At 40.4% G+C, this 52,720-nt stretch overlaps 1 protein-coding gene across 1 annotated transcript; it reads right to left on the bottom strand.

Moving 5' to 3' along the window:
* Nucleotides 1–6,442: 6,442 nt before the first annotated feature.
* CLCA2 (chloride channel accessory 2) lies at nt 6,443–51,925 on the bottom strand. The gene is made up of 14 exons (XM_070403401.1): nt 51,716–51,925; nt 50,685–50,822; nt 38,390–38,540; nt 34,828–34,936; nt 33,693–33,852; nt 31,055–31,282; nt 25,650–25,880; nt 24,408–24,585; nt 23,481–23,587; nt 19,955–20,179; nt 17,057–17,327; nt 14,092–14,265; nt 10,447–10,680; nt 6,443–6,958 (listed from the first exon to the last, which is right to left on the bottom strand). The coding sequence occupies exons 1-14, from the start codon at nt 51,899–51,901 to the stop codon at nt 6,516–6,518; spliced, it is 2,835 nt and encodes a 944-aa protein (XP_070259502.1). The 5' UTR covers nt 51,902–51,925; the 3' UTR covers nt 6,443–6,515.
* Nucleotides 51,926–52,720: the final 795 nt, after the last annotated feature.

Here is a 52,720-nt window from a genome sequence, read left to right as displayed (position 1 = left end):
TCCCTAACCAGGGATCAAATCAGTAACCCAGGTATGTGAACTCACCAGGAATCAAACCACAACCCTTCGCTGCAGGGACTACACTCAATCAACTGAGCCACTCTGGCTGGGCCATAACACAGATCTTAACACATAATGCAGCATCTACCCAACTTTATATCCATTCCCTGTCTTTATTTTTTCATCAGTTGGAATTTCTACCAGCCTTATGAATCCAATTCTTTAACATGGACCATTTTCATTTTATCTAAAATATTTTTTTTCTCTTCTTTCTTGTATTCTCATCATTTAAATCAGGCTCAGTATTGTGACCTTTGCTCCTTTCACTAAGGCCACTTTATTTTCATGAATCAAATATCCTTATAAATGACCCCCTTTTCTTCCTCTTTATAAACAGGATTTCTCAATCTTGGCATTGTTGACATTTCTGTCCAAGTAATTCCTTGTTGGGGCTCTACTGTGACTGTAGGATATTCATCATCATCCCTGGCCTCTGCTCACTAGATCCGCTGCAGTGTGCAGGCATTGCCGGATGTCCTCTTGGGAAGTAACCAGCCACGCTGAGAACCGTTGCTATAAAGCTTGCTAACAGACAAGGGTACAATAAGTTTGTTCATATTAAGTTTCTCTTGGAGTGAAACTTACATAAAATAAAATGCACTTAGCAAATATACACAGATAAATTAATTTTGAAAAATATACACATCCAGGTAACCAACATCCCAATCAATAAATATAACATTTTCATTGATCCAGAATGTTTTTTGTGCCCCTTCTAGTCAACTTTCACACTTTTGCTCTGAGATAGCCACTAGTATGATGTTTATATCTTTTGCCCATTTTTATTGGCTTCTTTGTCTTTTTATTACTGATTTATAATATTTTTTATATATTCTGGTTATGATTTCTTTGTTAGGTATGTGTGTTGTGGATATTTTCTTCCACTCTGTAGCTTGCCTTTTTCATTTATTTATGTTGCCCTTTAGAAAAATATATATTGGTATTGATTTCAGAGAGGAAGGGAGTGGGAGAGAGAGATAGAAACATCAATGATGAAAGAGAATCATTGATTGGCTGCCTCCTGCATGCCTCCTACTGGGGATCAAGCCCACATGTGTCCCTGACTGGGAATCCAACTGTGACTTCCTGGTCCATAGATTGATGCTCAACCACTGAGCAATGCTGGCCAGGCATTAATGCTGACCTTTGATGAGCACAAATATTTAGTTTTAATGCAGTCCAACTAATGTTTTCTTTTATGCTTTGTGTTTCGTCTGTTCTGAGAAGTCTTTCAACACTATAACTGTGAAGATATTATTTTCTATTTTTAGAAGTTTATGTCTTAACTCATTTATTTCTATAATCTACCGTGAATTCATATTTTATTAAGGTTGGAATAAAAATGTTTTCCCAAATATATGTCTAGTTGTTCCAATATCATTTATTGACAAGAACTCTTTCACTCATTGGGTTGCCTTTCCCCACTGACTTGCACATGCCTTTATAGAAAATCTATTTACCTAGGTGTGCATGTCTGTTTCTGGACTTTATATTCTGAGATGTATTTTATGCACATAATCTAATTTGGTAAATGTTACATGAGTAGTTAAAAAGAATGTGTATTCTGCACTAATTGGGTGTGGTATTTTGTAAATGTCAAGGTCAAATGGTTGATAATATTGTTAAAATATTTTCCATTCTTAATGAGTTTTTCCATCTGGATGGTCTACAATTATTGACAGTGGTAGAGTTCAATCTCCAACTTCCATTGTTCATTTGTCTATTTCTCTCTAGTTCTAGATTTTTGTTTGTTTGTTTTGGGTATTTTAAAACTCTATTAATGGGTATATGCACATTTAGGATTGTTATATCTTTTTGATGAATTTATTTTTTATCATTATGGAATGACCCTCTTTGTCTCTTCTTTCTCAAAGTCTGTTTTATTTCATAACAATACACTAACACAAACTTTCTTATGCTTAGTGTTTGCATATCATATCATTTTCATTTTTTTCACTTTCAATTTATGTCTTTTTTTATTGATTTCAGAGAGAGAGGAAAGGAGAGGGAGAGAGAGATTGAAATATCAATGATGAGAGAGAATCATTGATTGGCTGCCTCCTGCACACCCCTACTGGGGATCAAGCACACAGCCCAGGCATGTGCCCTTGACTGGAATCGAATCCTGATGCTCTATCCATTGAGCCAAACTGGATAGGGTGCAACTTATATGTCTTTACATTTAAAATGCTTCTATTATAAATTCCATATGGTTGAGTCTTGCTTTTTACTAAATCTGAAAGTCTCTGCTTTTCAGTTAAAATGTTTAATCCATTTCTATTTAACTAGAGGCCCAGTGCATGAAAATTCGTGCACTCCTCTCACAGACAGGGAGCCCTCAAGGGATGTCCTACTGACTGCTTAGGCCCAGAGAGTGGGCCTAAGCCACAGTCTGGCCTCCCTCTGCAGGAGGTGACCAGGCAGGTGATCAGGGGATGGCACCAGCAGACATGCCCCACCCCATTGCCCCTCCACCACTGTGGTTGCTGCTGCCTCCTGCCCCCCATCGCTGTCCCCTCCCTCGGCCTGTTGGCATGCGCCTTGGCTAGCCTGGTGCCACCTGCTCACCAGCCCCACCACCAACACTCCTCCCCTTCCGACTGGTTGTTCTGTTGGGTTGATTTTCATATTATACTTTTATTATATAGGATTAGCTGGCTTTAGTCTACCATCTTGCTATTTGATTTCTGTAATTTCCCTCTATTTTTTTTTGTGCCTTTATTGCTTTTTACCTACCTCCTTTGTGTTAATTAGGTTATTCTTTTAAATAATGGGACTCATTTCCTGCTCACTGGCATGTCTATTAAATTTTTATTATATACTAGATGATATGTTATAGAGACTGTATCATTTTATCTTCCTCTGAGTTATGTTATAGTAGCAGTTAAATTATTGGTAAATCATCTTGATTTTTGTGGAGATGTGATTTTAGGTTTTGTCAAAGCAAATCTATTTCAATTTTGCCATTGGCTCTAGGGCATAATTCTTAGACTGGGTACATGGTTCTTACCTCTACTGTGACCCTTATGGAGTTTCAATGGAAACACAAGGTGCTTATCAAGCTCTGTAACTTTGATGAAATTAAACCTTAAATTTTTTCTTGCCCTGGCCAGTTTGGCTCAGTGGATAGAGTGTCGGCTTGCAGACTGAAGGGTCCCAGATTCGATTCTGGACAAGGGCACGTACCTCAGTTGCAGGCTCCTTCCTGGGCTGGGCCCTGGTCAGGACTCGTGCAGGAGGCAATCAATCAATGTGTTTCTCTCACCTCAGTATTTCTCTGTCTTTCCCTCTCTCTTCCAATCTCTTTAAAAAGCAATGAAAAAATATCCTCAGGGGAGGATTAAAAAAATAAACTTTTTCTCTCCAGAACTGGGCAGTTGCTGAAATCTCTGTTCAGCAGTTTTAGCCCCCAATCTCTTGTTTTCCTTTAGATCAGTGGTTCTCAACCTTGGCTGCACATTAGAATCACCTGGGAATCCTTTTAAAATCCTGATTTCTGGGCCTCATCCTCCAGAAATTCTGTTTCTTTGTTACTAATGTTGAGGCCCCACCCCATAACAAAGAAACAGAATTTCCGGAGGATGAGGCCCAGAAATCAGGATTTTGAAAAGATTCCCAGGTGATTCTAATGTGCAGCCAAGGTTGATAACCACTGCTTTAGATTCCTTTGCAATTTAGGACTCACCCAAGGATTGAGCAGACATTAGGGAAGTTTCCCTTGGCAGTTGCTTTCTTTCTGGGATTTCCAAGTGCTTTGGTGCCCCAGAACTCTTACCTTTGTCTTGCCAACCCAGTAAGACTGCTGTACTCTGCTTGAGCTTATCCAGATGCTCTAAGCAAACTGGGAATGCCTTTAAGTGGGAAGCTGATTAAATGTGGATCTCACTGAGATCGCTTGCCTTTTTTCAGGGGCCGTACTGCCTTCGGTTTCTACCTGTTTTTGTTGGTGTCCAGTGCCTTCCAAGAGTATGTTTTATATTTTTTCTAGAGTTATAACTCTTATCAGCCTAAGGATTAGTCACATTATGTTTTAAATGAATGCTATCATTACTTGTCACATTCAATTTCAAATGAATGCTCTTCTAAGAATAATTACATTACAGCAGAAGGCAAAAGCAAATAACATATATTTTTTTTGTAGGCTTTCTTGTACTAACGTGCAGATGGAAAGGTAATTTTAGAGCAGTCAACAGTGCACCCATAAACAGCAATCTGCTCAGTGCAGAGGCTATATTAATTCATCCCCTAAAAAATCTCCTATCTCCTGCTTCCATCTCCCTCTCATTGAAAGTTAACTTTCTTTTTCTCTAAATCAATAGCTTTCCACATTTACCGTATCTTTATTTTGTTCTATAATGCTTCATTCCCTCACAGCCACTGAATATTGTTTGTCCTAAGCATTTGATACAATCCCCCTTTCTATCCTGCTATGATATACTTTAGTTTGTCACTTAGCATCCATTACTTTGTTCTGCCTTTTCCAAATCACTAATTCATACACTTAAGTTCATTTATTTTTCATTCCAACACCAAGATGGAAAAGAAAAACAACAACCCAGTTCCCAGACCCGTTCACCTGCTAATTGAGCTTGAAAAGGTTAAATATTTCTAGTCATAATTCCTGGCATCTTCCCACAACTTCTTTTTTAAAAATATATTTTTACTGATTTATTTATTTTTATTTTTTTAGAGATAGAGAGGAAGGGAGACGGATAAACATGGATAAGGGGAACATCATGGATCGGCTGCCTCCTGCATGCCCCCTACTTGGGATCGAGCCCATAACCTAGGCATGTGCCCTGACCAGGAATCAAACCAGTGACTATTGGTTCCTGGGTCAATGCTCAACCACTGAGCCACATAGGCCGGGCCCGTACCTTCTTAAATATACAGGAGTGAAGGAGCAGTATGAGAACCTGGCAGTACTCCTATTTGGCTCTGCCACTAACCAACACAATATTTTGGTTTACTCACTTTAGCCTCCATTTCCCTCCCTGTGAAATAAGAAAAACATTTGGGGACATAAAACCTACCACTCCCCATCTCAATATTTTACCAGCCTATTGAAATTACAGAGAAGCAAATCCCAAGTTAGCAGGCATTAGAGGGAGGAGAGACTGACTGCCAAGTGAGTACTTGAAACTCTCCCATCCGCAAGAATGTAGGCACCATGGACTTAGAATGTGATAGGCCAGACCTGGGGTGTAGTAAGAACTGCAAGGAGGCAGCTTAGGTAGAGAGATTTGTTGGTTGTTTTTTCCCCCAGTGCTGCTCTGAGGCTCTTCCTCAAGGCTTCACCCTCTCTGTTGCTTTTTCTTGTCCCAATTCACCACAATTTCTTCCCCCATCCCCAAAACTTAACCTAATTTTTTCTTTTATTTGGTCCTGATTGTAAAACATCTATTCTACATTGTTGTTTGTATTTACCCAATAAAGTTTTCAGTTCTTTAATATATACAGCAAGTGATTGATTCTATTGCTCAATAATCTTTCTTTAAAAATAAGAGAAATAAGATTAGGTGAAAGATGATTTTTAATTCCGTCTGACTTATGCTTCCCTCTCTCAGTTTGTTCCCCTTCCCCTTGATCAGTATAAATAACCCCTGATCAAGAAAGGATTCCTAGAGTCTTAGTTAAACAAAAAACAGAATCAGGTAATCATTTCTAAAGGCCTTTCTCCTGTGACCTCTCCTTGGGTTGGAATTGAATGAAACTATGTAGCCTATGTATGTATTAAAATAAGTTTGGAACTATGTCTTTTATTTTTTACTTAAAGCCTTATGAAAATTATAACCATTTGCTTCAAATAACACCTAAGACAATAACTTGGAAAGCTACTTTGATGAGAGTAAAAACTGAGAAACAATAAATTCAACAGACCTCTGTTACAAAACCAGTGTCAGGGGAAAAGGATAATATCCACATTTTAAGGTTAATTTTCACAGTGATCTGTGGTATAGCTAACCAAATGGCTAGAGGAAAAGAATTTTACAAGAGGCACCATATATAAAATGCACATTGATCTTTAGTCATAAACAAGCAATCTGTTCTGAAGAGATAGAGAGGATGAAAAATTAAAGTAACTAAACGATTGCTTATATCATTCAGACATAACCTCCTCTTCTCTACTTTGGGCTATTTTTTTCCTCTTCAATAAAAGGAGCTTTTCTTGACTCTGATTCGACTTTGACCTTGCCTTGTTTTTCTTTAAAGAATTATCTTGGAAAATAATTTTTATTATTTTATTCATAGCCTAGACGTAAGGGCTTTCTACTTTACCCTCAAAATGAGGGTCATAAAAGATTTTTTGTCTTTTTATTATGTAAAAACATGATCTGTAGTATGCAAAATTCAAAGCACTTTTAACAGTTTTGGTGTTAATTTGTTTTTATTGGTATGTTTTTGTAAAGTGCAAAGGGCATGGTTTTTACATTTAAGAACCAAGGTAATTTTGTTCATAGTAATTCTATTTCATTCTCTTTTCTGTCTGCTCTCCTTTTCTTGTTTAAAATACAATGTGTTACAACTATAGTGAGGCAAATGATTCCTATCAAACCCATTGCTATTAAAACTCCTTTCAATATAAGATCATCTCTGGCAAGTACAGGAGCAGAATTTGGAAGAATAAACAATGATGCCTGAGCAATATTAGATACTGCAGATTTTAAGGAGTTCTTATCTATTGTTCGTATTGCCACATAAATTCTGTGGCTTTCCTGTGTCTCTCCATCAGGTTGATGTTCAGGTCCATTTATGAAAAGCTTTGGTGAAAATGTAAATATCTCCTTGGTGCCAGCTGGTTGGGGATTTAGCTTTGATGTATTCACTAAAATGGCATTGTTAAAATCATCTTGAATATTCTGTAGACTTTTACTCATTCTTATTTCATAGCTGTTAGCTGAAATTAAAAATATAAATGGAAAGGTTAAGTCATTCTGAGTAGGTTTTTTAATTAGCAACAAAAAGTCAAAATAGCTAAGAACAAACATAACAAGAGATATATACATGAAAAAAACTTTAATGCATTATCTAAGAACTCATATTAAAACCTAAACAAGAGGAAAGACATTGTTTATTGAATAGTAAGATTCAGCAATAAATAAAGATAGTTTTCTCCTATTTTTTGAATTTTATAGGATTCTATATTGAAAAGTTTAAATGGAAAATAAGTAATCAAGATTGGCCATATGAAGTCTAAAAAATAGCAATGTTGAAGAAATAACCTTATCAGATATAAAAACACTATAATGCTTTAATAACTAAAAAATTGCAGTACTGGTACACAAATAGACATACCAAAAACAGGCCAAATCCATTCAGGAATTTAGTATATAAATAATAGAGATAGAATTCATTAATGGGGGAAATACAAATTTCTTGATAATGGTGGTGTGATAATTGGGTAAAAAGCTGGAAAAACAATATGACCTATACTACAAACTTTTTTTTTTCAGGATAAATTCTGAAGCGATCAAAAAGTTTGATGTAAAAAATAAAAATATTAAGTATTTAGTAGATGACATGGATGAATTCCAGTTAATCTTGAAATGCAAGAGGCTCTTCTAATTAAAATTCAAAATTCAGAAGACATAAACAAAAAATCTATAAATTTTTGAGTATATAAAATAAAAAACTTCTGCATGGGGAAAAATTCCCACCTCTTAAGCAAAATATAAACATAAATGTTAAGTCACAAAAATATTTATGACTTAAATCAAATGTAAAGCTTAATTCTGGTAATAGCTGAGTGGCTTCTCTTGGACTAACTCCAGCAGATGACAGGCATGAACTCTGAAGAAAGGAAAAAATCTATTGAAGCACTGGACTTGGATAAAAAGCAGATAGAAACCAGAGGAAAGATAACCTTTAAAAGAAGGGAACCAGACTGGAAATGATTTCTATTTATGTAGCTTTTCTTCTGAGGGCACTTACCACTCCAGCACATATAACTGACACTGATACAAAAAGCCACTATCTTATTGGGCTAAGAAGTCAGAGAACCAAGTATGGGATGACCAGACTGAAAATGGAAGGAGGCCCAGAAGGACGAGTTCAAAATATTCTCTCAGATCATTTGAAGACTCAATATTATGCATGTGTGGGCGAAACATCAAGGGCTCAAGGGAAAAGCAGTAGCTGGAAGCTGAGAACTGAGCAGAGTTTTATGCTAATGCCCACCACAGGGGAGATACAGAGTTTGGAGTATGAGTCTTGCCAAGTTAGAAAAATTGCAAAACTCTTCAGAAGAATACCGGGTTCCAGAGTCTGTAATTTGAAACCACATGTCCAATATATACCAAAAAATTACTAGCCAACAATTTCTGAAAAAAGAAAGAGGTGACAAAAGCACATTTTATGAGTTAAACGTTGACCTTCTTGCTAGCTGGTTTATTCATGGCTAGTTGGTTAATTTTAGCATTGTTGATAGCTAAATCAGTGATAGCTGAGTGATCTCAGCAACTTAATCCAGCCATTCCCCCCAGGTATTTTTGTGTTCTGAGATTTTGTGTAACAAGTTTAAATCATCATGTTCATCAATAAGGTCCCCTTATTGGAGAAAAGTTCTCTCTATTCCCTTCTAATGTCCGTTATGATATCAATTATATACTAAAGTCCCATTTGGTTGTAGTTATTCTTTTCAAGCCATTAAAAACCAATAATTCCACATCTTCACTTTCTTTTTTCTCTTTTAACAGTGGTGTAGTCGAAACTATTGGGGGTTTTGAAAAAAATGGTTCCTAGTAGTAATGAGAGTCTGAGCTCCTGTTTGTCTCTTTTGACACATGGCCATGCTTCTGAGGGCAGTGAGGAAAAGGGGGAATACTAGATAGCAGGCATCACTCTTCCCTTTATTTATTTGTTTTTTAATATATTTTTATTGATGTCAGAGAGGATGGGAGAGGGAGAGAGAGACAGACACATCAATGATGAGAAAGAATCACTGATTGGCTGCCTCCTGCATGCCCCACACTGGGTATCTAGCCCTCAACCTGGGCATGTGCCCTGGCTGGGCATTGCACCATGATCTACTGATTCATAGGTTGATGCTCAACCTCTAAGCCATACCAGCTGGGCTCACTCTTATATTTAAATAGAAATGGGATTGAGTGTTTCTGGCCCTTACGCCAAATAAGACACTAGAGAAGTTTCTAGCAATGCGAACTAGTAGCCCGGGGAACTTACTGGGCACACTTTCTCTTTCTTTTATGATTTCATATGTATCATTTCACTTCTTATACACAATGTCTTATGAAATAGAGAGCTTTGGTCCTCTTTTCCATATAAGGAAACCGAGGCTAATAGAATTTAAGCAATCTGCCAAAGACGAAACAGCCGAACTTAAAGCCAGAGTGGGAATGATTTTTTCCCCTTACATCTGAGTTACAGCTGTTTCCACTATATAAGGGGCTTGTCCATCCCACAGTTTCACTCCTTTCTTCTCTGGCAAGAACAGAGATTTTGATAAAAGAATAGAGGATAAACCTACAGTATTGACTGTTTCTCAGCGGCACAGAATTATTTGTAATTGAGACTTTTCGGCAGTGTAGTAAACGGAGACTTATAAACCAAAGAAAGATGGTCGAAGTTGGAAGCAAGACTGGCAAGGGTCCAAGGTGGTCACTATCATTGTCAGATATTGAACAGAACAAAACAAAACACCAGCAGTCAATAAAATTGGCTCCTCTAGGCTCCCAGAGGCATCAGGAAATAAACCATTTAATGTGTAATCAACGATAACCTTTTTTTGTGTGTGACGGCAAAATGGGAAAATTTTCTTTGAGAAAAGTTATTCTGTTGAATTACCATGGAGATCAAAAGATGAGGTAGGTGGGAGCCTGAATGCTGGAAAGTTAAAAAGGAACTTGATCAACATTCGCCCAAGCAATGGTAAGAAAGCCCCAGAGCCAGGGAACGGGTCCCAGCCTCCCCAACAAAACGATGGCCAGAAGTGGGAGAGGAAAATGTGCCAACTTTACATGACTTATGGAAATTATTGTCTTAAACCCATCTTCTACATCTGAACAAGTAGTCACTATCCAATCTTCAGAAAACGAATTTCCTGTAGTCCGCGCTCTGTGATACAGAATCTGTTTCTGCTGGTAAGACCACCATTGCATGTGGTATCCATGTTTCCAGGCAAGGTTTCTGTTTGATTAGTGCTGGGCAGTGTATGTACGAAGGCCTCTTCAATCCTGGGGGAGCTGGCATACTCTCATTCCTGGACTCCACGATATGAAGCCTTAGCAATAAAAAATTTTTCATGACAACCTCCTGTCACTTTGTCATCTCTAAACTCCCGAAGTTATTCTTATTCAATTAACACCTGATATAATTATTAGAAATGCCTCTTGGTAGAAAAATAGGTAATGAAACCAAGAAACCTACCCTGTCCCTGATCGAAGTCTTCTCCAGGTGCTGTCCAAGATAAAGTCACCTCCTCTCCCACCTGTACAGCTCCCAGGTCGATGATTCTGCATGGTGGAAGCGCGTCAGGGTGGGGGCCAGCTGGGACTCCCAGCACGGAAAAGGAGCCCCCTGAGCTTGTTCGGCTAAAGCCCCACTGTTGCTCCTCCTCACTCCTGCCCAGTGATTTTCTTGGGACATTCATCTGAATATTACCTGGGACACCGAAGAAAAGAATAGACAAAACAACAAATTACAACCTCCTGAATAGCTTGTTTTTGACAGATTGTTGATATTTTAAAAACTTTTTTTCTTTACTACATTTTTAGAACAACTGAGTTTGTTTAGTCCACAATTCATTCATTCGTCTATTCATTCATTCAATAACTATTTTGAGGGCATATCCTGTGCCAGTAATCATGGACAAAACAGTACCATATGGAATTTATTGTCATATTAGTAAACATATATTTACAAATTGTGATAAATGTAAGAAGGAAAAAAGGCAGGGTACTATAAATTAAAATAAAACAAAACAAGTATATAATTTACAGTGTTATCAAGGAAATTCATGTTTAAAGGTTTCCTAAAGTATGAGTATGTGTCAGTGGAGGTAAGAATATCCTAGGCTGTGGGAAGAGGTTGTATAAAAGTATGAGGTGAAGAAGAGATATGCAGATTAGAAAAACTTAATTAAGGTGAGGAGGATAGTAGTTTGACATGAGACAGGAGAAAAGTTCATGCAGGACCTTGTGGGCCATGTAGTGGCTTTAGAGTTTAGTCTTTCATGCTGCAGAAGCAGAGCAGTAACATGATCACAGTTGTCCTCTAACACAGCGGTTCTCAACCTGTGGGTCGCGAACAATGAAAATACATTCTGCATATCAGATATTTACATTACGATTCATAACAGTAGCAAAATTACAGTTATGAAGTAGCAACAAAATAATTTTATGGTTGGGGGTCACCACAACATGAGGAGCTGTATTAAAGGGTCGCGGCATTAGGAAGGTTGAGAGTCTAACAGGTATCCTCTGGCTGCTCTCGGTGGAGAATGGATTCAAGCACAGCAAGTAAAGAGGCCACTGAGGTAGCCATTGCCAACAGTCCAGACGAGAAAAGATGGCAGGTTGGGCTGGGCGAGAGCAGTGGAGAGGAGGCAAGAAGTAGGCAGTTTGAGGTGTATTTTGGAGATGAAATCAGCAAAAGCTGGTGGTAGATTTGAATCTGTCAAAAGAGAAAATTGGTGAACAACAACAACAAAAAGTACCCCCCAGTTTTTAAAGTGAGTTACTTGGGCTCTGGCCAGTGTTGCTCAGTGGTTGCAGAGTTGGCCCACACACCCAAGGGTTGCAGGTTTGACTCAGTTTGGGGCCTATACCTGGGTTGCAGGTTCAATCCCTGACTCTGGTAGGGGCATGTGTGGGAGATAACCATCGGTGTGTCTCTCTCACATCTATGTTTCTCTCTCTCTCCCCCCTTCCCACCTCCCTCCTTTCTATTCTCTCTCAAAAAAAATCAAAGGGAAAATGCCCTCGGGTGAGGATTAACAAAACAACAAAAAGGAGTGAGCTTCTTGGGAGGAGAAGCAGGCTAAAGTGAAGGAGACTAAAACTGTAAGTTTTACAACGTTTGTGATTCCTGGAAAACATCTAATGAAAATGTCAGTCAGTTAGAGATGGATTTTAATCTCTCAAAGAGGTTTTAACTGGATTTAATAATTTAGAAGTTATGAATTCGGAAGTTAGAGTCTTATAGATATTATTAAAGCTATATGGATTAATGAGGTTATCTAATAACAATTTCAACTATAATGATAAATTGCATTTATTGAGTGCCTGGCTTACCATGTGCCAGGCATTTTTCTAAGTATCTGATGTGTATCAAATATTTGATTTTCCCAGCAATGCTATGAGGAGGGTATAATTATTACCCCCATTTTTACTAATGATGAAACTGAAGTACACAGAAGCTAAGTAACTTGCCCAAAGTCACACAGCAAAGAATTCGGGAGCATAAGAGGTAATCAAGAGAGTGTACTATCAGAGAAACAAGGAAATGACAAAGGAGAAATCAATCAGTTGTGTCAGATACTGCTAAAGTCAGGTAAAATGGGGATTGAACTGTGTCCTTTGAATTTAACAGTAGGGAGGTTATTGGTGACTAGGGCCAGAGCTAGGCCAGTGGAATGATTTGAATAGGAGAGTGATGCGAATGGAAGTCGTTGCAGTGAACAGAGTGGTAAATGGGAGGTGAGAAAGTATAGACAGCAGGTTTACTTCAAGGAACGTGACGATGGGGACTAGAAAGGTGGGCAGTAGCTGAAGAGAGACCAACAAAACGTATTTAATATGGGAAGGAATACATCATGCTTGACTGCTGCTCAGAGGGATGAGGGGCGCACACAAGAGGCAGAGCCAGCCCTTGGGGAGGAGGAAAGGAGTAGATGCTATTGTGTCTGGAGATTTGGTGGTGTAAACAGCAGCTTTCACTTTTCAGTGAAGTGTGTGCTCAAGGTCATCACCTGAAAAATAGCTGATAAAGTGAATATTGTGTATGGCAGGCGTGCCGAGGGAAACCTAACTTTTCTTTCTAGGCTATTAATGGCCCTTATGAAGGACACAGATAAAAACACAGTTGAATATTACTTTTCTAATCTCACTGTATGCGAGATGATGATATTTTTATCCTGTAAGAGTATGAGTTTTAAAAAGATTCTCAGACCAGTCAGTAACCTGTAAATGCCTTGAATAGAATCAAGTCTTATTCTACCTGCTATCCCAAGATCCTAGGACTGAGCCTATCACCTGGTAGGCCTTCAAAAATATTTGATTTATAAATGAAAGAGGGAATATCTATTTAGAAATGAAGTATTATATTTAGATACAAAATAATTCATTATAGCTGATAAAATACATGAAAAGTATTCGTAAACATTCTGCAGTTTTGAAAATAAAAGCACTTAGAAATGTTTCTGAGATTTATTTTATAAAATAATGTAGTATATTTCTGTTTGTTATACTTTATTCACTGTTTTCTATCAGGAACTATAATAATGGTGTTGAAAAGATGTGGATCTTCTATTTATTTGGCCCTTTTATCTTGAAGGAAGACGTAGCATCTTCAGGAAGCACTCAGTTATTTGTAATATCCAAACTCTTATTTTTTAAGGAACTCATTTCCTGTGTGGATTGTTTGGGTTATTTGCTTCCCTCTTCTAACTGTTAACTACTAAGTGCCTCTTTCTCTTGCCTAAACTGCTGTAGAGGAAATGCAGGAGCTGGAACTGAGAAAACTCAATAAATCTCTCTATCTGTTAGTAATTCTGACGAAACAGTCACAAGAAGGAGCTCAAAATAATGACTAAAATGGAGGTAGGAGACATCTGTGGTAATTACCTATTCCCTTCCTGTAATCTACTACCATGAATCTTTGAAGAGTAAAGAGATAGTCAACAACTTATGCACTGACTTAAGTATAAAGTTTTGAAATTCCATCTCTCTTTTTCTTTCACTTCTTTTCCCCTCCTCTCTCAAACACACACACACACACACACACACACACTCACTTATCAGTTATATACATATTACATGATGTTACTCAAATAGCAGTGCTAATGATTCTTACCATTGGTTATGTAACCTGGTACATACATAGCATGACTCCCTGGAAAAGAGTGGAGGCCTAGGGTGCTTATGCTGGGAGAGTGATTGACATGCACTTTCAAGCTATATCTACCATTTACAGCAAAGGAGAAAAAATACCTCGAGTAAATTCCATCATTTTTTATAACATCAGCACCTGTAGGTATATAAAAAAACTCAATGTCAACATGTCATCACAGCTTAATACTAATATTTAATTAAATCATTAAGAAATAAGAGTCAGGCCCTAGTGGTTTGGCTCAACGGATAGAGCGTTGGCCTGAGGACTGAACGATTTGGGTCAAGAGCACATGACCAGGTTGTAGACTCAATCCCCAGTGGAGGCGGGGAGGAGGGGTGGGGGGTGGGGGTTGGGGGCATACAACAGTCAGCCCTGATCGATGATTCTGTCTCATCATTGATGTTTCTATCTCTCTTTCTCCCTCTCCCTTACTCTCTGAAATCAATAAAAATATGTTTAAAAAAAGAAATAAGATTCACTCCCCTTATGACCATAGTAATGGTCATAACTATTTTTGATATTATCAGGTGATTAAAAATCTAATAGCTCCATAATTTCTCCCTGTGGTCCCTTAACCTATGAAAAGTTATTTTCTAAAGGTAAATGAGTTGTACCTGCTTTAGTGCTAAGAAAGCATTTAATTATCACCTTTAGAGCTCTCCTTCCTATCCCTGAATAATACTAGTTTCCCACAGAAACCAAACATATTTTAAAGCTTGTTTACAGTCATAGATCCTTTTAATATAAAAGTGATCTGTTCCCAGGAAATTAATATGCATGCACATATGCATATTTTCACATAATTTCAAGGAGTTTATGAATATCCTTGAAGCCCTGATTAAAAAAAAATATTCCTGATTGAAAAAATATTTGTAGTTGATTTTTAAAAGTGTGAAATCATTTAACTTTTTCATTAGAGGGTACATGGAACTGCTGTTCTGATTGGAAGGGGCTCAATGACTTGGTGTTTGACAGGGTTTGGTTCCACCCAATGCTGTCTTGTTTCAGGAGACACCTTGAAAGCTTGGCCCGTGCTAGACTTCTCTCCTTTTGTATGGAACCTCAGGGAGCAGTTCGGTTCCAAACCAAGTCCGGGACTGAATGGCAGGAAGGCTTAGACTGCAGGGCAGCAGGGAGGTACAGCTCAGCCCAAGTGCAGATCACATTCCCTGTGCAAGTGTAGAGGCCACACTGGTCAAGCAGCTTGTCCTGTTCCCATACCACACACCCAGCCTGCACTCTGGCTTTGCATCTTCACTAAAGTGAGTGTCCTAGAGTCCCTACGGCAGAGGAAGGGCTGCTCCTCAGCACGAGAAAAGAAAGAATATATTTAATTAAAATAAAAAGTGCTGAGCAACTTATGATCATAGTAGGTTTAGAAATTGTTTTGTGTACTGACTAGTGATTTAATGCTGAAGAAGGCCTATCGTTGTTGAGAAATGATAATGGAAAATTTCTCTAAGCCGTGGTTTATTTATCGATTTTATTTAGCAGATAAATACCACTTCCAATATAAAAATAAGTATTAGACAATACATGTGTGCTAAGGAAAAAAAATCTAAATTGACACATTAATGCCTAAACAATCTTTTTTCATTGTTTCTTTCATTAGAGTATAAATTTAGAGATCAAATAAAATGGTTCCAGGGAATAAATATTAAAGCCTATTGAGTCTATTCAAGTGATCTTTCCTAAGATAACGTTCTCCTGGAGGCCAGCCTGCAGGCTGGGCAAAGTGGGAACATTCTGCAAAGTGCAATTTTGGACTCCATACAAAAAATGAAAGGTGTGGCCAAGGGTAAGCAATCAAGGGTATGCAAGGTCATTTGGATCCATTCCAATGGACAAAACAAGAGGACTTCTCTGGTATCCCTCCGAGGTAGACTTGAACTAAAATCCTTTCAATGAATGTTTGTTTCATAAATGGCATACAAGATTGCCATGGCAACATATTCATGGGTTTTCTCTGAAACAATAGAGGGAAGGAAAATGATTTTATTAGTTGATCATACACTTGGGGTTGCTAACATAGACTTTGAGGCCCATTGCCATTCTGAGAATTTAGTTTAGGAAAAAAACCCAAAACAGAACAGGAAAGATAAAACAGCCAAGGAGTTTGTTTTTAGAGGTCAGAAAAGTTCAACAGGAAGAGCCCCAGATGCTGCTGTTTGCCAGCCATGCTGTCTGTGTGTGAGGAGGAAGCTCTGACTCTCCCCGTGTGGAGTGAGTGCTTTAAAGTCGGGTTTTGTTTTGCTTTACTGTATTTTCCCAGCAGTGGCAAAATCTCTATCTGGATTCCACTAGGCTTGCTGGCTTGGCCTTCTTGTGACCAAATCACATGTGCAAAAGGCACTGGCCATGCCCTCTTATCGACCCGGCTACTTGGCTAAAGAAAGTCCAGGGTAATCTTGTGGGTCACAAGTTCAGTTTGCAATTTTCTCCTCGCTATTGGGTTCAAGGAGAGAAAAATGGATTCACCGTCATTGCATCCCCCTTCTTGGGTTTCCATTTGCTCTTTTAATTGCTCAATCTGATGAGTTCAGTGAATAGTGAAGCTGGTGAGTCTTGGCAGAATGTGGGCCAAGAGCACAGGACCTGCTCCTGTGTGGCCTCACTGAGTGTGGCCAGCGTCACTGGGCAGGTGGAAGCCAGGACCTAGCGACTCTCCCACCAGTTTGCTCACCCACAGACACTCTGCAGAGCTTCATGGGTACTCTCTTTTCCAAGTTCACGTTCGCTTTCCTTGTGCACATGTAACCTGTAGCTATTTTGTGTATCAGTGATGCTATGAGAATTTGAGAACCTCATAAGACTTGGTGAGCAAAATGATTGAACTGAAAGAATATTAAAGATGAGCTTGATAAGGATGCTGCAGCATCACAGCAGCTCTTGAGCACATGAGAAATGACATGACATTGCTTGTTACCTGCTCCATCATCAAGAAGTTTCAGCGTAATGGGCTCTTCAGTCTCTGGCTCAATAGTAGCAGTTACAGTGGCGTTGAGGATGGGGTAAAAGCCCTTCCTCACATTGGCATAGATCATCACGGGGTGGGGAAAAGAGGTGCTGTCTTTTTCTACAAAGGCCTCCACAGTAGCAGGAGGCTCGGCCGAGTGGGAGGCACGAGAGGTCACTGTCACTTTCAAGGACTGAAGAGAATGGTGGGTATTGTTCAGTGCGTAAGTCCAGGGCCCCGGCTGCAAAATAAAGGGGTTCTGCTTTGTCAGGTGTGAAGAAAAAGTTAAACCCTTCATTTTAAACCATAAATCTAGGCGCCTAGAGTTTTTTGTTCTTATCTTATTGATGTTGCATTTTCTAGCATACCACAAACGAATGTCAGGAATAGTAATATTGCTTAAAATTCAGTATTTACATGGCTCTTACAGCACAACCCATTTACATTACTCGGCACCTCTTTAAGGAATTATAACCTGAATTTGTCTGTGGAGGAGAACACAACTTGAGTCACATTTTAGAAGATGATAACATTGTTTCAAAGCTTTAAAGTACTTTGCAAATATTAATCTGAGCCCCTCCACCCAAAAGGATAGTCAATGTTTTTATTTCTTTTAGGTAAGGGAGAAAATTACAGTAAATTAAGCAGACAATTGTGATTTACGTGGATAACTTTTCCTAAAGGCAATAGTATCCTACCTTTCCTCCACTTCCCCCAAACCCTCAACATACCCCAAAATCTCAAGCAACAAAGCTCACATACACTATTAAGGATGAAGAAAAGGAATACTCTTTTTTAATTGGTCAGGATTCTATAACATCTTTGTTGAGTACCTTATAAAAATATTGCTAAATGTCATCCTGTTTTGGTTGTCTAAACTACGGGGGGGAGGGGGAGTGGGGGAGACATAGAAAACAATGTCTGAAAAAAAAAGCTTAAACTGCAATGTAGCAGAAATTTGTTCTTTTGATTAAACTGTACATAAATCCTCCTTTTCCTCTCTTTCCCGCTGCTGCTCCTTAAACCCTGGAAGTAGGAGAAGGCACACAATCGAGCAGGAGGAACAAGAAAGGAAACAATGGGTTGGGGTGTGACTGTGACTCAGTGTGGAAAGGTCAGATGCCACCACACCTCTCCCAGCCTTCTTTGTGAGATCCATGTGCTTTACCATTTTCCAGGGAAGTCACATTTCAGGCATCAAGATCATCTGTATCTATCTACCTACCTATCTTATTGTAATCATAAAATTAGTAACAGATACATAGCAGGAAACTCCACATCAGAAACTTCTCTTTGGGTGTGATATGTGTGTTCCTATAGGCCAGTGGTTCCCAAACTTATTTGGCCTACCGCCCCCTTTCCAGAAAAAATATTACTCAGCACCCCCTGGAAATTAATTTTTTTTAAAATTTTAATAGCAATTAAACAGAAAGATATATGTATTAATGTTTCTACCTTTTTCGTAAAATATAGTAAAGAAAGGTGTAAATTAGAAACATTGAAGTTTAAAATTATGAAACTATTTATTGAACTCAGAAAGGTAATACAAAAAAAAGTTAAAACAAATGCACCTGTGGCCATCACCGCCCCCCTGGATCACTGCAGCACCCACCAGGGGGCGGTAGCGCCCACTTTAGGAATCACTGCTATAGGCCTTATAGGGCACCTCATCCAGACTAAGAGGTCAGGCAAAGGCAGTGAGAAGCAGGTAAAGTGTTCCTGGCCCTTGTGCACAGGTGTGTACAGAACATGATGAGTTTGAAGAAAAGTTAAGTAGGAGCAGAACACAGGATGTTTGGGAGAAGGGTTAAGAGATAAACTTGGGCAGAAGCCGGAATATGAAGGGCTTGGTATATAAAAGTAACCACATGAGTTTTATCCTGAAACCACCAAAGAGTTTTGAATAGGAGGCAGGTTTGACCTGGGTAGTGCTTCAATGCAGAAGGATCACCTGATAGAGAGATGAATGCTAGCCTAGAGGCAGGGAGGCTGGGGGAGGGAGAGCCACCAGTTATGAGGGGGGGCTGCATTCAGTTAGTGCAAGAGTAATTGTGGTCAATTCACCACCCTGCTTAGAACCTTTAGTGGTTTCCCTTTGCCTTTAGAATTCAAACTTCTACTCCCTTCAAACTCCTACTCCCTTTACTGTCCTGCGGAGCCCCCTCCTGTTTATCTGTCTAGCTCTAGCCTCATCACTCCCTCCACTTTTCTCCCCCTAAATACCCATCTTACATGCTACTCAGTAGCTCATCCATATTGAACGACTTGTAGTTCCATGAAGAGCCATATTCCTTTTCTCTGAGCCTTTCTGTGTGCTGTTCACTCTGCTCAGAATGTCATTCACACCTTTGTCCCCTTTATCCTCCATATTTCCATTTTTATATTTTCACTTCGAAAAGCATTCTCCCACCCCCACACCCGTCCCATCTGCATATCCCTCCTGTATGTCTGAGAACCCTGTTCTTATTCATATCATGGCATTTTATTATGAAGCACCTAAAACAAGACTCAACACATAGTAGGTGCTTAAAAATATGTATTGCATGTATTCATAATATAAATTCTAAGTAGAGGGTTTTTCTAAGTGCACAGATAAATCTGTCTATGTAGATTTTGTAAAGAAGGAAGTAAGCAAAAATAAATTATTTTTACTGCATACATACTAATTTCCTTTGTTAAAGTTTTGAACATACATTAATTGTTCCCCTTAAAATTTTAGCATTCACAAAATGCCCTCATAAATTTAAAGTAAAATTTTGCTATATCAGAATAGGATTTCCTTTACACAATGCATTTAATTATGTGATTCAACTGAAAGTGTTTTACTTGACTAAATGTTGTCATTATGAACAAGCTCAGAACACCTACCTGAGCAGTTCCTGGAATCCAGAGGCGAGCAGTCCTCAAAGCTTGATTGATGGTAAAGTTATGTGTGTAGTATTTTCTCCCATTAGGTTCAAACAGTTCAATGTCAGGAGGTCCACTGGTCTGCCATGTGACTAGAAAGGTAGTATCATTGCCCATACTGTTATCCACAGTCACAGTGCTTTTCAATTGATGGTGAGGTTTAACATTCTCACCCATACTTTCAAGCTGTTCAAAAGAATACATATATATGAAGGTTTCTAGTGTATGCATAATCATTCCATCTTTTTCTTTTGTGACAAAAGTGAATAGTAAAAAATAATTACTTAATTCTGACATGTTTTATATTTACATAAATAATTTTTCATGTAAAATTTATTGCCAAAGCAAAATATAGTATACTAGAGGCCCGGTGCACAAAAATTTGTGCACTCGGGGGGCAGGGGGAGGGGGGTCCCCCAGCCCGGCCTGTGCCCTCTCGCAGTCTGGGACCCCTCAGGAGATAACGACCTGCTGGCTTAGGCCTGCTCCCGGGTGGCAGAGGGCAGGCCCAATCCCTAAGTGCAGCCCCTGGTCAGGCTCAGAGCAGGGCCGATTGGGGAGTTGGGGCGCCGCCCCGTCATGCACAGAGCAGGGTGGATAGGGAGGTTGCGATGCCACCCTCAGTCACGCTCAGGGTAGGGCTGATTGGGGGGTTGGGGCACCGCCCCCTGTCACACTCAAGGCAGAGTCGATGGGGAGGTTGCGGCGCCACCCCCTGTCACGCACAGAGCAGGGCCAATCAGGGGGTTGGGCGCTGCCCCCTGTCACACACAGAGCAGGGCCCATCAGGGGGGTTGGGGCTCCGTACCCTGTCACACACAGAGCAGGGCTGATCAGGGGGTTGAGGAGCTCCCCGCTGTCACTCACAGAGTAGGGCCGATAGGGGAGTTGGGGCACCACCATCTGTCACACACAGAGCAGGGTGGATCAGGGGGTTGGGGCGCTGCACCCTGTCACACTCAGGGCAGGGCCAATGGGGAGGTTATGGCTCTACCCTGTCACACACAGAGCAAGGCCCGTGGAGGGGGATTGGGGCGCCACCGTCTATCACCCACAGAGCAGGGCCGATCAGGGGGTTGGGGCGCCACAACTGTCATACTCGGGGCAGGGCCGATGGAGAGGTTATGGCTCTACCCTGTCACACACAGAGCAGGGCTGATCAGGGGGTTGGTGCGCCGCACCCTGTCAAACACAGAGTCGCAGGGCGATCAGGGGATTGTGGAGCTCCCCCCTATCAGGCACAGGGCAGGGCTGATCAGGGGGTTGGGGCGCCTTCCCCTGTCATGAACAGAGCAGGGCGGATAGGGAGGTTGTGGCCCCACCCCCTGTCACACACAGAGCTGCAGGGCGATCAGGGGGTTTGGGCGTTGCCCCCTGTCACGCTGATCCCAGTGCCGGGAGCCTTGCTGCTCCGCTGATCCCGGTGCCGGGAGGCATATTACCCTTTTACTATATAGGATAGAGGCCTGGTGCACGGGTAGGGGCCGGCTGGTTTGCCCTGAAGGGTGTCCTGGATCAGGGTGGGGGTCCCCACTGGGGTGCCTGGCCAGTCTGGCTGAGGGGCTGAGGGCTGTTTTCCGGAAGCGAGTGACTGAAGCTCCCAACCGCTCCTTGTTTTCTTTTTATTTTTTTTATTCTGGGCCAGCTTTAGCTCTGAGGCCTCGCCGATGAAAACATCGATACAATGTTGCTAAAGCCCGGCTGAATGAAAGCCAGTTTCTGGTGTTTTGTTTATCTTCTTATTTGCAACATAGTATATAGTTTCTTAGAGTTGTAGCTCAGAGGCCGGAAAGTGAGGCGGGGAATGTTGGAGTCCTCCTTCACTGCAGCAAGCCTCATGTTCACTTCCAGCTGCCTGGCTGCCGGCCGCCATCTTGGCTGACAGTTAATTTGCATATACTCACTGATTAGCCAATGGGAAGGGTAGCGGTCATACGCCAATTACCATGTTTCTGTTTTATTAGTGTAGATTATATAAGTACAGTAGTTGTAAAATATTTTGTTACAGTTAATACAAGTGTCACGCAACAGCATTTAATCCTTGTCTATTCACAATGGATACAAGTTTATAAATAACCTCGAAAAATTTTATTTATTCAATAAATACATTGGTAACACTGTAAAATTCTCAAACTTGGGAAACATATAAACTTTTTTTGGTGAATGACAGCAGAGACATTGTGGACTATTTGCTAAAATCAGTTTAACAAGGGTTTGTGAACTGCTGACCTCTATACCATATTCTGTGCTGGGCCCTGAGCTCTTGAAGGAGGTTAGATGTGGTTTCTGCTCAGAGTCTAGTGGGGCTAATGACAAAAGCAAGTGGGGAGAGGTGGCCAAATTTGAGAACATAAGTTTGATTTGAGCCATATGAATAATATTTTGTTACTTTTTAACACATTTGTTTTTATTTCATACTAGAAGCCCGGTGCACAAATTCGTGCACAGGTGGAGTCCAGCCCACCAGCACCCATCGGGGCTGATAGGGCTGGGCTGGTCAGGGGGAAGGGCCCTGGGCAGTTGGCGGGCTGGCCCCACCCCCTGGTCTAACTCTGGTAGAACTCCCAGTCGAGGCGACAATTTGCATATTACCATTTATTATATAGAATTATCGAAGAGGAAATCACAGGTAGGAAGATCATTCAGAAAGCCAATTTCAGTCTAATATATATTGTCATTTATAATTCACCTTTCTTCACTTCTCTTTAAAATTTTTTTTTTTATTGTTGACAGTATTACAGATAACCCCCAACACCCTCTCCCTTTTACACTTCTAATCATGGGATGATGGTTATTGCCTCTACTGTGTACATATAATTATGTTAAAAATTTTCTAGGAATAATTTACTGACTTCATTGTTCCTGTGAAGCCATTAACTTGGCAGGTTCACTTACCATCTGTGAGGAAACAGCAGATGAAATTTTGTTCAGTTATGTTCAAAATATCTTTAAACTACTTAGAAGAAAAATTTGAGCCCCTTTAAAAATTAGCTTGATTAGAGGATGCTTTTGTGAACAAAATCAAATAAACTGTGGTTGTTAAAAAGATATTTAGGAATTTTTAGAATTTAATGGAATAGTTGATACTTTTTATATGAGAGAGGAGCTTCAAAGAAGTTTTTGGATAAGCTAAAGTAAAATGGATTCTGATTTATGGAAAGTTATTATGGAACTGAAACTAAATACATGATTTTTAATTTTTCTTCTGGGCCTTACCTCCACTGCATTCCCATCCTCACCCCCATTTTGAGCCATGAGGAAGGAGCAAGTTCTGCTTATAGAACTTGAAAAGCAATTACAGAAAATGACTCCTAGGGCTGAGATGTACGGACATCAGGTAGAAATGAAGCCTGGCTCTGGTGATGCCAGGAAGCTCATTACATATTCAAATAAGGTGAATGAGGCAATTAACCCAATTCATCTATTTTCGTTGTTCCCCTCCGCCTCCCCGCACCAGCTATAAGTATAACATTGAGGAGATTCTGACCTGAATACATTGTTGAAAAATGTCTCCAGTTCCCGAGGAAATTCTACTGAAAGCATCAATCATGCTATTGGAGGTTGATTTATCTGGAACAAAGAACTTTAAACCTCCTGAAATACATGATTTGGATGTTAACTCTTAAAATGTATAACAGAATACAAAAATAAAATTTAGGCCGTTTCCAACAACTTTTCTGTGCATAAGGGGGTTGGTTCGAGAGGGCTAGGAGCAGTGCTTGATTTGCTTTGCATGGCGCCCTCACAGTCACATAGTGAGCAGCTCAGAGGGGTGGTTTTGTCTCTTCTGTCCACAGATGTAATATGAGGGTCTAGAACTCTACTCCGTACATGGTAAAAACTCAATAAATACATGTTTATTAGTCTTATAATGAATATAATTCCTGGATAATCTAGGTTAATTGTGATCTATACTGCTATATATTTATATTTACATTTTGAAAACATTTTCAAAAGTAATTCAGTAAAACGTAACTTTCAGTTTTCAAGTCAGCATACCCATTTTCACTGAATATAAGAATATAAGATAAGATTCTGTGCCTCATTTAGAAAAAGACATGTGGCTTACAATATAATATGTCTTTATCATAGAAGTCAGTGCATTTCATCTTAAACATGTTTTTAGTTCCATGATCATACATGCTCAGGCTGGTTTAACTAAGAAATTATAAAAAATATTTTCATTGGATGAGTATAATTGTCACCTTCCAAGTAAAATGGAAAAAAAATATTCAGCAAAATTTAGGCAACTTTTAGCAACGATTCGTGTGTATTTTTCCTTAAGAAAGCGGTTTGTATTTTTTTTCAATTCAGCCATGTATTCTGTTGGCATAATCTGGTTTTACTGTTGTGCTTTGAATATTCAAATTGAAAGGAAATGCTTTAAGACATAAATTTTTAGGAATTTATTTACCTGTAAGATGTGAAAGTTCCTCCAGGTTTTTGTCCGCAGATGCACCCAGGGCAATGGTGTGAATGGTTGAACCACTGCTGAGCACAGTGAGTAAGCAGTTGCTGATATGCTCATCATGTCCACTGGTCACTAATATCAACACAGAGCCATAGGCTTTTCCATTCAGTTTTTCAGCCACCTGAACATGGAGTATCGGTCATTCGGAAGGAAATGCAATTCAAATTGTCTTATTGAGGAGAAAAATTCATCCTGAAATTCCCCACCAGTGGGCATATGCCTCTCTGAGGTCCTCTGTAGCTCCTGCACTCCATGCTCATCCCCATTTAGTCCTCACCACCCCATCACAGCACCTGTCATCCTACACACCCTTGCCCGTGTGCTTGTGCTCAGGGACTCTTCTGTTCCAGTCACCATGATGTGCCACTAGTTCAGAATAGAGTGCCCCATGGAGGATATGAGGGAACTTGACCGTGTGAGATCTGGCCTTTGAGAGCCAGTGAGTGACCAATAGGGCCCTAGAACAGTGGTTCTCAACTATGGCTCACATTAGAATCAGATGGGGAGCTTTAACATTTTTAGTGGCCTGGCCACACCCCTGATCAATTAAATCAGACTCTCTGGAGATGAGACCTCGGCATCAGGATTTAATTCCCAAGTGATTTCAATGGGCAGCCAAGGTTGAGCAACATTTGCCTATAGGCAGCAACAATGGCAATTGATCTGTCTTGCTTGATACCAGATGTTTGATTAATGGCTGCATCCCAGACGCTGAATCCAAACTTATGCTAATTTAGATGAACTCTAACATTCCTGAAACATATCTCTGTTCTTGAGTTGTATATGCTTGAAGTCTGGTATGACTGCAGGCAGGAGCCAGATAGGCTGATTTTGACTAGAAAACCCAAGGGTAAGATTGGCCACAGCTAGGATAGTCCCAGAATTGACAGGGACAGTTTCAGCAAGTCTCCAGATGATGCTGAAGTCTCCCCATCTGGGCCATTCTTTTCATTGATTCACTCCTCCCTTCAACGAGCAGTTATTAAGCAACTATTGCATGTCAGGTACTTTGTTAGGCACAGAGAATACAATGGTGAACAAGACATGGTTCCTGACCTTAATGATGATCCATCATTGCTCTCCTATAGTGAGGCTGTATGACCACATTGTAACAGATTGCCCCAAATCGGATAAAAAAACGAAGGAAAGGAATGTGATAGTGATCCCAGACTTGGGGTACTGTACCTCAAATCCCCTCTTAAGCCCTGAGCAGATGCTGGTTTCAGGGTCAGCTGACACAGTGGCAGGCAGATGTGAAACCAGCAGCTTTCGGTCGTCATCATTGTTAATTTGGTGTAGCTGGGCTCTGATCTCCCCGTTGCTGTTGAAACTGACAATGCCCACAAAGGTATGACTTTCAACAATCTGCATCAAGTAAAATTCTGCTGCTTGTTGAAGTCGAAGGAGTCTGTCAGCCTATGTCCCCAAAAGGAAAAAAGGTAACAACATTTGGTTGGTAAACAAAAGTATGATTAAGTTACCTAATAAGCAAAGATCTCTGCTAATTCTTTAGGGTTTTGATTTGCAAGTTTTTTGAGTTGTAAAGAGTGACACCATGCTAGAATATCGTTAGATTAACTGCAGGCTCAAAAATGGATGCTTTTCTGGGAGAAGAGATTGGTTTGGGACTGTCCCTGACAAGCTGTTCATAGTTACCACTCTCTCAGAATACACATTCTCACTATTTCTCTCCAACTCAGAATTCTTTTAAAACTCAGCTCTTTCTTTTAAAATTCAATCTGGGTAAGAGAAAATATTGCAAAGAAGAGGAGAGTGGCACTCAGAAGTACCTATCCTGGCACTAACTTCTGTTATAGTGTTCATCTTAGCCTGGGCACATCATCTGTAAAGTGGGAATCTATACTAATAAAAGCGTAACATGCTAGTTATACTGGACATCTTCTGGACATCCTTCTGGACAAAGCCACAGTGGCGGGGGCCAAGGCAAAGGTGGTTAGGGGTGATCAGGCCGGAAGGGGAGGGCAGTTAGGGGCAATCAGACCAGCAGGGGAGGGCAGTTAGGGATGATCAGGCTGGCAGGGGAGGGCAGTTAAGGGCAATCAGGCAGGCAGGCAGGCAAGCGGTTAGGAGCCAGTGGTCCTGGATTGCTGCTTGTTGCAGCAATGTCTGACTGCTGGTTTAGGCCTGATTCTGCAGGGGTCCCGGATTGGAGAGGGTGCAAGCCAGGCTGAGGGACCACTCACCCTGCCGCCGTGCATGGATTTCATGCACCAGGCCTCTAGTAATAATATATTTCTTACTTAATAAAATAGAATTGCTGTGAGGATCAACTGAGATATGTGTAAGACTGTACAGTTACTCCTTGAACTACTAACCAAGTATAAAGTAATATTAGTGATCAGTCTGGGGCAGGTGATGATGCTGATTAATTCATTAGGGTCACTTGTTTTGATGGCTGTGAACTGGAAGCTGAGCTTCGGTGACCACAGTGATAACCTTGTTCAGTGATAACCATGGTCTCCATCTAGAACCCAGGCATCTCTCTCAACATCTGTACCTGCACTTTGCACTGCTTAGGAAACATCACCAATTTAATGTCCCACAGGTATCTCAAACTCTACACACTTTGACTTCATTGCCTTCTTTCCCAACTATTATTTCTCTTACAATACTGAGAGGTAAGTTGGTAGAGTGGATAAAACAAGGACTTGCCTTCAGCTTTTGCTAACTATGTGACTAGAGAGAAATTACTTATTTTTTTTTTTAGCTTCAGGTTTCTATCTGCAAAATGGATACATAGTAACCGCTTAGTAAATTTGCTCTTGCTCACATGACAGTCATCATCTCATTCTTCTCAATTATGCCTTCTACTCCTAACAAGTTAAACTAGCAAGCTGGAGCTCTCTTTTATTGTCCCTGTTACCAGCCAGCCCCCACATCCCTGACCATGTCCTATCAACTCGATGTCTTCAGTTTCTCTCAAATTCATTCCGTATCTCCATCCTATCTGCCAATTCCTTAGAGCCACCCAATGTCAGTTATAGCCATACTAGTTGATACACCTTCCCTGAACAAATCCGTCTAATTTTGCCTCTCAGTCATTGCACATACTCTTCCCTACCTTGGAATGTACTCTTCCCTCACCTCCCTCACTTCACCCAACCCAGCAGGTACTTTCACATCCTTCAAGGTTCAACGCTAAGTTCCCTTGCTCAGTGAAGTCTTCCTCAGTCCCTTTTTTCTACAGAACTAGATGCTGCTTCGCAACTCTGTGGAGCTTCATCATACTCAGTTGTATTTATCCACACTCGTGTCATGTCTCCCTCACCACGTTGTATTTCAAAGCAGAGACACTATCCTGTCATTTCTGTATCCCCCAAGCCAGCATGGTTTAGGCCCCTGGTAAGTAAATTAATATCAATGACAGTGTTATAAGGAAAAGGAAGGGAAGTTGGCTTTCCCATGAGTTTGTTACTTCAGGCTTATTTCTCATCTGCTTCTTTCAAGTACAACTATCTTTCCTTTCACTAAATCCATGCTTACTCAACACAGGCAGATAGCTGATATAAATTACCCTGAGACCATATTTGAGAAGAATGTGCCCTTGTCAAACTACAAGTAGGCAAGATTGCAAAATTACCTAGAAGCTGAATGTATTAGTGGTGTTCCTAATATTTCAGAGACCAGCCAGGAAAGACAAATTTTCTAGGACTGCTGATTCAGACAATAAAAGAGGATAAACTCTCCCTTAGGACAAATATTATTATAAAATAATAACTACCAGTTATGAACCAAAAACTTAATATTATCTTATTTATTTCATCTCAACAACCCTATGAAGTAGATAGTGGTTTGCTGTAAATGTTTAAAAACTGGTTTTCTGGTGTGTGTGTGTGTGTGAGAGAGAGAGAGAGAGAGAGAGAGAGAGAGAGAGAGAGAGAGGATAGAGAGAGAAGAAGAAGAAGAAGAAGAAGAAGAAGAAGGAAAAGAAGAAGAAGAAGAAGAAGAAGAAGAAGAAGAAGAAGAAGAAGAAGAAGAAGAAGAAGAAGAAGAGAGAAAGTGGAAAACCCTGATTTGTTGCAGTTGACAATTTCTGTGGAGTAAATACTCCCACTAAGGCTGATGTCAAGCTGTCCATGTGATGTCACTGAATGCACAGTTGGAAGAGATGTGTACCAGACCCATACAGGTATATAAAGAGCAGAAATGACCTCAAGAACATAGATCAGGGGGAGAAACCAAGATGGCGGCATAGGTAAACACCGGAGTTTGCTGCCTCGAACAACCACTTCAAAAATACAACTAAAAGACTGAACGGACATCAACCAGAACCACAGGAAGGCTGGCTGAGGAGAGACTCTTCAACTAGAAGGAAAAACAACAGCATTACGAGGCTCAGAGGAGGCGCAGTGTGGAAAATTTAAAGGTACGGTGGTGCGGCGGTGCGTGCACAAAGCGGGCTGGTGGCTGAGGGTGCGGTTGTCGTTTTCAATCAGGAGTGAGTCTCAGACTCTGGGCTACAGATCCGGGCGAGTCTCTAGGGACCCAGACTCAAACGGGAGAAGCGGGACTGTCTGGCTACGGTCCCTCCGAGGTTTGCAGCGGTTGCTGGGACAGAGAGGCAGAGCCCCTGGAGACGGACTGAGAGCAGCCATAGCTGCTCCCTCCCCCCGCCCTGTTGATCCTGCCCTGCCCAAGCCCTGCACAGAGCCATTTGCCGATCACCTCAGGCAAAGGCTGGACTAGCGCCTCCCCAGAGGACTGAAGTTTTCCACACAGGTGATTCCTACAGCCAGTCGGCCTGGTGGTCAAATCCCTCTAGTGTTAACTACAACAATTAAGGCTTGGCTAGAACAAGACTGCGCACAAAGACCACAAGGGGGTGCACCAAGAAAGCATAAAAGATGCGGAGACAAAAAAACATGACAGAAATGGAGGATATGGAGCTAAAAATCGCAATTTTGAGGGCTTGCTATAAACTTGAGCAGAGCCTCACGAAAACTAATGAGACCCTCGATGCTACGATAAAGAAATTAGAAAGTAAGCATACACGGACTGAAATAAAGAATATTATACCCAATAGCAGACCAGAGGAGCACAAGAATCAAACCAAAGATTTGACAAAAAACACCCAACTGGAAAAGCAAAATGAAAAAAGAATCCGAAAGTGTGAAGATAGTGTAAGGAGCCTCTGGGACAGTTTCAAGCGGACTAATATCAGAATTATTGGGGTGCCAGAAGATGAGAGACAGCAAGATATTGAAAACCTATTTGAAGAAATAATGGCAGAAAACTTCCCCCACCTGGTGAAAGAAATGGACTTACAGGTCCAAGAAGCGCAGAGAACCCCAAACAAAAGGAATCCAAAGAGGACCACACCAAGACACATCATAATTAAAATGCCAAGAGCAAAAGACAAAGAATCTTAAAAGCAGCAAGAGAAAGAGGCTCAATTACCTACAAGGGAATACCCATACGACTGTCAGATGATTTCTCAACAGAAACTTTGCAGGCCAGAAGGGAATGGCAAGAAATATTCAAAGTGCTGAATACCAAGAACCTACAACCAAGATTACTTTATCCAGCAAAGCTATCATTCAGAATTGAAGGTCAGATAAAGAGCTTCACAGATAAGGAAAAGCTAAAGGAGTTCATCACCACTAAACCAGTATTATACGAAATGCTGAAAGGTATCCTTTAAGAAGAGGAAGAAGAAAAAGGTAAAGATACAAATTGTGAACAACAAACATGCATCTATCAACAAGTGAATCTAAGAATCAAGTGAATAAATAATCTGATGTACAGTATGAACTGGTGATTATAATGAATCAGGGACATAGAAAGGGAATGGACTGACTATTCTTGGGGGGGGAAGGGGTGTGGGAGATTCGGGAAGAGACTGGACAAAAATCGTGCACCTATGGATGAGGACAGTGGGTGGGGAGTGAGGGCGGAGGGTGGGGCGGGAACTGGAAGGAGGGGAGTTATGGGGGGGGGAAGAGGAACAAATGTAATCTGAACAATAAAAATTTAATTAAAAAAAAAAAGAACATAGATCAGAGGTCAGTGGGCATTTTCTGCAAAAGGGTAGGTAGTAGATGTTTCAGGCTTGGTTTCAGAGACTAAGACGTAAACCAGTATCTGAGAGTTGTGGCGCTTTGGAGAGTGGGTTTCTGGAGGGCTGCTAGATTGTCAGACAACTGAGATACGGTTTTCTGTCCACAGTGACATGGAAAATGTACACATAATGGATATGCACATTCCCTGCCAATTCACAGTCTCTTGCCTCCACCAAGGATCTTGCCTAGTGAGTGGAATGTGGACAGACCAGATCCTTTCATTACATGTAAGAGTTTTGGAAAAGGGTCTTGGTGGGAAAATGTTGCAGTTAGTAATAAAAATAAAGGTTAGGAATTACCTATATATTTCATTTATCTGCATTATCTCAATTTCTGGGATACATTCTGAATTTGTTCCTCCTGCCCCCAAGAAAAGATGATGTCTATGACTATTCCAAACTTTTGGCCTCTCCCTCCTCTGCCCTTAGCCTTTGAAAATAAAAAAAGAATTAAGAACTGATAGGAAAAAATGATGAATGTTTTACAACCATTGTGGTTCAAGAATGTTACCTCTGCCATCTTGCTGGACACATCCAGCACTAAACAGACCACTTTGTCCCCCGCCTGGACAAGGGAGAAGGTGGGCGGAGGCAGAAGCTCGGTCCCATTCATGGGAGAGCTGTGGTGAAAGTCAGTGGAGTCTGAGATTACATCCCACGTACTTCTGAGGCTGCACATTTGGTTCTGTCGGTTTGGAGCTTCTTGGTTGTGGGTACTCGCATTGCAGAATTCAACCACCTGGAAGAAGAGCAAAGCCTGTGAGAGAGTAAAGCTCTTCTGTCATGCTAGACCTGCTGCTCGTGTTCAAGCAACTAAAGGTAAAAGGGAAGGCGAGCTGAAACATGGGGAAGAAGTGCCACAGTAATGTCCTTCTTTACTTCAAAACTGACCAAATATACACCTAACCTTTGGCACCCTTTGCTTGAAATACTGACACCCTTGTACCGAGATCAAGCTCTGTTATAGTTTATTTGCACTTGGATAACAGAGAGCAGACCACATATATATATCTTAATCTAAATAAAACAAAACAATCTTCCACCTTCCTTAGCGTGATATTATGTTAAAGAAAACACCCCTGGAGATGATATCTTGGTCAGCTTATTTCTTGAAATCATATTTAATGACTACTGCTCCTTTATGGATCAGTCAACATACATATATTGACCTAGTTCAAATATTGATCTCTGTAAAAACAGGATAAGGAGAAAACCAATCTAAATCTACTTCCTGATCTTTCTCCTTATTTGGAAATATAGGTAGAATTCATCTAATAATAGTAGGCCTGTGTCAACAACCCTGTAAAGGTGTGGTTTGCATTTTAAAGTAATGTGTTACCATCTATTCCCAATGGCTATATTCCTACAAAGAATGGCTGCTTCCTGTTAATGGAACCAGGGACACTTACAGCCAGAAGAATCTCTTCATCCCAGTTCTAATTCCATAGAAGAGGAAATGGAAGCTTCAAAGGGTTAATAATTGCATAAGAACACAAGTTTCTTAGTGGAATGGGGAGACAGGAGTAGAGCCTACTTTCTTTGTTGTTACTTGTTTTTAACTCTGTTTCATGACTGTGGTTAGGTGATTGAAAAGCTTATCTGACTAGGTATTAATGCGTCGATCTTTCAAAGGATCACAAGGACAGTGTCTAGTGACATCAATGTGGGTGAAATACATGTAATTAGATTGGCTTCATACACTAAAGCTATAAATTAAAAACGTAATGAGATCACACAAAAATACTTCAAATTTAAGGAATGACTTCATCTTGACTAAAACCAGACTGAAGAAAAAAGTTATCTGAAAATCAGTGTGTCAATCCAAGGGGTATTGGTTGGCTGTGGGAACAGTCAACTTTACAGAGACGCATGCCCACGGTGCTTTAAACTCCGTGGAGCAGAGATGACTCACAGACAGGACCTTCAGGTTTTTGTGAAGATGGATAGATACATCTGGTCAGGAAGGCTGATGCCACTGAACCCCTGTATCACCTAAGTCCCTCCTTTCTGATTCGAAGCTCTCACAGCAGGCTTCTGGTGAGGAATTGACTGTTCCATGCTACTTCCTTCAGAGAGAAAATGGACTGGACTAAGGAGGCAAATATTGGATGCCCATGGCAGAGTACTCTTTTTTTTTTTTTTTTTTTTAAATATATTTTATTGATTTTTTACAGAGAGGAAGGGAGAGAGATAGAGAGTTAGAAACATCGATCAGCTGGCTCCTGCACATCTCCTACTGGGGATGTGCCTGCAACCCAGATACATGCCCTTGACTGGAATCGAACCTGGGACCTTTCAGTCCACAGGCCGACGCTCTATCCACTGAGCCAAACCAGTTTCGGCCAGAGTACTCTTTTAAAATAATTTTTAAATTGGTATTCTGGATTTATACACTAGACTCTTGCCAGTTGGTGTGTAATGATGACAAGGTTGAGTTTCCCAACCTGCAAAGCCAGGGGTTAGTTGACTTCCCTTAGTAGAACCTGAATTTTCTTTTTAAGTTCTAGACTAGTGGTTCTCAACCTTCTGGCCCTTTAAATACAGTTCCTCATGTTGTGACCCAACCATAAAATTATTTTCGTTGCTACTTCATAACTGTAATGTTGCTACTGTTATGAATCATAATGTAAATATCTGATATGCAGGATGGTCTTAGGCTACCCCTGTGAAAGGGTCGTTCGACCACCAAAGGGGTCGCAACCCACAGGTTGAGAACCGCTGTTCTAGACTATGTGAAACAATGGAAAGATAATTAGTGCAATTAAAATAGGAGTGGATTGCTACCTCAAATGACAGCAGCGATCCTGTGTTATATCCCTCATTAACCCAGTACAACTTCCTGTGAAAAGATACAGGAACACCACTATGTGAGCAATTTATTTTTTAGGTTTATAAGGCTCCCATTGTTAAAACACCTTCTCTGGAAAGCCAATAATCACTTTTCTTAAGGAATCTATTTTTGGTGACCATCTTTTCGGTCTCAATTACTTTATAATCTGTAAAATAAAAAGTAGATAAACTCTATGGTCCCCCAAGCTCTAAAAAAATAGTGAATCTTATATTTTTTGTTTAAATGTTTAAAACATATCAGTCTGCCTTGGGGAGAGATGAGATCTTGTAGAAGTGTGTCATTCCAAGGCCATACTTACAGAAGATAGACTTTGCATGAACATTATTGATGCTGCTGCATTCTGTGTGCTATTGTATAAAAACATGCAACCTCCTTGGAAAAGCTCACTGGTAATACAGTTCTCTTGGGGGCAAGGGCCTTTTTCACACACAAACATGCCCGTGATGTCAGATGAGCACCTAAAAATAGAAAGAAAAATTAGGTCTATTTTAGAAATACTTGTGTTTCTTCTTCACTAGCTTATATAATAATGAGTTACAAAGACTGTAGCTTGCTAAAAACACATAAAATATTTTTAAAACTGCTCTATTAAAGTTCAATTTAGAAATGGCCTCCACTTTATTTTAAAGAATTTGATCTTGATGAGAGGTTTTGTATTGCCAAGGGCTTTACCAACTAAACAAGGTCAAAGCAAAAGTTACCAGGAAATCAACGTGAACTTTTGGAAGTCCACGGAAGAGCATGAGAGACAGTATCCCAAGTCAGGGCTCCTTTGAGCTCATTGCCATTGGACCTCAGAGGAAGAAGAGAGTAGACACGTAATGATATTTGAAAGGATTCCTTCCTAAATAGGTAATCTCAAATCGTTGAAGGGAGTGAAAAACAATACAACTTTTAGGAGAGGAATCAGTCAACACCTACCAAAATTACAGCTCGGTGTACCCTTTGAGTCAGTAATTCTTGGAAGTTATTTAATGCATATACAGATTGGCCTGCATACATGAGAAATGGCACATATATAGCATTATCACCTGTAGTAATATTGGTAGTAAAAGATTGGGAACAACCCACTTGTACAATATGAGAGTGACTGAAAAATTGTGTTACATCCACATAATAAAACACTATGTAATTTTAAAAAAAGAATGAAGAAAATACACATTTTAAAAAAATCTTCTAGAGAAATCATGAAAAAATAAGAAACTAATAAAAATGGTTATCTAAAGGGAATGAGAGAGCACAGGATAAAGACAATGGTGGGTGTGAGATATCTAAGAATATCACTTTTGGATATTTGAGTCATGTAAGCATTTAAAAAATGTAATAACATTACAAAACTGAAAATTGTCAATTAAGTTTTAGCTGCCATTATAAACTTAACTGTAGAGTAAAAAATAAATAAACTGAATTTTTAGCATGAGAAAATTACTAACCTTGTTACTTCAATTTGATTTTGCCCATTTATGTAGATAGGTTTTTCATTGTTATATTCATCAAACACACCCCAACGGAGATGGGCCCATTCGTGGACAAACACTCTGCCTGTGGACGAGAGAGCTTTTGTTTTGAGTTCCTAAAATCTCAGCAATGGACTTGCTAATCAGTGAAGATGTAACAGTACTTGACTATGTGTACTCATTCCAAAGGGTTGAAGTACAATTCTCTCTTCTACTTTCATCTTTCTCACCCCATTCTCATCACCTCTCCTTTACCCCCCCACCAGCCCCCACCACCTTAAAAGAGGCAGAGTCCCATATGTCTAGTCCCATAAATGCAAACCGGTGATTTGCTGGTACATCTATTTGAAACTAGTGAGCAGTCCTACATCTTCTCATTTCCTCAATGAAGCTGCCTAACAGGCTTCTATTGAGATTCATATAGGCCTATAACGTCAGGATTTGGGGAAAAGAAAAGAAGCATATTTAAGTGCAATGAACTGAACGTTTACGTGCCAACAAAATTCAGATGTTGAAATCCTAATCCCCAATGTGATGGTATTAGGAGGTAGGGGCCTTTTGGGGGTCATTAGATCATGAGGGTGGAACCCCATAATTGATTAGTGACCTTATAAAAGAGATTCCACCCCTGGCTGATGTTACTTGGTGGTTAGAGTGTCGGCCTGCACACAGAAGGTTTTCGGGTTTGACTCCCAGTCAAGGGCATGTACCTGGGTTGCAGATTCCAACCCCTGCATAAGTTGGGGCGTGTGTGGGAGGCAACCAATTGATATGACTCTCTCACATCAATGTTTCTCTCTCTCTCTCTCTCTCTTTTCCTCCCTTCCACTCTCTCTAAAAAAAAAAAAATCAATGCAAGAAATATCCTTGGGTGAGGATTAACAACTGAAAGGGCGAGGGCTATGCCCTCCATCTTGCCTGTATCCTCCATGTTGGGGCCACGTGCGGCCTTCTTCCCGGAAGCCCAGGCCTCTGCTGGCCATGCCCGGGATTTTAAACTAATCAATGACAGTCAAGGGAAGTGCGCGCCATAGATATGACCACATCCTGTGTAACAGGACCCGGCTTGCGCCTGGCCAATCGGCAGAGCACAGTCCTTTCTCCTCCCCTTACTCCGACCCCCCCCCCTATATAACCGGTCTCTGGGCGGGGTTGGCTCTCTTGGCCACTTGGCTAGCCGATGTGTCGGTGAGTCTGGTGGATGGAGAGCTCAAGCTAGCTTGAAATACAGATTCTTATGCTTTTGCATCGGATTGGATGGCTCCCTGATGTGGTTTCTTGGGAATCTTGAAATCTGGGCATAACAACAACAACCACAATAAGAGAGAGAGAATCCAGAGTGCTCCTTTCCTTTTCTGCCAGGTGAGGACACAATGAGAAGATGGCTGTTTATGTACCAGGAAGGGTATATTCAGTGTCACCTGCTGGTGCCTTGATCTTGGACTTCCAGGCTCCAGAACTGTGAGAAATTTCTGCTGTTTATAAGCCACCTAGTCTGTGATAGTCTGTTATAGCAGCCCAGACAAACTAAGATACCAAATAAGCAAATAAACCTTTCTTATTCTTCAGAACAATGAAGAATAATTCTACTATCCAGAACGATGATTAAAATATTGCAGTCAGGGAGAAAGAAGGAGCAAAGAAATCACAGAACTTCCTCTCTAGCATAGATGTTTCCTTTTTTTTTATATACCTGATTCTTCACATTTATATTTATTTGCAACCCTTAGCTCATGGAAACCCTCATCCTCAGCATACAATCCTTTATAACTTTTTCTCTACCTCTCAAAATATTGCATTTCCTTCAACATTCAGATCAAAAACTGACTTCTTCCTCCATGATGCTTTTCAGTTTAACTCCCCTTTCAAAGTGCACTTTTAAAAAAAATTGTTAAAGTTATGGAAACCCAGGAAGTGCTTGCTCAGTTGACTCAAGCTGTGGCATATTGTGCAATTTTTTGACCTTGGGACAAAGGAAGGAAGGGAATAGTGTAAGTTGAAAGTGTTAAGGAAAAGTTTGTGCCTACTCATGGAATTTAGAAGTGCTGATGAAGTTATATATTTATGCAGTGATTATCAGCAACACATAGTTACCAGAAAAAAAAACTCTTACAAAGTTTTAAGTGTCTTATAAAATGTGATTTATAGAGCATGTTGCCCCAACTCCTGCTAGATATATAGAGGATAACAGAATCTGTTTAGATTTAAATGGGGGTAATCATAGTAACATTATTGGAAGGCAATACTATTCTCCTATGTAATAAAGAGCTAATATGCTAATTAGACTGAACAGCCGAACGACCTCCCGGATGTCCTTCCGGACGACCTTCCGGATGAAGTTGGGGCTGCGAGGGTCAAGCCCCTTGCACAAATTTCGTGCATTGGGCCTCTAGTATGTTAAAATAAAAAACAAAAAATTAAGACTGGGATGGTTGGTCCTTGACCTGCTGCTCTTTTCTCACCATAGTTTCTCCCTCAGATCTCACCCACTAAATGCGTTTCCAAACCTGTCTACTTTCCCAAACTCCAGCCACACACATTCAACCACAGGCTGTTTTTCTTTTCTACCAGGATAGTTCACTGCTCCTCATAATCAACTTGCCTCAATCCATACTTGTGGATTTCCCCCTTCAAGTTGGTTCCTTCCATTTCTGCCAAAAACTTGGTGTGTCCCTAATGCTGCTCACATACATCCCCCTTAACCTTCATACTTTAGTACTTCAGACCTCTAGTTCTCCTTTTCCCTTCTGGAATATCTCTCATCACGTAGAGTTGTTAGGATTCAACAAGATAACATTTGAAAAGCAAACAGCACAGCACCTAGAACATGGAAAGTTCTCATTGTTGTTATTACTACCTTTCCTGTCCTCCTCATCTCACTGCCTCCACATTCCAGTCTCATGGCCTTGTACCTGACCTTCTCTTAGTTGTTCTCCTTTTATCCGATTTTCCCTCATTGATATGAGGAAGCCAGATTATCCTCACAGTCCATTTCATCATCTCAAAGCAATGCTTTGATGTTGGCACTCCTGTGTTTATAAGCTTTCAGTGGTGAATTACTAATTTGGGCATTTGAAGCTCTCCATCACTAACCCCCATGTGTATTTCAGCATTTTCACCTACTACTTCACTGCCCACAGTCACTCTGCCCCATTAATAGGATCTACTGTTCGCATGTCTAAATATGCCCTGGATTCTTCTGCTAGAACAAATTTATCCATACTATTTCCATTGCTCTCTCCCCCTTTTCCTTTTATTAAAATGATATTCAACCTTGAAGATCCTCTGCTCAATGAAGCCATTTCTGACCATCCTTAGCTCAAAATGTTTTCTCCTTTCACTAAATTCTTACAGTACTAACTGGACCATTAACCTGGTGCTTAATTCTTTGGCCCACTTTGTTTCTCATTTTTTCATGGGTGTGTGGCCTATCTCCCAACCATATGGTAAGTCTTTGGCAAATTTCAGGTTCTCTGAGTCCTTTTCAGCACTAAGCCCAGAATATTGTAAAAAGTAATGGCAAATGTCTATTTCTTACCTCGGGATCCATAGCCAGCTGTTAAGTCATCATTCAGTAGAAAGTCAGGTGTGAAATAGATGTGTTTTCCCTCTTTTCCACACCCTCTATATTGTAGGGTATATGGATCACCTCCATGTGCCCCAGACGAGGCAGTCACTATAACATTTGCCTAAATTAAAAGAAATACCTTGTAACACTCTATAGCTCAACTGTGATGTTGGTGACATAAACATATACACATTAAAATACTTTGAACAGTACACTTCAGATCTGTACATTTTACTGTATTAATTATATTCAAATTTAAAAACATATTTTTAAAGTGCCTTATAGATGGAGTTTAAAATGCATTCACAACTAAATATCAACAAAATTATTTGGCACTTTAAAGACCATCTACATTTCCCTGATTGCCAGTGAGGTTGAACATCTTTTCATATATTTATTGGCTGTTTGTATGTCTTCTTGGGAGAGGTGTATTTTCAGGTCCTCTGCCCATGTTTTGATTGGAATGTTTATTTGTTTGGTGTTGAATTTTATGAGTTCTTTATATATTTGGGAAATTAAACCTTTGTCAGAGCTACTGTTTGCAAATATCATCTCCCATCTTGTTAGCTGCCTGTTTGTTTAGTTGTCCATTTTTTTTTGCTGTGCAGAAGCTCTTCAGTTTGATATAGTCCCATTCATTTATTTTTGCCTTTACCTCCCTTGCCTTTGGGGTCAAGTCCATCAAATATTCTACTACAATGAGATACCACCTTACACCAGTTAGAGTGGCCATTATCAACAAGACAAGCAACAAAAGTGTTGGAGAGGTTGTGGAAAAAAGGGAACCCTCATTCACTGCTGGTGGGAATGTAGACTGGTACAACAACTATGGAAAGCAGTTTGGCAATTCCTCAAAAAATTAAAAATTATCATACGACCCAACAATCCCACTCCTGGTATATATCCAAAAAACTCAAAATAATTTATATGCAAAGATATATGTACCCTAATGTTCATTACAGCATTATTCACAGTGGCCAAAGAGTTGGAAACAGCTAAAGTACCCTACAATGGAGGACTGGATACAGAAGATGTGGTACATATACACAATGGAGCACTACACGATCATAAGAAAGAATGAAATAGCATCATTTACAACAACCAGATGGACCTTGAGAATATTATGTGAAGTGAAATGAGTCAAACAGAAAAAGCTAAGAGCTATATGATTTGACTCATATGTGGAATATAATACTGAAACTTATGAACACAAACAGCAGTGTGGTGGTTGCCAGAGGGAGGAAGGTGGGGGAAGAAAGGGGTTCTAATATGTGATGACAAGAGATTTGACTTTGGGTGGTGAGCGCATGGTCTTATATACAAATTTTGTCAATTAGTAATCCACACATGAATCCTATATGTTCATGTTGAGTAATGTCACCTGTGGGAAACTGATATAGGGTTAAGCCTCAGACTGACCTGCTGGCGAAGTCCCAAACAAGTCCTAGTTTAAAGGGCACAGTCCTCTTAGCATAATTAGGCTTGACCTTATAACACTCCCTAGATCTTATCTGGGAAGCTAATGGGCTGAGGAAGTGCAAGAACAGTGTAAACAAGTGAAACTCACAAGAACTGTGTAACTATGGTAACCACTACCTTGTTTACCCCTCACTATAAAAGCTTGGTGAGGCCTGAGCACAGTGGAAGTCCTTCCTCTTGAGTTGGACTTGCTCGCCTGGTCCCCCATATTCCCAAGTTATCTTGTGTCTTTTCTATTTCATTTGTGTGCGGCTCCACTTCCAGACCCGAACCCTGAACCACACAGGACGTGGAGGGAAACACTTACGACAGTCACCCCAATAAAATTTTTTAAAAACACATAAACCATCTACATTTTAACAGTTTAGCAAATTCCCACAGAGTTTCGTTTCTTCCATTTGCCCTCCCAGTTTCCCAGATTAAAATTTTCTGAAATTGCACTGAGCTGTGCCACCTTCAGATGGGGGTCCAAGATGGCAACACAGGAAGATGCTGAACTCGCCTCCTCCCTTGGACATGGACACACAGAATCTATAGCTACATATGGGTCATTTTCCTCCAAAAAATCTGCAAACTAAACTGCTCTTCCATGAAGAAAAGATAAAAGGACCACATTGAGATGGGTAGGGAAGCAGAGACAAGCATCTCTAATGTAGCGACACACGATAGGGAGGCTACACCAGTCTGCTGCTTCCCCGGAGGCGAGAGCTACATCACCGGGGGTCTGAACTGGAGAGACAAGCCCCACACATGTCTGGCTTAGAAAACCAATGGGGCTGCTGTCCAAGGGGCCCAAAGGGCTTTAGGGAACTGAGGTTCTTCTTTTAAAGGGCTTATGTGAGGTTTCATTTGTCCGGGGACCCAGTACAAAAGAAGAAGTTTGCAAAGCACCACCAGTGGTTCTCAACCTTCTTAATGCTGCGACCCTCATGTTGTGGTGACCCCCAACCTTCTTAATGCTGCGACCCTCATGTTGTGGTGACCCCCAACCATAAAATTATTTTTGTTGCTACTTCATAAGTGTAATTTTGCTACTGTTATGAATCATAATGTAAATATCTGATATGCAGGATGTATTTTCATTGTTCGCGACCCACAGGTTGAGAACCGCTGAAGGAGATTGATTCACTAATCTTAAAGCACCTGTGGATGGAGCAGAGAAAAGTTGAAACTCTCTCTGGAGATGGAGGCACTGGCAGATTCTATTTTTGCATTCTCCACCCGCCCTGCTAGCACAAGTGAGTGAGATTGGGTGTTGCACCCTCCCCCCCCCCCCCCCCCCCCCCCCGCTCATACACACACACACTGCATTGCTAGGACGGGCAGGATGAGTCATTTCTACACTTTCCCATCACCTTGCTGAAATGGGAGAGTGGGGTTGCAAGATTCAACCACTCCCTGGCTGGGAAAGATGAGCAGAAAGTCACCAGGAAAGCCAATTGCAACACTCTCCCACTCCCTGGCTGCGGCCTGCGAGCACCAACATCACAGCATCCCCCTGAACCCTCCCTAAAGGCAGCATGTGTGCATGTGCACACACAGACAAGACATTTTCTTGAGGCATCACTGAAGCCGAGGCATGACAGTTAAGGGTTTCTTGCTGCCTTACTGAAGACAGCCAGCATCACCTAGGAAACTCTTCCAGATCTCCTGATCTGAAGACCAGCAGGGGTAATGATTATGGATATATTCAAGTACTTTAAAAGCTGCTGCCTGAGAGTCTGGCTTCCAAATAGACTTGAAACTAGGTGCTAAATAAGATTCCTCTCCTTGAGAAACTGACAGGTCTTGCCACTCCCTCAACAATGGGGACCTATTAAGAATAAATCAGACTGTTTGAACATCACAAAGGTTTAAGAGACAACCAAGAGCTAGGGCAAAGTTGAATAACAAGGTTCATCACCTATACAAGCCAACTCATTCAAGACTGAGAGAAGTAGCTGTCTTACCTAATACACAGAAACGGAGTTAAACAAAGTAATGAAACAAAGAAATATATTCCAAATAAAAGAACAAGACAAAAACTCAGAAAAATCTTAATTATATAAAGAAGTAATCTACCTGATAAAGAATTCAAATAAATGGTCATAAAGTTGTTTAGCAAACTTGGGAAAAGAATGGATGAACGTAATGAGAACTTCAACAAAGAAAGAGAATATAAAAGAAAGTATCAAACAGAAGATATAACACTGAAGCATATAATAACTGAACTGAAGAATATACTAGAGAGGTTCAAAAACAGATTGGATAAAGCAGAAGAACAGATCAGTGAGCTGTAAAAAAAAGCATTGGAACTCACACAAGCAGAGCAACACAAGGAGAAGATAATTTTTAAAAAGTGAATATGGCTGAAAAGACTCATAGGACAACATTGAAAGAAATAACATTTGCATTTACAGATCCAAGAAGGCGAAAAGAGAGAGAGAAATGGGGCAGAAAAGTATTTGAAGAAATAATTGCTGAAAACTTCTTAACCTGAGGAAGTGAACAGACATCCAGGTCCAGAAAGCCCAGAGAGTTCCAAATAAGGTAAACCCAAAGACATACACACCAAGACACATTATAATTAAAATGGCAAAAGATAAAGACAGTTTTGAAAGCAGTGAGAGAAAACAACTTATTTCATACAAGGGAAACCCCATAAGGCTATCAGAAGATATTTCAGCAGAAATTTTATGGGCCAGAAGGGAGCAGCAAGACATATTCAAAGTACTGAAAAAAAATTAATTTTCAACCAAGAATACTCTATCAGCAAGGTTATCATTCAGAATTCAAGGAGAAATAGAGAGTCTTCCAGGAAAGCAAAATCCAAAGAAGTTTGTCACCACTAATTTATCTTTACAAGAAATGTTAAGGGATTTCTTTAAGCTGAAAAGAAATGGCACTAATTAATAACAAGAAAACACATGAAAGTAAAAATCCTACTGATAAAGGTAAATATATACTTAAAGCAATGGAGTCATCACTTATAAAGGTATTATGAAGTTAAAAGAAAAAGGTAGTAAAATTAACTAAAATTACAGTAATTAGTTAAGGTATGCATAAAATAAAAAGATATAAAATGTGACATCAAAAATATAAAACATGGTAAGGGGAGTAGAAGTGTAGAATTTTAGAATGTGCTGAAATGTGACTTGCTATCAATTTAAAGCAGACTGTTTTATGGATATAGGCTGCTCTATGTGAGCTTTATAGTAACCACAAAACAAAAACCCATAGCAGATACACAAAAGATAATGAGAAAGGAATGTAAGCATAATACCAAATAAAGTAATCAAACCACAGGGAAAAGAGCAAGAGAAGAGAAAAAGAACACATAGAAACTACAAAACAGCTAATAAAAAATTAACAAAATATCAATAATCACATATCCCATCTAATAAAGGGGCAATATGCAAATTAACCGTCACTCCATCACAACGATGGTGGTGCCCATAGCCACAAGATGATAGCGCCCAGTTCCCTCAGCCTCTCCAGAGTCCCCCAGTCCTGGGGGGCGGCCACTGAGAGCAGGCAGCATGAGTGGCCTGGCAGAATGCTTGCTTCGTCGCCGTGGCAATGAGGCAAGCATTCCGCCCCTGCCGCAGAGGACCTCTGGGCAGCGGGTGCGAAGTGGCTGGTGTGGGATGCTTGCGTCATCACTGCAGCGATGAGGCAAGCATCCCGCCCCGGCCATGGAGGACCTCATGGTAGCGTGCGTGTGCATGCGGAGCAGCTGGGTGGCCACGGAGAGCCTCGGTGCTGCAGAGAGTCTCTAGGCAGTGGGCATGGAGCGGCCAGACCCCACAGGGAGCAGAGAACCACGAGTTGTGGGCCTCAGTCATCAGGGCTCCCAGATTGGAGAGGGCTCCCCTGAGGGCTCCCAGATTGAAGAGGGTGCAGGTCGGTCTGAGGGACCCACCCCCTATGCATGAATTTCATGCACCGGGCCTCTAGTCTATCAATAATTACTTAAATGTAAATGGACTAAATTATTCAATCAAAAGACATAGAATGGATAAATGGGTAAATAAACAAAATGTGTCTATTTGCTCCCTACAAGAGACTTTCTTCAGATGTAAGGAGACACACAGACTGAAAGTGAAAGGATGGGAAAAAATGTTTCACATAAATAGAAATTTAAAAATCAAATCATATAAGACAAAAAGACTTTAAAAAGACAAAGACTGTAATACAAGACAAAGGTCATTGCATAATAATAAAGAGGCCAATCCAGCAAGAAGATATATCATTTGTGAATATATATGCATCCAACATAGGATTAGAAAAATATATGAAGTGAATATGAACATACCTAAAGGGAGAAATTGACAGCATACAATAATAGTAGAGACTTTAGCACCCCATTTTTATCAATGGAGAGATCATCCATATAGAAATCAATAAGGAAACATCAGTCTTAAAGAAAACTTTAGATCTATTAAGATGGATTTAATAAATATATGCAGAACATTTGATCAAAAGAAGCAGAATACACCTTCTTCTCAAGTGCACATAGAACATTTTTCAGGATAGATCATGTTAGGCCACAAAATGATTCTCAATAAATTCAAGAATACTGAAATCACATCAAGCATCTTTTATAAATACAATGGTATAAATCTAGGAATCAATTACAAGAAAAAAACTGGAAAAAGCATAAATATGTGGAGATTAAACAACATGCTACTGAAGAACTACTGGATCATTGAAGAATTCACTGAAAAAATAAAAAATACCTAGAGGAAAGTGAAAACAGAAATACAACATCCCGTAATCTATGGATGCAGCAAAAGCATATCTAAGAGGGAAGTTCACAGCAATACAAGCCTACTTCAAGAAACAAGAAAAACCTCAAATAAATATTCTAATTTTACACCTAAAAGAAATAGGAAAAGAAGGACAAACAAAACCCAAAGTTAGAAGAAAGGAAATATTAAAGATAAGATGGAAATGCAATAAAAATAAAAACAAATCAATGAAACTAAGTGCTGATTCTTTGAGAAGATACACCAAATTAACAAACCTTAAACTAGACTTAACAGAAATGAGAGATGGAGATGATAGAGAGAGAGAGAGAGAGAGAGAGAGAGAGAGAGAGAGGAAAAGCTCAAATAAATTAAGAAATGTAAGAGAAGTTACAAATGATACCACAGAAATACAAAGGATCATAAGAGACTACTATGAACAATTATACTCCAACAAATTAGACAACCTAGAATAAATGGATAAATTCTTAGAAACATACAATCTCTCAAGATTGAACCATGAATAGAAAATCTGAATAGACAAATTACTAGTAAGAAGATTGAATAAGTAGGCAAAACCCTCCCAAAAAAGAAAAATCCAGGGCCAGATGGCTTAATGGATCAATTCAACCAAACATTCAAAGAAGTTTTAATAACTCTCCTTCTCAATCACTACCAAAAAAAAATTGAGATGGGGGAAATACTTCCAAACTCATTTTACAAAGCCAGCATTACCCTGATAACAGAACCAGACAAGGACTCCACAAAAAAGGAAAATATACCCAATAAACATAGATGCAAAAATCCTCAGCAAAATATCAGCAAACGAAATTTAACAATATATTAAAAGGACCACATGCCACGATCAAGTGGGATTTATTACAGGGATACAAGGATTTCTCAACATCCACAAATCAATGTAAGACACCACAATAAAACAAAATGAAAGATGAAAATCGTATGATCATAACATGATCAATAAATGCAAAGAAAGTGTTTAACAACATTTATGATAAACATTAACTCTCAATAAATTTGGTATAGAGGAAATGTACCTCAACATAATAAAGGCCACATACAATAAGCTCTCACAACTAACATCATACTCAGTGGTGAAAGGTTAAAAGCTTTTATTCTAGGATCAGGAATAAGATAAGGATTCTTTCACTCACCATTTTTACTCCACATGTAGTACTATTACAGGTCCTAGCCAGAGCAACTAGACAAGAAAAAGAAATAAAGGCATCCACATTGGAAAGGAAAATGTAAAACTAGCACTATGTGTTGATGACATGATACTTTATATATAAAAAACCCCTAAAGATTCCACCAAAAATTGTTAGAACTAATAAATGAATTCAATAAAGTTGCATGATACAAAATTACTATAAGAATTGATTGCATTTCTATATACTAACGTCAAACTATCAGATAAATTAAGAAAACAATCCGTTTACAACTGCATCAAAAAGAATAAAATACCTAAGAATAAAGTTACCAAAGAGGTTAAAAACCTGTACACTGAAAACTATAAGACACTGATAAAAAGAATTGAAGAAGACACAAATAGATGCAGAGCTATTTTGGCTCATACTTTGGAACAATTAATATTGTTAAAATGTCCATACTCTCTAAAGCAATCTATAAGTTCAATGAAATCCCTATCAAAATTCCAATAGCATTTTTCACAGAGCTAGAACAAATAATTTTAAGATTTGTATGGAATCACTAAAGACCCTGAATAGCTAAAGCAGCCTTGAGAAAGAAGAACAAAGGTGGAGGTATGCATCCTGATTTTTAACTATGCTACAAAGCTATAGTAATAATCAAAACAGTATCAGTATAAAAATTGACACATAGATCCATGGAACAGACTAGAGAGCCCATAAATTAATTCATGCATATATGGTCAATTAATTTATGATAATGGAGGCAAAAATATACAGTGAAAATGACAATCTCTCAGTAATGGTGTTGGAAAATTGGACAGCTACCTGCAAAAGGATGAAACTGGATTATTATCTTACACCACATAGAAAAATAACTCAACATTGATTAATGACTGGAATGTAATACATAGTAATTTGGGGTGTTTTTTTTTTTTTTTTGGTTGGGGGGGACATCTGACTCTAAAGACAAGGGCAAAAATAAACACATGAAATTATATCAAACTGAAAGCTTCTGCACAGTGAAGGAAAAAAACCGTCGGTTAAAAAAAGGCAACCTACAAAATGGGAGAAAATATTTGCAAACTATATATCCAATAAGTTGTTAATATAAAAATATATAAATAACTCATAAAACTCCATAACAAAAACAATCTGATTAAAAATGTGCAGAGGATCTGAATAAACATTTTCCCATAGACATACCGATGGCCAATAGGCACATGAAAACATGCTCGGCATCACTAATCATCAGAAAAATGCAATTCAAAACCACAATGAGATATCGCCTCATACCTGTCAGAATGGTTATCCTATATAATAAAAACCTAATATGCAAATTAACCAAACGGTAGAATGACCAGTCAGCGGGGGATGGAGCCAGCAAGCAAGTGGCTCCATGCCAGCCAAGACGGGTGCCAGTGGGCAGAGGGAGGGGATGTCAATCGGGGGGAGGGGGAGCAGTAACCAGTGGTGGTAGAGGGGTGATCAGGAGGTGAGGCTGGCCACTCACCAGCCAGCCCTGTCCCCCAATCGGCCCACAGGTTGCCTCCTGCAGAGGGAGGCCAGACTGTGGCTTAGGCCCACTCCTGAGGACTCCTGGTCTGCAAGAGGGCACAGGCCGGGCTAAAGGACCTCTCCCTGAGTCCACGAATTTCATGCACTGGGCCTCTAGTTATAAAATAAGACAAGAAATAACAATTGATGAGGATGTAAAAACCTGGGATCTTGTATTCACTGTTGGTAAGAATGTAAATTGGTGCAATCACTATGGAACACAGTATGAAGTTTCCTCATAAAATGAGAACTAAAACTGGCATATGATCAAACAATTGCAATTCTAGATATTTATCTGAAAAAAAAGAAAACACTAATTAAAATGATAGATGCACTGTATGTTCATTTCAGCATTATTTACAACTAGAGGCCCAGTGCACAAAAATTTGTGCACTCGGGGGGGTCCCTCAGCCTGGCTTATGCCCTCTTACAGTCTGGGACCCCTCGGAAGATGTCCACCTGTTGGCTTAGGACCACTCCCTGGGGGATCGGGCCCAAGCTGGCAGTCAGACATCCCTCTGGCAGCCCGGCAGCCCTTGGGGGTCCAGTTGCCAGCAGGAAGCAGGCCTAAGCTGCAGTCGGACATCCTTAGTGCTGTCCAGTTGCCAGCAGGAAGCAGGCCTAAGCTGCAGTCGGACATCCTTAGCGCTGCTGAGGAGGCAGGAGAGGCTCCCACCACCACCGCTGTACTGGCAGCCATCAGCCTGGCTTGTGGCTGAGCAGAGCTCCCCCTGTGGGAGCGCAATGATCACCAGGGGGCAGCTCCTGCATTGAGCATCTGCCCCCTGGTGGTCAGTGTGTGTCATAGTGACCAGTCATTCCCAGTCGTTAAGCTGTTAGGGTCAATTTTCATATAACCCTTTTATTATTATATAGGATAGAGTCCTGGTGCATGTGTGGGGGCCGGCTGGTTTGCCCTGAAGGGTGTCCCAGATCAGGGTGGGGGTCCCACTGGGGTTCCTGGCCAGCCTGGGTGAGGGGCTGATGGGTGTTTGCAGGCTGGTCACACCCCCTTCAGGGTGGGGGTCCCTACTGGGGTGCCTGGCCAGCCTGGGTGAGGAGCTGATGGTTGTTTGAAGGCTGGTCAAGCCCCCCCCAGTGGGGACCTTCACCCCATGGAGGTTTGGCCAGTCTGGGTGAGGGGCTGAGGGCCGTTTTCAGGCTGGTCACACCCTTTTCAGGGTGAGGGTCCCCACTGGGGTGCCTGGCCAGTCTGGGTGAGGGGTTGAGGGCCATTTTCAGGCTGGCCTAGCCCCCCGGCGACGGAAGCTCCCAGCCTCCTCTTTTTTTCTTTTCTTTTTTTTTATTCTGGGATATATTTACCTTCTACAATTGAAACTTTGTAGCCTTGAGAGAAGCTCAGAGACGGCCAGGGTGGGCATGAGGGAAGCCTCCTGCTCGCTCCAGCTCCATGGCCACAGCTGGCTGAAAGCAGGTATCTGGGGTTTATTTAACTTTTATAATTGAAACTTTGTTGCTTTGAGTGGAGCTCAGAGCCCGCCTCAGCAAGCGGGAAGCTTGGCTTCCTCCATCATTGGGGCAACCAAGCCTCCTGCTTGCTCCAGCTCTGTGGCTGCTGGCCGCCATCTTGGTTGGGTTAATTTGCATATAGTCGTTCTGATTGGCTGGTGGGCGTGGCTTAAGGCATAGCGAAGACAAGGTCAATTTGCATGTTTGTCTTTTATTAGTGTAGATAACCAACACATGGGGAAAAACCTTAGTGTCAATCAAAGGATAAATGGATAAAGAAGATATTATAAATAATATATATATATATATATATATATATATATATATATAAATTTTACAGGTCTGATGCACGAAAGTCATGCAAAGGCCTTGGCCCCCCGCACATGTGGTTGCTGCCTCTGCCTCGACCCCCTCTACCACTGTGGCTTTGTCGGGAAGGAAGGATGTGCATTAGGCTTTTGTTATTATAGATGTAATATATATATATATATATATATATATATATATATATATATACATACTATATAATACACACATGCACACACACACAATGAAATAACAAAGAATGTAATCTTGCCGTTGTGACAACATGGATAGACCTGGAAACCTTATGCTAAGTAAAAGAATTCAGAGAGAAAGACAAATACTGCATGATTTCACTTATATGTGGAATCTAAAAAACAAAACCAGACTCATAGAGAACAGATTAGTGGTTGTCAGAGGACAGGGGAGTTGGGGTGTGGAAATGGGTAAAGGGGATCAAGGTATAAACTTTCAGATATAAAACATGTCATGGGGATGTAAGGCAACACCTACAAAAAGAGCTACAGGTGTCATGCCCTTGTCATTTAGACACAGTCTCATTCCTATTTCCTGAAATATGTCCTGAAGCAAAAGAGAAAGTGCTTTGCAAAGGATGGAATACTCAGGCCGTTCAGGATTAACATTCTACCTTGTAGACCACAGTAGCCCAGTGCCTGCCTACTATTCCTAACCCTTTCTCTCCTCCCCGCCTTCCTACCTACGTGAAACTAGATTCACAGGAATCACCTTGCTTGTCCTTGAGTCCTCCATAGTGCCTAGAATGGATACTGTGCATAATTATTATCCACTAAGAGTTGCCTTAATTGATATTATGAGGTTAAAGAAATTGGTATCCAACAGATATATGAACAGCCTTTAATGACTATTATTTCCTTTAATCTTTCTGTTCAGTCATATTCTCATTTTTGCTTTAGTTATTTATTTCTTCATTGGGATCAGGAATACTACCTGGTTAGGGGGTTGGTTATCTCCAATACTTCTTTGTTCCACAGATGGCCAAACTGGTTAATGCAATCTCTATAGAAAGCTAGAGACAACATAGCTTAGTGCAAAGAACATGGGTTTGGGAATCAAATAGACACGGAAATTTTCCTAATTTACACGCTGGCAGAAGACAGTCATATTTTTATATGCATGGGTGGCCAATGTTTCTCTCTGGACGTGCCTGTTTACTGCCCCGACAGATTATAAAGATAGTCATAACTGGAATTGTTCCCTTTACAGCTCAGACTTAATAGATAAAGCTAGTTTTTGGTCCTTAACCAGAAATTTCAGGAAAGACCCTGTAGGTTACAAAGTAAAGCAATCTGAGAGGCTACCTGAGCAATGGCATTTTGCTTACTTTTTAGTGCAAAATTGGTACTCCTTTATTATATATCTATATATTTTGTGGTTAACAATCTTCCCAATACTGTATTTGCATATTAATATCAATGATTTATTTTTGCATAAGTTCTCACTTTTAAAGTTTGAACACAGTATTTTGGTTGTTTCACACTCCCACCCTTGATTTAGGCTCATTTAATGAAACTGAATTCTTACCTTTTCATATGATTCTTGTTTAACTTTGCTGTAATTATTAGCTTTCCACGTGGCAGGTATTAAAATCTTTGTATTTCTGAAAAACACTCTTCTCTTGGTAGCATTGAACAGGTAAAAAGAAGCTTCGGTTACCATTTCCTATAACCAAATAAAAGAAAAGCTTGTTTTATCCTTTATCATTGTAAGTCCTTTATGTTTGAATTTGCTAGTCACACTTGAATAAAGTAATAGTAACAAATAATGGAAACATTTTGAAGGAGCCCATTTCTATTAGAGACAGCATTAGACTTGAAAACTTAGGGACAAACTAAACTTAAATGGTTTTCTGGAGAAGATTTTTAGGACACTAATTACGTGTCTGGGCTTGCCTATATAATTTTCCAATTTTTTGAAAGGCTTTTAAGCTTTTACCAAACAAATCCTTTTCATGTCACACCTGTGGGCATGTTCGAGACCACACCTTATAAATGTTACTAATTTCACTAAAGCGTTAACGAAAGGAGGCTCCTAAGTGATGGAGTTGTGATCCTTCCTTGTTGTAAGGTGAAAATAGTCAATTAGAGAACATTCAGGTAAAAAGCAAGAACTTTGCTCTTTGGCACTCCATCCAGACTACCACTCTTTCTGTCTGAGAATTCTCACCCTCAGGAGGGAATCCAACCACATGATTTTAATAAGCACAAAATCATGCTTATTCATCAGTCAAACATCTGGTCTTTGTTGCCACAGTACATTATTTCTTAAGTTGCCACCCCAAACAGTCATGCAGGAACACAAAAAACACTAAAATTAGTAGTAAATCAACAACAAAAAATAAAAGAGGACTAGATCAACAGTCTGTGAACTGAGACTACCCAGAATTAGGTGAACACTCTGGCTTGCCCATAATCATAACGTTTGGTGCAATCTTTCAGAAACGCTGCTCTCTTTACGGCTCAAATTATAAATCAGACGGGGTTGTTAGCTCCCTACAGAAGGCTACAGGTCTGTTCTAATGGGATAATGAACTTGACTTCATTTTTGCCACTCACCTTGATGTTTGGGATGAGGTTCTGATCCTCGGACACCTGAGGATTGATTGCAATGAGTAACCCATCATACCCGTTGTCTCGAAGCTGCACTCCAGCTCCCAGGAATAGGAGTTCTGGACTTAGAGCCACCAGGAGAGTCGCAATCTTCAGGCAGCAAACAGTACCTGCTTTGTCCCCGTGGGTCATGTTGTAGAGAAGCCTCAGACTGGTTTACTCACACTGGTCCTGCTAGATGCATTGTGCCAGGTGACAGGGCAAAATAGTTTCCTTCTGAACTTGAAGGTCCTAGAACTTGTAGTGTAGGAGGTGCCTTCTTTGCAAAATCAGGGGTGGATCTATCTGGGACCTGCCTCTGCAAGTCCCTTTTCTCCAGGCAATGCCACACTTGCCTGTTCTGCGGCTGAGCTTTCTCCTGAATCATAGTTGGGCAATGAATCTTCCACCTCATACTCATTTTATATTTCTCTGAAGGGAGAGGAAAATAAGACAAAAGGAGCTTGAAAGAGAGAGGCCTGGGTAGCCGGGCTGGAAATCAGAGAATCTGGATTGTTCTATCCACTTTCACCAGAAACACAAAAATCTATAGTGATTTTCCTCTCCTTATCCTTGACAGCCTTCTCCATCCGTCAGCGCAACTACTTCCCCACCGCACTCGAGTCATATTTTGTTTGTTGTTAAGATTCCTCTGTCTGGTTATTTTGAAGATTTAGAAATCCATCCTGCGGCCCTGTGCCTAGGGCCTTGGGTCAGATAGTCTGGGCAAGCTCTCAGCTAATGGCTGGGGCAGGGTATCAGGTAACCCCTAGGGAGCGCCAAGTGCTGGGAACGTGGATGCCTGAGCAGACCACAGAGGCCTGTCCCTCTGCCCTGGCTGCCTTCTTTCCTCTGGGGCTGGGCAAAGAATGAATTTCTCCTCCAGCAACTCTCTCTTGAGGGCGAGACTCTGCCTCAGTCAGCCTTCCATTCCTCCAGTACCCATTACAGGTTCTGGATTGAAGTAGGCCT

This window comes from Myotis yumanensis, unplaced genomic scaffold, assembly GCF_028538775.1.
Source record: "Myotis yumanensis isolate MYYU_CA2020_CCGP unplaced genomic scaffold, mMyoYum1.0.hap1 SCAF_2, whole genome shotgun sequence".
In the NCBI taxonomy this organism is placed as follows: domain Eukaryota; kingdom Metazoa; phylum Chordata; class Mammalia; order Chiroptera; family Vespertilionidae; genus Myotis; species Myotis yumanensis.
Note: the sequence above shows the minus strand (reverse complement) of the source record. Positions and strands in the feature narration are given on the sequence as shown.

Excerpts from the sequence above, each read along its gene's own strand:
- CLCA2 (XM_070403401.1), bottom strand. The coding sequence starts at position 51,901 with ATGACCCACGGGGACAAAGCAGGTACTGTTTGCTGCCTGAAGATTGCG. Across the intron at positions 50,823-51,715 it reads ACCTCATCCCAAACATCAAG|GAAATGGTAACCGAAGCTTC; the intron begins GTGAGTGGCAAA and ends ATTTGGTTATAG. Across the intron at positions 6,959-10,446 it reads AGACTTCGATCAGGGACAGG|CTAACAGCTATGAAATAAGA; the intron begins GTAGGTTTCTTG and ends TTTTAATTTCAG.